At 42.8% G+C, this 72,089-nt stretch overlaps 2 protein-coding genes across 4 annotated transcripts in view; one reads left to right on the forward strand and one right to left on the reverse strand.

Annotated features, from left to right (window-relative positions):
• Trim60 (tripartite motif containing 60) overlaps positions 1–914 on the forward strand; it is a 16,248-nt gene extending 15,334 nt beyond the window's left edge. The window contains 5 exon segments of the mRNA XM_051181909.1: positions 309–463; positions 466–579; positions 582–689; positions 692–730; positions 733–914. Of these exon segments, the coding sequence (XP_051037866.1) occupies positions 309–463; positions 466–579; positions 582–689; positions 692–730; positions 733–914 (598 nt within the window).
• Positions 915–19,349: 18,435 nt separating this feature from the next.
• On the reverse strand, positions 19,350–46,563 carry Tmem192 (transmembrane protein 192). Of its 3 annotated transcripts, none has more exons than XM_051181948.1 (6): positions 46,447–46,563; positions 39,426–39,572; positions 37,084–37,348; positions 33,636–33,770; positions 32,322–32,424; positions 19,350–20,835 (listed from the first exon to the last, which is right to left on the reverse strand). In XM_051181948.1, exons 1-6 carry the CDS (start codon positions 46,471–46,473, stop codon positions 20,712–20,714), a joined length of 801 nt encoding a protein of 266 aa, XP_051037905.1. In that variant the 5' UTR covers positions 46,474–46,563; the 3' UTR covers positions 19,350–20,711. The 3 variants fall into 3 exon arrangements, with proteins under 3 accessions (XP_051037905.1, XP_051037906.1, XP_051037907.1); XM_051181949.1 differs by lacking the exon at positions 46,447–46,563 and adding an exon at positions 45,948–46,044; XM_051181950.1 differs by lacking the exon at positions 33,636–33,770 and having other exon boundaries at positions 46,447–46,559.
• Positions 46,564–72,089: the final 25,526 nt, after the last annotated feature.

Genomic DNA, 72,089 nt, shown 5'->3' on the forward strand with positions numbered 1-72,089 from the left:
ACATTTCCCATGGAGGGATACTCCCTTAACCTAGAGGAAGGAGGGAGGGCCTAGTCCCTACTCCAAATGACTTGACAGATTTAGATGACCCCTCTTGGAAGGTATCACCCTACATGTGGAGTGGGGGGGGGATGGGAGGGATGGGTGGTCAGGGGGCATGGAAAAGTGGAATAGAGGAAAAGAGGGAGGAAGGGAGGGAGAGGGAACTGGGCTCGATATGTAAAATAAAAATAAATAAATAGACAAATAAACAAACAAACAAACAAATAAATAAACGAAACCTGAGATGCACCAAACTCAACATTCAGGACAAAGTAATATGGTCTCGTTCTCCTGCCACAGTATTTTGGTTTGGAGAGAGTCATTGAGCGATTTCAAATAGATGTGATGTTTGATCTTGACACAGCACACCCTCAGCTTGTTATTTCTGAGGACAGAAAATATATGCTTTATAAAGAGGCAGGTGAAGTGTCTGTGCTCGCCCTGGGAGATTTCCCCTCTGGCCTGCTCTTCTAGGATGTAAAGGATTTCATTCGGGTCATTGTTACTGGGAGGTAAAAGTGGGAAACAAGCCACATTGGGTGTGTGTCAAGACAGCCTTCCTGGGGACTGGAGTGAGCAGCCCTCAGTTGCTGGGGGCTTCTGGGCAGGAGGGAGAAACAGTGAGAGCAGCTATGTCACCTACAGGCCTAAAGAACTAAGGTTCTGCCAGTTGCAGCCAGCAAGATCGGCATTTTTTGGATTATGAATTGAGTGATCTCTTCTTCTGTAAAATGAATGACATTTCTCCCCTCTACACTTTCAGTAATCCCTTTGCCACCACAATTTGGCCTTATTTCTGCACAGGAACAGATTCTGAACCTCTTAAAATATTACCCACACTACATCTGCATAACAGAAACTACAGGTCTTAGTTCTTCAGTAATTTAGACTGTACATTTAAGCTTGGAATTAAACAATACAAACAAAAACAAATCTTCTAAGTTTAGCCACTGAAAAGCAGACTGCTTTGATCTAGATTGGTTTTCAGGAAATTAACGCGGTAGTGGTTGCCCCAAGTGTGCACCTAGCACCTGGGAGGTTTGGGTAGCAGCAGGAAGACAGACCAGCCTAGGACCTGCCAGCTGTTTTCTTTTTTCTTTTCTTTTTTTCTTTTTTTTTTTTTTTCTTTTTTCTTTTTTTGTGTGTGTGTGTGTAATTTTTGCTTATTTTACATATCAATCCCAGTTCCCTTCCCTCCCTCCATGCCCCCTCACCACTCTCCCATCTTACCCCCCCCAACTCCACAGGGAGGAGGGAGCAACAAAATCTGTCAAGTCATTAAGAGTAGGGACTAGGCCCTCCCTCCTGCCTCTAGGCTAAGGGGGTATCCCTCCATGAGGAATGTGCTCCCAAAGTCCTTTCATGTACCAGGGATACATCTCCTTGGCTGTTTCTAATCCATGTTTCAATCACTGATCCTTCACACAGCAAATGCACTCCCCTCCCCTCTTCTGGTGATTATCTCAATGTGTGAAGCCACCATCCTCATAGGCCAAGCCTTCTGTTTATCTCCCAAAAGGGGCAGCAGCATCTCTCATTTGCATCACTGGTTTTTGTTTGTTTGTTTTTGCCGGAACTGGTTCATTCAGTGCCTCTCCTTCCCCTGCATTCTGTACTCTGACATATGTTTTTATTGTGTATGGGGGGAAAGGGATGGGCCCATATATGTGTGTGCATTAGAGGCCAGAGGACAACCTCAGCTGTCATTCCTGGGGATTCTGTTTACCTCCTTTTGAGGCAGAAGCATGTTCTGGAGAAGCATGCACAATTAGACTAGAGTGGCTAGTCATTGAGTCCCACTATCCTATCTCTCCCTTTCCTGCATTGGATGGACAGATCTGTGCTACAATACCTGGCCTGGCATTTTTATGTGTGTTCTAGATATTGACATCTGGTTCTTATGCTTTCCAGGCAGGTTTTTTTTTTTTTTTTTTTTTTTTTTTTTTTTAACAATGGAGCGGTCTCTTAGAAACATTGGGTAGCCTACAGCAAGAGGATTATGGGTCATAAAATCATCTGCACTATATAGCAACATCCTGTAAAATACAATGCATACAATGAAACAAAAGCCTATATTCCCAGCACTCAGGGAGGTGGAGACAGGAGGATCCAAAGTTGAAGAGCATTGTCAGACACATAGTCAATCCCATGTCATTCTGGGCTATGTCAGACCCAGTCTCCCCCAAATAGACAGAAAACCCTTGTAATTGTTGGGATAAATATTTCAATCCTGCAGTTTATGAGTGACATATAGCAGAAATTACTGGTACTTCCTAATCCTTTTGGATTTTAGTGGTGATCTCAGACTTAGGTCCTGCCATGATCAATTAGCTGTTGCCAGATGAATTTTTCATGTTGTGATACAATGCCAGCATCTGGGAAGCAGAGGTAAGTGGATTTCTGAGTTAGAAGTCAGTCTACATAGGGAGTTCCAGTCTAGCCAGGGCTACCCAGTGAGACCCTGTCTCAAAAACTACATAAAAGTAAGATTTTTAAAAAGTATAAAACATGACAGGCTCTTATTTTCTTTCCATATTTATTTCATTTTTAAAATTAAGAAATGCAGTTGTACTGGGTAGTGGTGGCACACCCCTTCAATCCCAGCTCTTGGGAGGTAGAGGCAGGTGGATCTCTGTGAGTTCTGGGCCAGTCTGGTCTAGAAAGTGAATTCTAGGATAGCCAGGGATACACAGAGAAAACCAGTCTCAAAATACTAAAAAAAAAAAAAAGAAAAGTTAAGTATTTGTGACAAGCAGAAGCAGGGGGATTTCTGCAAGTTCCAGCACAGCCTGAGCTACAGAGAGGATCCCATCTGAAAACAAGACATTTATATGGGCAGTTCTCACTGCATGAATTTGTGCCCACACTTGGCATGTCTTATGTTATCTGACTTCCCCAAGAAGATTGTATCCACTGCTGAGTGCCTTTTAACACTCTGGGTGGGTGCATGTGTGTTTATGTATGTATAAAGCCTGGAAGACGTGTGTGTCAGATCCTCTGGAGCTGTAAATATAGGTGATTATGAGCCACCAGATAAGGGTTCTGGGAACCACACTAAGTCCTCTTGGAAGAGCAGCAAGCACCCTTAAGCCCCGAACCATCTTTCTGGTTCTTTAAAATACCTTTATTACACCCCAACTCCTCTTCATTAAAAACTACTACACACAGGTGAAAGATTCCAGGGCTGTAAGTCTATCTGATTTTCTGAATTATTCAGAAAAGTGTGACTTATTATTACCTTAATTGTTTGAGTCATTCCCTGGCCCTTGCAATGTTTTGGGTTTCCTTATGGTTTCTTTAAAACTTCCCTCCCCATCATTTAGCTTCTTGCCAGCCATGCATGAATCTGACCTCCATGTTAGCTTTAGTGGTTGGCTTTTCCTTTTTTTCTTCCATTTGTCTCCTCCAGGCAGCCGCCCATGATTTACACCTCACCTGCCCCAAAGCTTTTACCATCTAATAAAATATTCTTGTGATTCAAGAAAATAAGATAAATGCACACACTTAAACACTTTTTTTTTTTCCTGCTGGGTGTTGGTGGCACAAGCCTTTACTTCAAGCACTCTGGAGGCAGAGCCATGTGGATGTCTGTGAGTTTGTGGCCAGCCAGGATAGGTTCCAAAGCTACACAGAGAAACCATGTCTCGAAAAACCAAAAACAAACAAAACAAAACAAAACAAAACAACCACTTTTTTTCTTAAACCAGGTCTTTCTACAGTTACAACTGTAACAAGTCTGGATTTGCTGTGTAGGCCAGGCTTGCCTTGAATATGTGGTGGTCCTGGCTCTGACTCCCAAATTCTGAGATTACATGAGGCATCATGCATCGCTTGTTCCACCCAAACTTGTGTCTTGATTGATTGATGCAGGATCACATGTAGATCAAGCTGGCCTCAACAAGTGTGCATAGGATGAGAGCACATACATACATACCATGTTGTGCATGTAGAGAACATAGAGGACAACCTTTGGCCTCTGAAGAAACACACCACTCATGCACATACTCACAGACATATGTACACATGAATAAAATGTAAAGCATTTTTAAAGCACGTAACACATTTTGTGTAGCTCAATTTGTGGACATGAAACACCCTAATATGCAATACTGTGAACGTGGCCTTTAGGCTCTCTGGCTGTGTGAAATCAAGACAGCTAGGGTTACCCCTCAGGAGTTCATCATAAGACACAGCCCATTAACTTTCTCTCTTGGGTTGAGACTCACAAGGTCACATTTAAACCTCGGTGGGCAACTCTAAGCCCACAAGGCCCTGATGCTCAGTGATTAAGGTTGCTGGAACGACGACATTTTCTTTGGTGGCATCACTGCTAATGGGTTAGTTACTCCTGCTTTGCCTATAACACCCATCCAACTAATTGGTTCTCCAAGCAAGACTTGAGTGAGATGAATTCTTTGGGCTGTCTGGGTTGAAGATATATCAGTTTTCGCTTCACCTCAGGAAAAGCTAACACAACCACAATCTGGGACAGAAGACAAAATATCAGCTTTTTTCATCACCACCTCCAAGTCATTCACCACAGACAACTCTGCCTGTTGCTGATATTTTTAAGGGAACTAGGGCCCGTAGCTGAAGATCAGAAGTGGAATGAAAAGCTCAGTGTGGCAGCACACACTTCTAAACCCCGGCACTTGAGAGGTTGAGGCAGGGAGATTGCTCTGGGTTCAGGTCAGCATGGGTGACAAAGTACTGTCTCAGACAGACAAACAAACAAAAGTGACATAGATCAGCAAGTAAAGATCCGTGCCAATTGCAATGACCTGTGATGAACCGAGAAGTGTAAATAAAGTGATGCCCTAGCTAAGGCACCCCTAGCAGGCTCTGCTGGGTCTATACTTTTTGTGGGATCTAACTTTTTCCAGGTACTGTCAGAAGTGAGTTAAATCAGAGATATCCAGCTGATGTCAAGAGACCTGATTGTAGGAGGGGATTCTTAGCTGTCAGGTGTCTGAAATGTTTGTCAATAAACTGTCAGGTGCTGGGGATGTAGCTCATTTGATAGTGTTCTTGTCTAGCATTTGAGGAACACAGGCTTCAGACTCTAGCAATTAGTAAAACGGATGTGATGATACAGGCCTAGACTCTCACCAATAGAAGGACAGAGAACAAGGATCAGAAGTTCAAGGTCATCCGGAAGGATATAACGAGTTCTAGGTCTGCCTGGAAGACCCCCATACACACCCAAAAGATAGGGAGAGAGAGACTTTTTCTCCAAAATCAGTCCCATCATCATCACAACACAGGTTCAGCTCTCACTGCTGAGTCTGGGTTACCAACTGTGCATGATATTTCTACTGGTAAATACACTTTGTCAGGCCAGCCACGGTGACTCATCCTAGCACTCCAAAGGCTGAGGCAGCAGGATTTTGATTACTTGGTTGGCACAGGATACATAGCAAGAAAGTTTAAAAAAAAAAAAAAAAAAACGAACAAAAGATGAAAGAGAAATTTGTGCATTTTTGGCCTTGTGTCTCAGAATTGATCTGTTAGCTAAAAACAGTGAGACCATACCATGCTTTTTTGTATAAAATTATTTACTTAAACAATTAAGCAAGATACATTTACAGAAAATTAAGATATATAGAGCTCTTGTTTGTTCTTCAAATAGATTCCAGGGCCTAGCAAATGTTTAGATGTTAATATTTGTGGCATATGCTTAAGCATATCCTGGTCTAAGTTATGAGTTCAAAGTCAGCCTTGTAGAGTCAGTTCTTTCCTTCACTTTTATGTGGATTCCCAGAGTCAGACATCCACCATCAGACTTTGATAACCACTTTATTCACTGAGCTGTCTACCCTCCCCTTGTTTGGTTTTTGAGACATGCTGCCTCTAGCCTCAAACGAAGGATTTTCCTGCCTCCTGAGTAGCTGGAATTACAAGGGACTTCATGGCAGAGCTTCCTGTGATAGAATGTTTTAAAAGGAAAACGAGGAAGTTTGGGAAGGAATGCACTAGAGCTAACCAGCGTCTGTGTCATGAGGGAGAAAAAAAAAAAATCAGTTGACATTGATGTAAAAATCAGGAGACCAGTCATTTCTGTTAGCTACAGGCTATGGAAGTTAGTATTGTGTGCTTCCACAGAAGTGAGAAGACACTTCGATACAGTGAGATCCATAGACAGTGACCTAAAGAGGTTCCCAAGGACCTCCTCCCAATACTCAAATCTGTGTATGTATGAGGCCCTCAGGTAAAATGTCAGAGTGAAACAGGCATCAAATCAGTGCTTCTAATCCCACACACATATATCTGAGGTGGGAAGGTTGGGACCCCAAAGTCAGTGAGGCTATACAAATGAAAGATCGGCATATAATTTTGACAACCTTCTAAAACATTTCACTATGACCTATACTAAAGATGTAAAACACAAGAAAGTCATACCAGGCCAACCAGTAAGGCACACAGCAGGAGCATGTGACTTTACATGCCTCGAAACATTCTCTTTGCTTTTGTTTTTGTGATTTAGAGATTGGTCTCCCCTCTGGCCTGAGACTTTAGCAGGATTGCTGCCAGAACAAGGAGATTCGAAGGGATAAGCCATCAAACCTAGCTTTCTTCAAATGACTTACATCTGAGGGTGATTACATCTATGAACTCAGAACCCATGGGTACTTGGAGGGAGTGTCTACATGTGTTTCAAAGAAACAGAAGGCTTCAGAGTGGCAAGCTTTCTTAATGGGACCACGGGGTCAGGTGTTAAGTATTTAGAATAAGCTGAATTCTTCCCAATGTTGCTTTATTTTTTATTTCTTTATTGTTTTATTGATTTTTTTTAACACAGTACTGAAGGAGGTGCTGGTGCTAAGTGACCTTGGGAACAAAGTGTTCCCAGCTACTTACTACAAACTGTGTTAAAGAGTGGTCACACTAGGCTTGGTGGCTCAGGCTTGGGATCCTAGACACTCAGGAGGCTGAGACTGTGATTGGGGCAGGAGGGACAACTAGGGGCTCTCTCATAATCTATAGTAAGAAGACATGGGAGCTGAAGCAATCACTCAATGGTTAAAAACACTTCAAATGACCTGGGCTGGGTTCCCCACATGGCAGCTCACAGCTGCCTTTACTCCAGTGAGTATCAGGTACGGATGTGGTACACGTGCATATATGTAAACGAATCTTAAAAGAGAGTGGTGAACAGCTGAGTGTGGTGGCTCGCACCTGCAATCCCAGTACTCGGAGCCTGAGGCTATGTGAGCTAAATGGGTAAAATAGTTCCCATCCAACTTGGGCTACAGATATTTCACAGTTTATCTCTGAAACATGAGGGCTCTTCGAAAAAAGGCATTAATGGACCAGTGACATGGATTAGCATGCCAGTTCAAGCCAGAGGACCTGAGTTTGATCTCAGGTACCCATATGAAGTTGGAAGGAGAAAACAAACTTCAGTCCTCTGACACACATCACCATACGTGTGCTGCGACAGTGCCCGATGACTAGTGTAATAGTAGGAGATAGGGAGAGGACAGCCCAGTGAGGCAGAGTGAAAGCTCAGTGACATTTAAGGACAGTGTGGAGGGGCCCGGCCCGCCAGACTTTTGAGTAAAGGAATGAGGCCAAGGACAGATGTCTACAGTTAAGGAGTTTGTTAGAACAAAGAAGCCACTGCTGCTGCTGGAGGGAGTGGGTATGGTGGGGGCAGGGGAGCAGCAGGTGTGTGGGGAGGAAGAGGTTCGGTCTTGAGCTCCATGAGGTGGACACGGACCTTCATTTTGTTCCTGGGATTGTGTATGTGGCGATGTCAGCTACAGGTACAAACAAGACACCTCCAGCACACAGTGGCAAGCAGGCTGACTGCTAGGAACTAGCCCAGCTAGAGAGAAATGTCCTGCTGTAGCTACCTAATTTTACAGAAAAGACTGACCTAGGTAGGCCCAGCAGGCTAGTCTCCACTAAGTGTTCTCAAACGAAAAAGACCAGTAAAACAGAAGTGTAGGGATGGAGACTGAAGCCAGGCATGGTAGCTTGAGGTTTGATTCCAGTTCCTAGAGAGGTGGAGGCAGCAGAATCCAGATTTCAAGGACGTCCCTCTGCTATGAGATTCAATTAATCAACTCAATTACCTGGTCTGTGCCTGACACAGTTGGCAAAGTGCTGACTCATCACTCAGGGAGCCTGGAGCTACAGGTGTGAACTCTGGTTTAAGGACAGACAAAATTAGGGTGGGGTACAGGCATTACTAATTAATCAGTCCTGGTTGGGGTGTGTCTGCTTGATCAATCTCAGCCTTGGTTGTGTGATGTGGTCACCAGCCCTCATCACGGTCACTCTTGAAGGGATCAAATCTGGCTCTGGGAAGATGAGCACTCAAGCTCCAGGGTGCAGCCTCACCATCGTGGAAGGTACGGTCCTCATCTGGTGCATCTGCTGTGTGTACGGGTGGGGCTTCTGTCCTAGGAGGTTTTGTTCTTCTTGGGATCCAGGTGACTGCAAGTTTGGGGCAGAGATTTACATTTATGCCCTGAGCCAAAGAAAATGGGACAGACAGGTAACTAAATGAAGCAGAGAAGGCAACCCTTTTTCTTCATTTACACACCCACACCCAGGGCCCTCCACAAAGGCAGCTCCCACTTCCTGGTTTTACTATTAACACATTTCTTAAGGAGAGTATGAATGTAGTCCCATTGGTGCTTAGCTAGTAGCATGTACCCATGCAAGATGCCCACGGTTTGATTATGTGAATTGTATAAGCCTACCTGTCATCCCAGAAGTTGGGGTTGGAAGAGCACGATGTCCAGGTTAGACTGAGCTACAAGAATTCATAGTGGAAAACTCAACAACTTGTCTTTTCTCTGCCTCAAACTCCTCGCACTCCTAGGAAACACGGCTTTTGTCTGGGTGGAATCCTCTGTGCTTGCATCTTTTGCATAAATGTGTGTGGAAAGCCCAGGGCATAACTTCAGTTGTGAGAGGGTAGTCCAAAGTTTCAACTAAGCGGGGAGCTGAGGGGAGGCCAGGTGAAATAAGACCTGAGGTTCTGCTGTGTCAAGTGGGGGGGGGGGGAGACCTGCCTCTCCTAGGAATCCAAACAGATCGGGCTGTTTAAATCTTGTGCTGTTTATTGTGGCTTTTGGTACTACTGTGCTTAAAAGATATCCTCCTCACTGAGTCAGAAAGGACTAGTGACTGTGTTTGGTGAACTCCAAACTGTGAAGTGAGGCTAGAGCTTTCCCAGGGTGTTACAGGGAGGCGTGATTTCTGTTCAAAGAGAGGTGGGTTGGGAATATGAGCAGAGTCCTAATGTGGTGCTTATTATATGTTGCTAATGTCCGCAGTGCCTGAACCTTCTAATTCTTCATTTCTCTGAATGTAACTGTTCTGGTCACTACAAAAGGCAAACTAAGTTCTACTGAGGTAATAGCTTGTGTGACCATGGAGACCATGCCAGGCTAAGAAATGTTGAACTAGTACCTACCAGAAGTCAGGCCTTGAGTTACTGTTTGGATAGTTTGTGAATAAACAGATCCGAACACAAAGATGGTTAGATTTGGTAAAATGGGTGTCTGATTACCTTAGGGTTTTCGTTGCTGTGATAAAACACCATGACCAAAAGCAACTTGGAGAGGAAAGGGTTTATTTGGTTTATGCTTCCATATCACAATTCATCAAAGGGAGTCAGGACAGGAACTCAGGCAGGGCAGGAACCTGGAGGGAGGAACTCATGTAGAGGCCATGGAGGGGTACTGCTTACTGACTTCCCCATGGTTTGCTCAGCTCCCTTTCTTACAGAATCCAGGATCATATGGAGGCATTTTTCTCAATTGAGGTTCCCTCCTTTCTGAAGATGTTAGCTTGTTTTCCGTTGCCATAAAACTAGCCAGCACACTGATGATTTACCTTAGCTGGATTAAAAGGGAACCCTGAAGTGGGTGGGGCAGAAAGGAGCTGCTGGAGCCCAGTCCTGCTGGATTTATTCTCTGGGGCTAAGGCAGTGTACCTGCATTCTGCATTTGTACTTCTGTTTGGGTAGGATGCCTTCCCCAAGGCCATCCCCTACTACAGTATGAGACTGTGTCAAAAGATCTGAACTGAATACTCACTTGCCTTTAAGCCCAGAACTTGGAGGCAGAAGTAGGTGGATCTCTGTGAATTTGAGGCCAATGTGGTCAACATAGTGAGTTTCAGGACAGCCTGAGCTACATAGTGAAACTTTGACTGGAAAAAGAAAACCAAAGCAAGACAAACCACACTGAACCCAAAATGGAAATAATAACAAAAGAAAGCAACAAGGCAACATGGGCTAGGGACAAAGCTCAGTCTGTAAAATGTTTGCTTAGCTGGCTTGAGGCCCTGAGTTAGATTCCCATCAGAACTCATGTGATCCCAACCCTCTGCACTCAGCACTTAGGAGGTGGTAGCCTCAGGATGGGTTGTTACAGGGAGGGCTGTTTAATCAAGGCAGTGTTTATTGCCAGTCTACCCCAGGGCTCTGTTCTTCCTATAGCCTTGGTTGGAGGAACAGGTAAACAGCTAGCTGTGGGGTCAAGTGGGTAAAGGAGGTAGGGCTCAGTATTCCAGGCTTGGAAATGACAGGCTGGGATATGTGATACCACTCTGAGCTTAACAGGAACCAGGTAGTGAGTGGGTGGGACTTGGGACCATCTGAAGTAACTTTTTTTTTTTTTTTTTTAAGAAATTTCTTTTTACTCAAACTAACTGTGAGTTGCCAGAGTCCAGAAGAGTGGCTTTCCACTTGAGCTGTAACTGGTTGTGGGCCCATGCAAAGGAACATATGGCAGCTGGAATCAGAGTCTAAAAACACAAAGAACTCAAGGCTTCTATCCTGTAGGCAATCCAGGAGACATTAGTGGGGTGACAGCTGTTTTGAGGAGAGACCCTGAAAATTTCAGGGCAAGTGAGTCTGCTTGTCCTTGCCCAGTACCCCAAAGCCAACTTTCAAAAGAAAGCCCACCCAGCCTGCCTGATGTCACGGGCATCAGACTTGGCCAGACTCTGGAGAGAGTCCAAATGCAACATCTGTCTATATGACCTGAAAACCCCAATCACTACAGAATATGGGCACAACTTCTGTTTATACTGCCTCCAAATATATGCAGGTATGCAACTCATGCCAAGTGAAGAAACTCTCAGTCAATACACAGCTGAGAGAGATGGTTGAAATGGCCCAGGAGATCCACAAACTGGAAAGCAAAAGAAAGAGTCAGGAGCCCAGCACCAGATGTGCAAAGCGAAACCATGCCTTGACCCACTTCTATGAAGATGACCTGCAGCATGGGGCCTGAGAGCCACAACAGCCATCAGGCGATCCCATTGCACAGGCTGCCTCTCCTCACAGGGAAAGGTTTCGAGGCACCATCAAGTCCCTGAAGAAGAAAATAAAAGAGGTCCAAGTATTAAGACACATTCAAAGCAAAAGAACCCAGGTCTTGAGGAAGCAGGCAGAAGCCCAGAGGCAAGAACTGACCTCTGATTTTGAGCAGCTCACCTGATTTTTGGGCCAGGAACAGCAGGCAGCTTTCTCCAAGTTAAAGGATGAGAAGAAGGATATCAAGCAGAAACTGAGCAAAAACATAGAAATTATATTTCCATACTCAGGGGTCTCATGAGCCACATGGTGGTTGGCAGAGTGCTCTTGAGAGCAGAAATGCTGTCTACAGTCAAGGATTTCTACCAGGACTCTAAGAGTCTAAGGAACCCAGCCATTTTCCCAGCTCAGTTAAGAGAAGCATACAGTAACTTTCCAGTATTCAGCTCTCCAAAAAGTTATACAGCCATTTACAGCTAATGTAACTCTAGACCCAGAATCAGCTCATCCCCAACTGCGTGTTTCTGGGGATTAAAAGTGTGTCACATTGTTAGAGAAAAATCAGCACACTTCTGGTTCTTTAATAAGGTTTGCCAAGAGCCCTGTTGTGTTGGGGCATCCATACTTTAATTCTGGGAGACATTTCTGGGAGGTGAAGGTAGGAAAGAAACCTGGATGGGCTATTGGTATCTGCAAAGCCAATCTGTCCATTGGGGCAAGGCGGTCCTCTATCCCTCAGGGATGCTGGAGGATTGTCTGGCATGGTGCCTGCTTTGATGTCTCAGGAGTTGACTCAAACTCCACAAGAGCCAGAGGCATTGGCATTTTCCTGGACTATGAGCTGGGAGAGATTTCCTTCTATAGCATGCCTAGAAATCTCACATCTGTACTTTCAGGGACACCTTTGATGAGCCTGTTTGCCCTTACTTCTACCTAGGACTTCATTCAGAACCTCTTACACTCTGCTCTGCCATAGATTCCAAGTGAAACCCCACTCAGTGGCCTTAACTCTAACAGGTTTGTTAAATTCTTCCTTGTCCCCAACTCAGGTTGGCCCCAAAATTGTTAAATAGCTGAGAACAACTTTGAATGTGTGCTCCTTTAGACCACACCTTCTTATTGCTAGGGTTATGGGTGTGAGCGTCTGTATCTGAAAGACCCATAGAGCGTGGACCCTCATGCCCCAACTCAGGAAAGGCGCCCCCCCAATCATTCACAAGAAGCGGTCTTGATATAAAAGCATGAGGTCTTTTATATTCCAAGTGCACTGGGGTTCACAGTCATGCACCACACAGGGGTAGAGGACTGAGGACCCCAGGTACAGAATTGAGACAGGTTTTATAGGTTTACAACAAAGCCCGCACATCTTAAACCAATCATCTCATAGCATCCAGAGCCCTTGCGGTGTGGACCAATGAATTTAAACCATCCAAGCCCTCACTTTATAGACCAATCAGTTTTCTATAGCCCCAGATGTCTGTATTTGTGCGGGCAACCTGGTGGGGTGACAAAGCTCACATACTCATAGGTCCTGTCGTAAACAGCAAAGAATGTGACCTTTTGCCTAGTTGCTGGCTGAGGGCAGGGTCTGGAATTTAAGGTTTAAACTTCTAGCTTCCTGGGGTCATTGGAGAGTTAGGCTGTATTTTTCCATCCTTACTTTCCCCACTTCTTTTCTTGTTAATAGTTCTAATCTTAGAACTGGGAGGACTAAAGGGCAGCCTCCTCTTTGCCCAGAAGACTCTTGCACTGTTGTCTAAGTACCATATCTGGACCGCTCTCACTTGCTCCCTAACAAAAGCACCTATTTTTCTAACAGTAGGAGGCTGTTCCTGGGTCCTATAACCTCAAGTGGTGTGGGGGTGGGTCCAAGGGGAGAGGACATATTCTGGAACGGCCGCAAAGTGGGCCTTTTCACTGAGTCTCAGGGTTTCCTGTGTGGGGATATTTAACATGGACTGAAACTCCAACTTGGAAGTGATGTGGAACTTCCAAGTCTCCTTCCACCGAGTAGGCCTCCCGGAGCTGCTTCCATGCTCGCTGTCTCACCCACTCGAGCACCTTAAGCCTAGCAAACAGAGGCTTGGAAAACAGCACATCAGCACTATGTACAGAGGCAATTTCCACCAGTGGAGGCCCCCCATAGAGCCATTTATAGGGGGTCAGCCCAAACGGTGCAGGGGTGTTTCTAACCCTGAAAAGCACAAAGGGTAGGAGAGCTATCTGATCATTAACACCAGTCTCTGCGGTCAATTTAGTGAGGGTCTTTTTAATGGTTTTATCTATCCTTTTTACCTGAGCTTTTGGGGTCTGCATGCACAATGTAATTTCTATCAATCCCCAATGTCTTGGCCAGTTACTGTCTTACTTACCTGGGCAACAAAACCCGGACCATTGTCTGATCTTATTACTTTAGGTATTTTTAATCTTTGAAAAATTTTTCTGTAGTAATTTTTAGCCACCGTGGTTGAGGCAGCCCCTTTTGTTTACAGATAGCCCCATGCACATGTACAGTTGCAAAAGCATACCTGCTGCCCGTGTAATGTTTACGGACTTCTCTTCGGCTAGTTGCAAGGCTTGTGTAAGGGACATGAGCTCAGCTTTTTGTGCTGGGGTTCCTTCCGGCAGGCTGCTGGCCCAGACCATGCAGGTTCCGTCCACCATCTCCGCCCCAGCCCTTCCTTTACCTTTTATAATGTAACTGCTCTCATCAATGAACCAGGTCAATGCCTCCCTGGCCAGAGGGATGTTGGTAAGATCTTTGCTAACCCATCTCTTCAACCAGCAGTTGATGGCAGTCATGAGTCACTGGTTCATCAGTCTCCTCAGGCAGAAGAAGAGTGGCAAGGTTGAGGGTGGCTGGTGGAGTGAACACAATCCTCTTGGTGAGAAGCAGGCTTTGGTAGTGAGTCATGCGGGCATTGGTCATCCATCGGTCTGGGGGCTGCTGGAAAATGCTCTCCGGTGCATGAGGGGGGACTATTATACTTACTTTCTGCCCCAAAGTCAACTTGTCAGCGTCTTTGACCAGTACAGCCATGGCCTCGATAGCTTTTAGACAGCCAGACCATCCACTGGCTACAGGATCACGCTCCTTCCCTGTTTATTGGTTACTGATGGCTGTTCAGAGTCCAAATGAATCTGGGCTCCTACTTTTGACAGAATGTCTCTTCCTAACAGAGGGTAAGGTCACTCTGGGATAACCAGGAACGAGTGGGGTACCCAGCCCACACCAAGGTCCACGGTTCTTCAGGTAGTCCATGAATACTGCCGTTGCCCTGTGGCACCCATTGGTGCCATTGTCCTTGTCGAGTGGGGTCCTGTTGCCCAGGTTTCCAGACTGTCTAGGGCCTGCTCTAAATTTTTTAATTTCTCTCCCTCTCTCTCTTTTTTTAACCACTGCGGTCAAGTTTTTAGTCAAATTTTTTCCTGTCTCCTGTTACACCTGTCCTCTCTCTTTTTTTTCCCTTCTCTTTTCTTTGTTCCTTTTCTTCCTCTTTCTCCCTTTTACAATACACTTTTTCTGCCTCTTTCACTAAATCACGCAACTCAGATTCCTATAACCCTTCCAGTCTCTGTGGAGTTTCTTTCTAATATCTGGAGCATCTTGGGGTCATTGAAGAGTTAGGCTGTATTTTTCCATCCTTACATATCCTTACATTCTTTTATCTGTTTTGATTGGTCTGGAACTTGATATGCTGATGAGGCTGGCCACTGTCAGTAATCCCATCTCAGCTTCCTGTACTCTGGGTTTATAGGCATAGATTACCATGTCAGGCAACAGAAGCATTTTTAAACTTCTGAGTCTCACATCTGAAAAAAGTTTGGCTATTAAAACCCATGCCTAGCAAATGATGCACCAGAGCAGTGTACTTGAATCTTTTCACCCTTGAGACAGTCTTGGTGAGTCAACCAGGCTAGCCTTAACTAACTCTGCAGCCCTCCTGGCTCAGCACTCCCAAGTGGCTAGCTTATCAGTCCAACCCACCTCAGAAAGTGATCGGAGTTTTAAGAATGTGTTTATTTATTTTTTATCCTAGAGGATCTTATGTAGTCTAGGCTAACCTCAAACTACCAATCAGAGGCTGACCTTGGAATCCTGATTGCCTAGCCTCTGTCTCACAAAAGCCCAGCCTTTGAAATTTCCTTATGATCTCAGAAACACCTTAAATATTAATAAAGAATATTACCCCCCCTTTCTCTTCCTCTCTCCTTCCCTTACCCCTTCCTCTTTTTCCCTATCCAGTACTAGGGATTGGGTTCAGGGCCTTGAGCATGCTATGAAAGTTCTGTGTACTGAGATAACATCAGCCCTGTTTGATTTTGATGTGGTCTTGTTAAGTTGTCCAGGCTAACCCTGAATTTGTTATTCTCACCTTTCACCCTGACCCCACAAGTAGCTGGGATGGCTGGCAAATGCCTTTATGCCTCAATACATTTTGCATGTTTTTTAAAACTAATTTTAAAAAAAATTTGTGTGTGTGTGTGTGTGTGTGTGTGTGTGTGTGTGTGTGTGTCACACAGGCAGGCAGGCAGGTAATCAGGTTTGCATAGAGGAGACAACAAGGGAGAGGAAGGGACTGATAAATCACTACTAAGTTACAGCCGAGGCAAAGGAAAAATACCCTTGTACTATAGCAAAGTGGGTGACTGCAGACGATAATGCACTTTATATTTCAAAAAGCCACAGGAAAGCATTGGGGTGTTTTCACCAGAAAGTAAGATGAACCTGATAGTTAAACAAATGTACTACATGTTGAGGTGTGACAAGGTTCCCATTAATGTACTGTTTTTATCCATTAAATCTAATTTTAATAAAAGAAAAATGACTGTATATGAAAAAGATTGTTCTTCAGGGTTTGGAGTTACTGCTCTTGCCTTCTCGTAGTTTTTCACTTAATTCTTTTTGTTTTTAAGCCCCTTTATCTATTCTAATGTATGAGTGCTCTATCTGCATAGATTCCTTTGTGCTAGAAGAGGGCACCAGATCCCACTGTAGATGCTTGTAAGCCACCATGTAGTTCCTGGGAATTGAACTCAGGACCCTCTGGAAGAGTAGCCTAGTGCTCTTAACTGCTGAACCATCTCTCCAGCCCCCTTTACTTAATTCTTAAATATATAGGTGCTCACTTAGAGGTAGAAGCAGGAGGATCTGGTTTTTTTGCTTTGGGGGGTGGGCTAACAGTGGCTTTTCCAACATCCTGTTTCTTCTACCTCCTAAATGCTGGGATTACAGCAGGTGCTACCACTCCCGGTGGTATGCACTGTGGAGGACAGAGTCCAGGGCCTTGTGCACATTAGGCAAGCAGTCTAGTAACAGCTGTTTCTCAGGTCCAGAAATGAACTTTCTTGCATTAAAATTACACTTATAATTTATGGGTGGGAACCGTGCCACGACAGTCAAATGAAGGACACAGGACAACTTGCTGGAATTAGTTATCTCCCTAAACCTAGGGGGTTCCAGGGATTTAACTCTAGTTCCAGAGACCAGATGCCCTCTTCTGGCCTCTGCAGGGATTGGGCATACCCAGGGGCACACACATACATAATATGCAGGCAAAACACTCATACACATAAAAATAATGTAAAAAGAATGTATACTCTTCCTCATTCAATAAAGGACCCCAGTGTGTCCCCAACGATGTTATTAGTAGCAGCACTCATATACACTGGTCTTCTAGTCTGGACCCGCTCTTTGCCCCAAAGGCCCAAGCAGTAACGAATGGCTTCGCCTCCAGCTTGAAACTATCAAGACATGCTGGAATCTCTATGTGGGTAGAGGTGCATAAGTCACTTTTTTTTTTTTTTTGTTAGAATGCAACAGTGTCATTTGGTGTTCCTTTGACTCTATAGTTGACTCTATAGTTGAAGATGATCCAAATTCTCGGTTCTCCACACCCTAACATCTTAGGCCTGGGCCACAAGGCTGGGCTAGCAGAGTATTTAGTTAGGACTTTGGTTTTTTGAGACAGGGTCTCACTCAGATCCACAGCAGTCCTGCTTCGGCTTCCTGGATGCTGCGATTCCTAAAATGAGGCACCGTGTTATGCCTAGCTCCCTGGGAGTTTTTCTTTGGTTACAAAAGATTTCTTCCCCCTGTATGTGTGCATGTGTTAGGCCAGAAGAGGGTATCAGATCTCTGGAGCAGGGGTACAGAAGGCAGTTGTGAACCACCTGACATGCATGCTGGGGGTTGTTACAGCCTTGAGAGTGAGCATGCACCTGCATTCGGAGGAGGCTGTGGTTTTGGATGATGGCTGATTTTATGGTTCTGTGGTAGAATCCAACTTCCAGATTCAATACTCCTGAGCTGCAGACCCCACACTAAGGCTGCAGGTGGTTCTTAGTATTGAGATGGGGTGTCTGTCTTGAAGCCTCAGCTGACCTTGAGTCCTATGTGTAATCCAGATAGCCCTGAGTTTGAACCTCCTGCCTTCACTTCCCAAGTACTAGGATTATAGGCAGGAGTCAGCACTCCAGGATTTACGACTGCAGTTTTAGAGGGGCTTCCTCATTAAGTGACACCAAGGAAACAAAGAATATGTGAGAGTTTACCGTTCTAGGCAATGGGAAAAACAGGTGTGAAGGCCCTGAGGTGATAATGTACTTGGCAGTCCAAACCAGAGAACCAGGAGAAACCTCGAGGTAGGGAAGAGCAGTTGATTTTCTAAGGACTTTCACTACCAGGCCTTCGGATTTGAGAAGGAATCGTGTGTACACAACCTAATGTGTGGTTTAGACCTCTGGGGCTGGACAGATGGCTCAGTGGTCACCAGCACTCCAGGCTTCTGCAAAGGACCTGGGTTTCATTCCTGGGACTCACATGATGGCTCACAGCCACCTGTAATTCCAGTTCTAGGTGATCTCTTCTAGTCTCCATGGACACCAGGCATACACACTACACAGGCACATAAGCAGGCAAAACATTTATGCGTAGTAAAATTAAAAACCTTTTTAAAAAAATAAAATTTAATAAAAAGTATTTTAAGGAATTTTATTCTGTGCAGGTATACTAAATAATTGTATTAAAGTAATTAAATTAAAACTAAATAATTGTATTAAAGTAATTAAATTAAAAATAAGCATGTTAAAGATTTATCAAAAACAATTTACCAAGAGTAAAGGGGCTGGAGATGGTAGCATGCACACAGCACTAAGCTCCATTCCTGTTCCATAAAGGGGGACCATGATGGGGATGCCTGTAATTCCAGCACTTGGGAGCTAGAGGTAGAAAAGTCACAAATTCAAGGTCATCCTTAGGTATATAGGGAGTTTGAGCCCCCTGGGCAATCTGAGACCTTGCCTCAAACAACAACAACAAATAACAAGATTATCCCAGGAGAACTATTTGAACAAAGGATTTGGGATGAATGGCACAAGGTCACAGATCTGGGACAGGTAACAATTTCATTCATAGTCAAAAGAAATGGCAACCTGGGTATGGGGACTTAACTCCATCTTCTGCAAAGCTCCATATGCATACCTCCCCACTGAACCATCCTTCCAGCCCTGGGAACTCTTTAAGTACAATGTGGCTTCAATATGTGAATGCCGGTATTACTTTTTGGAGACTCAATCCTCTTTCCAGGAGAAGACATGCACATGTTTATCTTGGGGGAGGAAAACTTTTAGAGTACCCCAGCAACAGCTGTATCAAAAGAAACAGTAATTTACTGTCCACAAGCAAGAGTTTGTAGGGTCAAGTGAACAGTCCTTGGCTGTCAGGTTGCATCCATTATATCCCTAAATAATTATGTTTGCCTCTGCAAATAAAATGTTGAGTATTAGGCTAAAGACTACAGCCTGCAGAACAGAGATGTCACTCACAAGTCCTCAGTGAAAAGTCTTTCTAAGTTGAGCATAGAGACCTGACCCCTGTGATCTCACTGACTGGGAGGAGGAAGAAAGGGGTTCCAAGACAAGCCCTAGCCACATGAGTTCCTATCTCAAAAACCAAAGACTTTCTAAGGTGATGCAACTGATTAAAAGGAGCTCTAGGAGAAATGGTCCCAGACAAAACACTTCATTCTCATTGCAAGAATTGTCTGTTTAATAATACCCATACATAAATTGACCTGACATTTTAATCCCATCACAATTTTGAACTACAAGACCAAAAGAACCTTTTTCTTACTTAGACACTGGAAAAATGTATTTGTGTGATGTGTGTGACATGTGTCAATGCACACACAAGAATGCCATTTGAGACTTTAATGGCCAGAGGACAACTTTCAGGAGTTAATCTCTCCTCCTCAGGTCATCAGGCTTACGTATCAGTGAGCCATCTTACTAGCACTATTTGGTTGAATTGTAACCTATAGATGGTCTTATTCCTATATGTAAACACATTATTATTTTTTGTGGGATTTTTTTTGGGGGGCAGGATCTCTTTGTAGCTTTGGCTAACCTGAGACTCATTATTTGGACCAGGTTAGTCCTGAACTTATGTGTCTGCCACCCAAGTACTAGGATGACAGTCATGGGCCACCATGCTTAGCTAACATAAACTCAAAGTATAACAGATATATGACAACTCCTTGAAGAAGGGCAGCGATAAAGCGAAAGTGAGATTTCTAAATCTCAACACTTGCCAATGGAAGGTCACTATGTAATAGGGGTTGCCACTTAACCACGTGCCCCCTCTTCCCCCAAGAATTCTTTGCATTTATTTCTCAACAACAGGCTGCAGAACTAGCAGAGCACATATCCTGATGAGACTGGTTCCATAAAGAGGAAACTTTTGTGGTTTTGGAGCAAGGTCTCATTCTATGGGCTGAGCAATGGGCTGGCCTCAAGCTAAAGGTGATCCTCCTGCCTCAGCTTTTCAGGTGCTGGGATTACAGGTGTGAGTCACCATGACTGGTTTAGGAAATTCCATGTAAAAGCTGACTCAGTGGCAAGGTTGGCTTATTACATGTGAGACATCTGGGTTGATCCCCAGCCCTGGAAAACAAACAAGAAAGCAAATAAAAAACAAATTTTAATTGACCTTTTCTCTCATCCAGTGTGCCCACACCCATATAAAATGCCTGTGAGCCTCTTCTGAAGCAAACACCAAGCACAAGAAAGAATGCCTTCTCTTAGTGGTTTCACTGTGACAAGAATGTACTGGTTTTAAAACCCTGTTTACAGCAGATTGTCACATCACACTTGCTTAACAAAGAGCCAAAATATTCCAGGGTCCTTAAACAATAGCTTGGATTCCAGAAAAGTCAAGAAATTAAATTGTTTCAAACTGTATAGAACCTTCTTAAGTTTTCCAGTCTTTTATAGTCACCCAGGTGCTCAGGTTCCCAGCACATACAGTGAACAAGGCTGTGGTTCCTGTGGCAGCCGGCAGATGGGCAGTTGGGAGTTCTGTGGACTCAATAGCTGTCAGGGCCAGCTATCATGTCCTAGCTGGCTGAGAGGCCAGGTCCAACAACCGCTTACTCAACAGGGCGTTGTGTCGCTTCAGATATGCTATTATGTCTCCTTGCTTTTCAACAATTTCTTCTAGGCTTGACATAGTCCTGTAGAAATCAGGATTCAAACAGGTTACACAAAGTCAGCAACATTGTTTGATGTCATTTCAAAAGAGTCCTCAAGGGTGTTAAATAAGGCATCTTGTGCCCAGTGTTTTCCAAAATTAGTCCTTCATGAATGAACTTAGTGATTTCCACTCTGGAATCAACCTGTTTTGCACATGTTGCCTTTATTTTTTATCAATTTTTAGGTTTTTGGTTTTTTGCCCAGAAAAGTTGTTAAAGCTTTTATAATTGAAACTGGGTAGTGGTGGTGCTTGCCTTTAATCCTGGTGCTTGGAGGCAGGGGGAATCTCTGTGAGTTTGAAGCCAGAATGGTCTACAGAGCAAGTTCCAGAACACCAAGGGCTACACACAGAAACATTTTCTTGCAAAAACCAAAAAACAAGTTTTTTTATAATTTAAAGTCAACACATGAACTGGGCAATAGTGGCACAGCCTTTAATCTCAGTATTCTGAAGCAGTTGGACCTCTCAATTCCTTGATAGCCAGAGTTACACAGAGAAATACTGTTCTGAAAAATCAAAAACAAACAAACAAGAGGGAAGGCAGGGAGGGAGGGGAGGAGGGAGAGAGAGGGAGAGAGAGAGAGAGAGAAGAAAAGGAAGAGAAAGAAAAAAAAATTAAAAACACCTAAAGTCAACATATGACACATGCTTTTAACCCCAGCACTCGGGGGGGGGGGGCAGAAGCAGGCAGATACACACACATACATGCATACACACATATATACATCCATACATACACATAGACACCATACACATATACATGCACATACATACATACATACACATTCTGTGGAATAATCCTTTTGTACACTGTGAAGAATTGTCATTTGGATTGGTTTAATAAAAAGCTGATTAGCCAGTAGCCAGGCAGGAATTATAAGCAGGACAACCAAACTAGGAGAATGATGGGAAGAAGAAAGGTAGAGTTAGACAGACAGAGAGATGCCAGCCAGCTGTGGGGAAAGCAGGATGTATAAAAAAATGAGGGGACAAGCATACACACGCACGCACGCACGCACGCACGCACACACACACACACACACACACACACACACACACACACAGGGTTTCTCTTAAATAACCCTGGCTTTCTGGGACTCACATCCTGGGCTACATCAAAGAGCAAGAGTTGGTGAATCTCTGTGAGTTGGAGGCTAGTCTGATCTATACACTGAGTTCTAGTACTGAGGAAGCTAAGGGAAAAGAGGCAAGAATCTGAGTCTACCCTGGGCTACATAGCAACACATCAAGCAAGAGTCTAGTCTCAAATCCATAGTAAGACATAATCCCAAACTCCAAACAAACAGGCAAACATCAGGGTTTAGCTCACTACTTCCCCAATCCCATATTCACATCACACACGTCTGTCCTCTCAATCCAGTGAACGATATCACAACTGAATGTTAAATACAGATTCAGAATCTATTTATCACGATACAATTTATTGTTCATAGTTAAGCTGAGGTTAGGTCTACTATTATATTTCACATTCAAACTTCTATTTTTCTGGGAGTAATACTTGTTCTTTTTTTTTTTTTAAATGTGTAGTTTTTGTTCTTGAATGAATATTATGTATTAACAGAAAAAATTATAAACAATCTGATTACTCAGTAGTGAAGGCTCTTTAAAAACGTGGTAGATTGATTCCTGCCACCTCCCGGGAACTTCCTGGAGCTTTTCTGAGTACACTAGACATGCCTATTCATATGGGACCACCCAGAATTCCAGCCTCCCTGATCTCTGACCCCCTCCTCCGGTCCTCTCCTGGAGTTCTAGGACCCTCCCAGAGATCCACCTATCCACTCAGGGCTATCCTGAGTCCCTGCAGGCTGGATCATTGATCCCCATCTGCAGGCTGTGTTAAAGAGGCCTCAGCTGCATAGTTCCAGGCCCTGGCTAGATCTGCCTATCAGGGCGAACATCCTGAGTCCCAGCCTTCAGGATCTTTGACGCCCATCATTGGGCCACTACTGGAGCCTGATCTTTGACCCCCCCATCGCCAGGCCCCTGTCTGAGGAGAGACCTCCTAGAGAGCTTGGACCACCCAGAGCTACAGACATCAAACTTCTGACCCACCTAAGCCCACTGGAGGAGTACCACAGAGAGAGACACAGTGAGACCCCACCTGCAACTAATGGAAGAAGCAATGGGAAGATGGCAATACAAGAAAACACCTAACAATAGAAAGACAAGCATAACACCACCAGATTCTAGGGATTCTACACCTGAACACCCCAATGAAGCAGAAGAAAACGCTTTAAAAAGTATCTAATATCTTCATAAAAATGATAGAGGCCTTCAAAGACGATGTAAGAAAATCCCTTAGAGAAATGGAAGAAGAAAAAAAAAAAAAAAAAAAAAAAAAATAGGAAGAAATGAACAAATCTCTTAAAGTATGGAAAACCAAGAAAAAACAAAACACAAAACATCCAGAAAATGTGGGACATTGTGAAAAGGCCAAACCTAAGAATGATAGGCATAGAGGAAGGCAAAGAAGCCCAGCTCAACAGTGCAGAAAACATATTCAATAAAAAAATTGAAGAAAACTTTCCCAATCTGAAGAAGGACATGCCCATGAAAGTACAAGAAGCATACCGAACACTGCATATACTGGATCAAAGAAAAAAGACCCCTCCACACATAATAATCAAAACACCTAACATATACAATGAAGAAAGATTAAGAGGAACGAAGGAAAACGGCCAGGTAACATATAAAGGCAGACCTATCAAAATTACATCTGACTTCTCCATGTAAACTCTCAAGGCCAGAAAGCCCTGGATAGATGTTCTACAAGTACTAAGCGTACACGGATGCCAGCCAAGGCTACTATACCCAGAAAAACTCTCAACCACTATAGACAGAGAAAACAAGACATTTAATGACAAAGCCAGGTTTTCACAATACATATCTACAAATCCAGCCCTACAGAAAATTCTGGAAGGAAAACTCCAACCCAAGGAAATTAACTAACCTCACAAAGGCAATAGATAATCCCACTTCACCAGGACCCAATGGTAAAGCAGGGGAAATATATCCACAATACCACCACCAACAAATCTAAAACAAACAAGCATTAACAATCAATGGTCCTTACTTTTCCTCAACATTAATGGTCTTAATTCACCCATAAAAAGACACAGGCTAACAGAATTGATACAAAGACAGAATCCATTCTTCTGCTGCAAACAAGAAGCACATGTAAGTTTCAAGGACAGACATTACCTCAGGGTAAAGGGTTGGGAAAAGATCGTCCAATCAAATGGACCCAAGGAAAAAAGCAGGTGTGGTTATCCTAATATCTAACAAGTTAGACTTCAAACCAAAATTAATCAAAAGAGATGAAGACGGTCATTTCGTATTCATCACAGGAGAAATCCATCAACACAAAGTCTCAATTCTGAACATCTACTACCCAAATATAAAGAAACACTGCTAAAACTCAAAGCTCACATAAAATCTCACACACTCATAGTGGGAGACTTCAACATCCCACTCTCACCACTAGACAGGACCACCAGGCAGAAACTTAACAAAGAAACAAAAGAAATAACAGAAGTTATGTCTCAGATATCTATAGAACATTCCATCCAAACACAAAAGAATATAGCTTTTTCTCTGCTCCACATGCAACCTTCTCTAAAATCGACCACCTACTAGGCAACAAAACAAACCTCAACAGATACAAAAAAATTGGAATAGTCCCCTGTATCTTATCAGACCACCATGCTTTAAAGTTGGAATTTAACAACAACACAAATTGCAGAAACCTTACAAACTCATTGGAAACTGAATAATGCCCAATTGCACTATACCTGAGTCAAAGAAGAAATAAAGAAAAAAAAAATTAAGGACACAACATACCCGAACTTATGCGACACCTTAAAAGCAGTGTTACCAGGGAAGTTCATTGCATTAAGTGCCCATGTGAAGAAAACGGAAGATAATCACATTAGAGAATTAACAGCACAACTGAAAGCCTTAGTGATGGGAAATGTCATTCTGTATATGTTTCTCATACTGGTTAATAAATAAAGCACTGTTGGCCAATAGGAAAGGAAGATAGGAGGGGCTAGGAGACAAGGAGGAAGAGGAAGTAGGAAGGAGGGGAAAAGATGGAGAGTCTGGAGAGAGCTGTCTGTGGCAGCCGGCTCCCTGTAAGAAGACCACATGGAAATACATAGATTAACACAAATGGGTTAATACTTAAGACAGAGCTAGCCGATAAGAAGTAGTAACTGGCCAACGGTATAATATCTAATACAGAGTCTCTGTGTATTATTTGGGGCTGGCGCAGTGGCTGGACAAGACTGGCGGCGGGAGGAAAAACCCATACTCCTTACGTGGCTAATAAGAACTTCCACTTAAAATTTAACAGAAGCTTAAAAAAGGGGTGTTAGAAACAAAAGAACACAGACAAGCAAGGTTCTTGGTAGCAGCATTATTCTCGGTTGGAATCTACTTTGCGAGAGACAAGCAGATATTTGTGCGGCTCCTTTAAGGGAGGATTCCTGACTCAGCATAAGCGGCAAAAAACCTGCACGGCTTTTAAATAACTCTGCTAACAATTTATTGGTGTGCATGAGAGATGGCGATTGCAGTGACCACATCTCCAAGCCGGCAGCATGCCTGCTGGATGGCAGCGTTGACCAGGGCAGTGACTACAGTTTTCATTGCTGGCGGTAAAGGTACCCACTGCCATCTTTGATAACCGCGGCAGAAACAACAAAGACTTTCATTTTAACAATGTTGTTGTTTAACAGATAAAGACTCATGGCCAGAAAAAGATAAAGATTTACAGTAAAGACAGATTCATATGAAGGAAAACCTCTAAAGGTTTGCAGTGTGTTTTAAAAAAATACGTAGGCTTGGAAAAAACAAAAACAAAAACAAAACAAAACAAAAAACCAAAAAAACATGGTTTTAAAAAGACAGAGAACAGCTGGGTGTGGCAGCACAGGCCTTTAATCCCAGCACTCGGGGGACAGAGGCAAGCAGATCTCTGTGATTCCAAGTAAACCTGTGGTAGGCAGAGTGAAGTCCAGGACCGATAAAAGTTACACAGAGAAACCATGTCTCAAAAAATGAAAAAATAAAAGTAAAATAAACAGAGTAATAATAAAGCCACGTAAAGATGAAAAGCTCAGAGAGAATCTGGTTACTGTATGCTATTATGTTATCTCTGCATTGTTTGACTGCTGAGAAAATACAAACAACTGATAAAGGAAATGCTGCTGAATTAATGCAATTTATATATTTTAAAAATGCTTTGACTCAAAAATGTAAGTTCAAGGACAAGTTACTGGGGAAAAGGATTTCTATTTTTGTTTCCACAGAAAATAAAAAGCTATGGATTCCTTCCAGACTAATGTGGTTTGAGCAAGCCAGACCCCCTGAAACAGAGTTCCTGATGATCCAACATTCAAAACAGCTTGAACAAGGCAGCCTTGCAGACTACAGCCAGGATTTCTGCATCTTCTTAGGCTCCCCATGACAGCACCCCCTATCAGCAGGAAGTAGTTTGGAAAGAACGATGCCCAAATTCCCAAATATTGTTTATAAATGTTTGGTTTCATTTAAATGGACTTGGTTATAAATGGGTAATGATCACAGCCAATTATTTTTAAAGGTAAAAAGGGAATTATGGTATTGATATGATTACTTTGTTTTGGAATGGATTTTCATTTATTGATACAATTTAAGGTCAATTTTGTGATGTTTATATTTCTCCTTTTGCTTAGGTATTGTGTTTATATAGCTCAGTTAGAAATGTAGTGTATAACTTAGTACAGATTATAGATAATTACCTATGATAGTCAAAGCTTAGAGTTAAGTTAGTTAGGTTTTTCAGGATACACAGAGATGTATTTGAGATAGATAGGCATTTTTCAAACCTTTCAAAGACCTACAGAATATGGCATTTAAAATGGCTTAGGGTTTTTCTTGAAAGTGAGACATAATTGCTCTTGGCAATACCACCTGCACCAGAAAGGAAGATGGACATTAAAGAAACTCGTTATGGAGTTTGCCTCCAATATGGCAATATGACTAGCCATTTGGACAAGATACCCCTCTTGTCTGGACTGTTTGACTTTGTGATGTATAAACTGGACATGCAGGACCCACAGGAAAGTGACTCCTGATTCAAGATGGACATTGCTACAGAGTTGCTGCTTCATGGAAGAGTTTGCCAGACAGTATGCAGGACACAGAGAAAAGTGACTGACAAACTGCCAATATAAGAAGACAGTTTAAAGTTTCCTGCTTTACTGGAGAGTCTGTCAGACACACACTTCAGCCTATGGGCTGAAGATGGAAGATTACAGAAGAACTTCGGGTGACTGAAAAGGCAAGATGTCTCTGTCATTTCTAGAGCTTATATATTATCCTTTTGTGGTCTTTGAAGGAGTTGAAGACAGATAGTTATGGTTATAGTTTTCATTAGTTAGGATTAAAGATAAGTTACTTAGACTTTAGACACACAAAGATAGAATAGATGATGGAATATTTTCTTCAAATCTTGCTAAATGTTAATGGACTAAATATTGTTAACTGTGATTCTTACTTGATAACTGTTGTATAATATATTTTGCTATGTTAAGGTTAAAACCCTTCTTTTTATTTAGACAGAAAAGAGTAGATGATGGGAGAGGTCATTCTGTATATGTTTCTCATACTGGTTAATAAATAAAGCACTGTTGGCCAATAGGAAAGGAAGATAGGAGGGGCTAGGAGACAAGGAGGAAGAGGAAGTAGGAAGGAGGGGAAAAGATGGAGAGTCTGGAGAGAGCTGTCTGTGGCAGCCGGCTCCCTGTAAGAAGACCACATGGAAATACATAGATTTACACAAATGGGTTAATACTTAAGACAGAGCTAGCCGATAAGAAGTAGTAACTGGCCAACGGTATAATATCTAATACAGAGTCTCTGTGTATTATTTGGGGCTGGCGCGGTGGCGGGACAAGACTGGCGGCGGGAGGAAAAACCCATACTCCTTACACCTTAGAACAAAAAGAAGCAAATTCATCCCAGAGGAGTAGACACCAGGAAATAATCAATTTGAGGGCTGAAATCAATAAAGTAGAAACCAGGAAAAGAATACCAAAAGAACATTGCAACAAAGAGTTGTTTTTTTGAGAAAATCAACAAGATAGACAAACCTTTATCCAAGCTAACCAAAAAGCAGAGAGAACACACAAATTAACAAAATCAGAAATGAAAAGGGGGACATAACAATGGACACTGAGGAAATCCAAACAATTTTCAGGTCATACTTTGAAAACCTGTACTCCACAAAATTTGAAAATTCAAAGTAAATGGACAAATTTCTGGATGACTATCATTTATGAAAATTAAATCAAGAACAGGTAAACAACTTAAATAGACTTATAACCCCTAACAAAATAGAAGCAGTCATCAAAAGCCTTCCAACCAAAACAATCCCAGGGCCAGAAGGCTTCAGTGCAGAATTCTACCAGAAATTGAAGGAAAAGCTAATACCAATACTCCCCCAAATTGTTCCACACAATAGAAACAGAAGGTTCATTATCAAACTCTTTTTATGAGGCTTGGTACCCAAGCCACACAAAGACACAACTAAGAAAGAAAACTACAGACCAATATCCCTCATGAACATTAATGCAAAAATACTCAATAAAATTCTGGCAAACACAATCCAAGAATACATCAGAGAAATCATACACCATGGCCAAGTAGGCTTCATCTCTGGGTTGCAGGGATGTTTTAACATACAAAAATCTATCAACATGATCCACCATATAAACAAACTGAAAGAGAAAAACCACATGATCATTTCACCAGATGCTGAAAAAGCCTTTAACAAAATTCAAAGCCCTTTCATGATAAAAGTCTTGGAGAGATCATGGATAACAGGAACATACCTAAAAATAATAAGAGCAACATACAGTAAACCAACAGCCAATATCAAACTGAATGGAGAGAAGCTTAAGGTGATTCCTCTAAAATCAGGAATAAGACAAGGCTGCCCTCTCTCTATATATCTCTTCAATACTGTACTTGAAGTTCTAGCTAAAGCAATAAGACAACAGAAGGGGATCATGGGGATAAAAATTGGAAAGGAAGAAGTCAAACTTTCACTATTTGCAGATGATATGATAGTTTACATAAGTGACCCAAAAAACTCTATCAGGGAACTCCTACAGCAGATAAATACCTTCAGCAAACTAGCAGGATACAAGATAAACTAAAAAAAAAAAAAAAAAAAAAAAAAAAAAAAATCAGTAGCCTTACTTTATTCAGATGACAAAGGGGCTGAGAAAGAAATTAGAGAAGCATCGCCCTTTACAATAGCCACAAACAACATAAAGTATCCTGGGATAATGCTTAGCAAACAAGTGAAAGACATATATAATAAGAACTTTGTGTCTTTAAAGAAAGAAATTAAAGAAGATACCAGAAAATGGAAAGATCTCCCATACTCTGGGATAGGTAGGATAAATATAATAAAAATGGCAATCTTGCCAAAAGCAATCTACAGATTGCAATACCCATTAAAATCCCAGCACAACTCTTCATTGACCTTGAACGGATAATACTCAACTTTATATGGAAAAACAAAAGACCCAGGATAGCCAAAACAACCTTGTACAATAAAGGAACTTCAGGAGGCATCACCATCCCTGACTTCAAGCTCAATACAGAGCTATAGTTCTGAAAACAGCCTGGTATTGGCACAAAAACAGACAAGTAGATCAATGGAATTGCATTGAAAATCCTGATATTAACCCACACACCTATGAACACCTGATTTTTGACAAAATAGCTAAAAGTATACAATGGGGGGAGGAAAATATCTTCAATAAATGGTGCTGGCACAACTGGATGATGGTGTGTAGAAGACTGCAGATAGACCAATTTCTATTGCCATGCACAAAACTCAAGTCCAAATGGATCAAAGACCTCAACATAAATCCAGCCACACTGAACCCCTTAAAAGAGAAATTGGGGGGTACCCTTGAACAAATTGGTACAGGAGACTGCTTCCTGAACATAACTCTAGTAGCACAGACACTGAGATGGACAATTAATAAATGGGACCTCCTCAAACTTAGAAACTTCTATAAGGCAAAGGATACAGTGAACAAGACCAAACAGAGAGCTGATCTCCAGAATACACAAAGAATTCAAGAAACTAATCACCAAAACACTAAATAACCCTATTAAAAAATGGGGTACAGAACTGGATAGAGAACTCTCAATAGAGGACATCAAAAAGACTGAAAGACACTTAAGAAAGTCAACATCCTCAGCTATCAGGGTAATGTAAATCAAAACAACTTTGAGATACCATCTTACTCCTGCCAGAATGGCTAAAATTAGAAACACCAATGACAACTTATGCTGGAGAGGATGTGGAAAAAGGGGAACACTCCTCCACTGCTGGTGGGTGTGCAAACTTGTATAACCATTTTGAAGATCAATATGGCGGTTCCTCAGGAAAATGGGAATCCCTCTACCACAAGACTGGACAATCCCCCTCTTAGGCATATAACCAAATGATCCACATCCATTCAACAAAGACATGTGCTCAACTATATTCATAGCAGCATTATTTGTAATAGTAAGAACCTGGAAGCAACCTAGATGCCCCTCAACTGAAGAATGGATAAAGAAGATGTGGCACATCTACACAATGGTATACTACTGTGAGAAAAAAACAAAAACAAAAACAAACAAAAAAAAACAATGGAATCTTCAAATTCATAGGCAAGCTGATGGAACTTGAAGAAACCATCCTGAATGAGGTAACCCAGTCACAGAAAGAGGAACATGATATGTACTTGCTCATATATGGATTTTAGACATAGAGCAAAAGATCACCAGCCTATAATTCACATCACCAGCCTATAATTCACACTGCCAGAGTAACTAGGATACAAGGAGGATTCTAAGAGATTCATATAAGGTCCCTCACAGAGGGGGAAGGGACAAGTTCTCCAGATCAATGGGGAGGGGGAGGGGGAGGACAGTGAATGGAGAGGGAACTAGGAGAAAGAAGGGTAGGAGAAGAAAGCACGTGGGACTAGGAAGATTGAGTCAGGTGAGGAATAGAAGACAGGAGAGAGCGAGAGAGAGAGAGAAAGAGACAGATAGAGAGACAGAGACAGAGAGAGACAGAGAGAATAAAAGAGGGAGCCATTATAGGTTTGAAAAGAAAACTGAACCTAGAGAAATGTCCAGAGACCTACAAGATTGACCTCCAAATAACAATTTGTGCAACAGTGGAAAGGCTATCATAAATGCCCTTCCCTGATAATGAAATCAATGACTAACTTATGCACCATCATGGAGCCCTCATCTAGTAGCTGATGGAAACAGAAGCAAACACCTACAACTAAATACTGAGTCAAACTGGAATCCAGATGCAGAGAGAGAGGATAAGACCAGGCTGCAGAAACCCATAGAGACAGCTTATCTGAACAAGGAGGAGCTCATGCACCCCCCCCAGACTGATAGCTGGGAATCCAGCACAGGACTGACTCGGATTCCCTGAACACAGGACTCAGCTAGAAGGCCTGAGCAGTCTAAGGGACCTCATACAGTAGAATCAGGATGTATTCCTGGTGCACAAAAGGACTTTGGGGACACATTCCCCATGGAGGGATACTCCCTTAACCTAGAGACAGGAGAGAAGTCCTAGTCCCTACTCCAAATGACTTGACAGATTTAGATGACCCCTCCTGGAGGGCATCACCTTTCATGTGGAGTGGGGGGGGGGTTGGGAGGGGAGGTTGGTTGGGGTGCATGTGAGGGTGGGAGAGAGGGAAAGAGGGAAAGAGGGAGCAAGAGAGAGAGGGGGGAACTGGGATCGATATATAAAATAAAAATAATAAAATAAATTATCTATGTATGAGTTGTGGAGCATGCCTCTGATCTCTGTGAGTTCAAGGCCAGTAAGGACTACATAGTGAGACCCTGTTTCAAAACAAACCAAAAACCCTATGACTGGACATATTACAGTACTGAAGAAGGTTATATGGGAAGAAAATTCTTATTTTTTCTGAAATAAAATTCTGTCTGCTGGCCTCAGATTTGGGGTCCTCCCACCTCAGTCTCTTAGGCCTCTCTCTCTCTCTCTGTGTGTGTGTGTGTGTGTGTGTGTGTGTGTGTGTGTGAGAGAGAGAGAGAGAGAGAGAGAGAGAGAAGGTAGAGAGGCAGAGGGAAGGTGAGGATGGGGGAGGGAGGAATATACCAGGGATGAACCCTGAGACTCATACATCAGTCCTCTGACTACCTGTCAGTCTTTATAAAAATTTACTAAACAATTATTTTGGGTCAAGATTTTGTTAAGTTGCCCTGGTTTGGGATCCACTCTGCCTACCTGGAGGTATCCCAAGTAGATAGACTCACAGGCATGTACTATCAAGGTACCTGAAGGGAAAAATTTCATTCTTTCTGATTTTTCACTGTCTATTCAAGCCTTACCTGAAGCCAGTCTCTGAGGCAATATTGCTGGGGTGAGCATACATTTTTTCTTCTTCAAGTACATCAGGCTGTGGTTTGGCTCGATTGAATCTCCTAATTCTCACTGAAATAATAAAATCCTTTTTAATCAGATTACCTACTCCTGAAGAAATTTTTAGATTCACTTATTCAAGTTATACTAATCAGTTATTCTTTTGCATAGATATATATGAGATTGCACAATGAGTAAACAGTTTGAATACAATTGTTAATCAAAGTCTGCTAAACAAGAACTAGACACAGGGAATGTCACAATTATTATTAGTAACAAAATAACAATAACAACAGCTGACATTTACAACACACATTTACACAGCATATCTTGACTGTCCCAGATGGATGACCTCCTTTCATTCTCATGACCATGCCATGAAACAAGTACTCATTTTTTATTTAAACATGGTCTCACTATGTAGATCAGGCTGGCCTGAAACTCAAGAGACCCCATGTAGGTCTGCCCTCCACCTACTGGGATTAAATGTGTGTGCCTTTAGGCTTGACCTTTGTTTTTAATTTAGATGCCAAATTTACATGCAGAGCCAGGCTTGCTGACTTGGCTATAATCTCAGAGCTTGGAAGGCAGAGGCAGGGAGTTGGCTATAAATTCAGGGTCATTCTGGTTTCTTTATAGCAGTAGTTCTCAAACTGTGGGTCATGACCCCATGGGAGGTTGAATGCCCCTTTCATAGGGGTCAAATATCAGATATCCTATATATCAGATATTTATAATTCATAATAGCAGCAAAATTACAGTTATAAAATAGCAAGGAAAATAGTTTTATGGTTGGGGGTCACCACACCATGAGGAACTGTATTAAAGCATCACAGCACTGGGAAGGTTGAGAACCACTGCCTTACAGGAAACAAGTTTAGTGTTTTGTTTTCTACGAATGCTTTACTTTAGCTGACTGAAAATGCTTTCCTATTTAAAGACTTTTAAAGTGTGTGTGTGAAGGTATGTGCCTGCGTTTTAGGGAAGCCTGCTAGAGTGGAGCTGTGAGCAGCCTGACATGATTAAGAGCAGCAAGTACTCTTAACTGCTGAGCCACCTCTCCAACTCAAAGGTTCCCCAAATCCAGGAATGATACGAAAGTACAGAATCAACTCACTGGTAGTGGTTCTCTTCTGTGAGTCTGAAAGGAGAGAAGCATGGAAGTGGTCAGAAGTGAAAGGGGTGCTAAAGGAGTCCTCAACTATGGGGTGGCTCTCCCCTAAAGTAACAGGCGAGCAGGAGAGAGGCAGGAGAGGTCACGGGGCAGCAGTTTCCACTCTCACCTGCATAGAGCAGCAAACAGCTCAGGGAGCAGATCAGCTCCAAGGCCAGGATGGCCAGAATCAACTCCAGGTACAGCTTACTGGGCTCAGGGAAAGAATGCTGGACACAGAGGAGGAGGAGGAGCACTGTGTTGCCTGAGGAAGGAAGGGAAAAAGACAGGGATGGGATGCTGGCCTTCAGTCAGCACAAAGTTCAGAATGTGATTGACGGATCTATCTATCTATCTATCTATCTATCTATCTATCTATCTATCTATTCATCTATCATCTATCTACCTATCTCTATCTACTCATCATCTATCTGTCATCTATCAATCTCTTATCATCTATTATTTATCATCTATCTATATCATCCATCCATCCATCCATCTATCTATCCGTCCTTAAGCCTTTGTGATCCATCCATCCATCCATCCATCCATCCATCCATCCATCCATCCATCCGTCTGTCCTTAAGCCTTTGTGATTTCCTAAATGAAAGAACTGTGCTGTTATATATACCAGACTCTTAAGGTCAATACAGTGTTTATGCTATTAAAGGTGGGCTCCACATAGCCTAAGCATGGGTCCAGTCACCAGAAAGACAGAGGGGAACCTCTAACCCACTAGCTCCATTTGGGGAAGCTAGAGAAATTGAAAATCTAAGTTCTTTAAAAAACAATCTGGAGTGATGGCCATAAAGCTTGGTCTGTAGAATTCTTCCCCAGCATAGAGGACCACCTGGGTTCAATCCTAAAATCAAGGATCAGGCCTGTAACCATGTAATTCAAAGATAGAGGCAAGAGCATGAAGCTTACATAGCAAGTCTGAGACCATCTCCAAAAATCAAGGAGTTAAAGATTTAGTTCAGTGGCAGGATGTTTGTCAGGGAAGTTTGAAGCCTTGGACTTGGCTCCTAGCACCAAAAACAAAGACAGAAAATACCAAACAACACCAAAATACCCTATAGAATTTGATGTTATATAATCATCCTTTTGCACACTGATTGGTTTAATAAAAAGTTGAATGGCAAATTCAGGATTTGCAAGTATAGAGGATGATGGAAAGAAGGGCAGTGACACCAGGGATGCTGAGCAAGCAGCATGGAAATGAAAGTACAGGTAACCAAGCCATGTAAAAGAACATGGATTAAAAGACGTGTGTTAAGTTATAAGAGCTACTTGGAAACAAGCCTCTGTGTCATGATTGGGAGCTGGCTGGCCAGACAGAAGTTTTGCTATAATCTGACCTTGTTCTAAAACTAAAAAATGATTTCTTGGCTTTATACAAGTATTAAACTGACTTTTTTGGTTCTTCTGAACATGTGAGAAAATACTATTTATTGAGATAGGGTCTCAACACAGCATAGGCTGACCTTGAATTCACTAGTCATTCTCCTGCCTCAGACTCCTGAGGGTCCAGCTTAAAATCAGAATTTAAGAAGGTAAAGACCAGGCCAGGCGGTGGTGGCACACACCTTTGATCCCAGAACTCAGGAGGCAGAGGCAGGAGAATCTCTGTGAGTTCAAGGTCAGCCTGGTCTATAAAGCAACTGGCTCCAAAGCTACAGAGAAAAACCCTGTCTTGAAAAACCAAAAGAAAAAAAAAAAAAAAAGAGAGAAAGAGAAAAGGTAAAGACTAAATACTTTAAATATCAAATACTTTCTTCATGCATTTCCAAACTATTATTTCCAGATTATTTCTAGGTCATTATTTGACAGTATACTCTTATCCCATACTTACATGTGAAGTAAATATTCTGATTTATTTTGGTGTTACAGTGACATCTTCTGGCCGCATGTGGCTACACATCAATTAGAACTCACAGTCACCCCCAGGACAGTCCAGGAATAATCACCTCCATGCAATCACCCAGGCTCAGTCAAGGTGACCCATCTGACAGTATGCCCTCTCTGTTGAAGTGTATGAATCGAGTCTCCACTAAGACCTCTAGCTAGTGGATAAGCATGTGAGTTATTCTTTGCTACAGAATAGCAACCCCTCTAGCATACCTCTACCTCCAAAAAACATTTACATTGTGATTCACAACAGTAGCAAAATTACAGTTAGGAAGTAAAACAAAATTTAATGATTGAGGGTCACCACACCATGAGGAACTGTATTAAAGGGTCCTAGCATTAGAAAGGTCGAGAACCATTGCTCAGGGTAATATGCTAAGAGAATATAGAAGAAAATTTCATTTTTTTTTTTTTTTTAAAGAAGTTCTCGTGTAGCCCATGCTGGCTTCAAACTTGCTATAAACACCAGACTGGCCTTGAACTCCAGGCCCTCCTGCCTTCACCACCTTTTCTAATTCTCAGAAATATCAAATAGCAGTAGCATCCTTCCTCCTTGAGCAAAACAGCTGGCTGATACCAAAAAGGTAGAAAATTCTACATGTGAAAAGGGATACAATGACATCACACCCACAACAAATAGAAATTTCAAATAAAGATTAAGGCAGAAATGCCCAGCATGGTGACACAAAACTTACAATCCTAGCACTTACTTGAGAAGCAGTGAAGGAAGAACTGTCATTAGCTGGAGGCTAACATGATTGAAAACAGAGTTCTAGGAGAGCCAGCCTTCAAGACACAGTGAGATGCTATCTCAAAACAACAGATTGTGTGAGAAAAGAGGTGGGTGGGACATAGCTCATTAGTAGTCTTACCTAGTATATATAAAGCTTTGGGTTCAATCCCTCTTCCCACCAAAAGAAAAATTCAGGATAGGGGCGGGCGTGCGTGCATGCGTGTGTGTGTGTGTGTGTGTGTGTGTGTGTGTGTGTGTGTGTGTGTGTGTGTATCACTCTCAAAAAGAGAATATATTTGGTGGGTGGAGAGATGGCTCAACAGTTAAGAGCACTGGCTGCTCTTCCAGAGGATCCAAGTTCAATTCCCAGCATCTACACAGCAGCTTACAACTGTCTGTAACTCCAATTCCAGGGTGTTAGGAACTAGCAGCCAGCTGACCCCCACCCCCGACGATGGGCAGGATGCTCATGGCCGTGTCATCACTACTCAGCCTTACCTGGCAGCTCAAGCTTTACCTGGCTGCCAGAGGACTCAGTTGCACATGCACAAGCCCCCTTTTAAAGCAAGTGTGCCTCTCTCTCTGGTTTCTCTCTTGCCCCCTCTTGCCCCCTCTTGCTCTCTCTCTGTCCCCCCCACCCCCCCACCCCCGCTCCTGCTTTGGGTTGGCCACCAGCTACCACCTCTTTCTCTCCCTTCTCTCAATAAACTCCATGTGGGTGCTGAGTCTCGTGTTTGTGTTTCTTAGGCATTAGCTGCAGCAAAAGAACAACACAGGGGATCTGACACCTTCACACCAATGCATATAAAATAAGTAAGTTATGTAAGTTTAAAAAAAGAGGAAGAACATATTTGATTGTAGAATCTAATTTCACATGTCTTTCTTTTATCACCTTTGGCACTCAAGCTGAAGAGCAGATAGGAGCTGCAGGACTTACCAGAAGAGTGGACCATGAGGGCGAGGGTTTTGAGATGTCTCGTGGACTGGTAGATTTTGGAATAGCCGCGGCTTCTGACTTTGCTGTGCTGATACTGAATGTATCGTTCAAGAAGCAAATGCAGAATCCACAGGATAACTTTTCCCAGGATTATGACTGTCTGAACTTTCAGTGGGTTGGTGTACTTTTCTGGGCACTTGTCTTCATTTGGATTAGGGTACAAACACAGCACACCTGTTAAAAATGCTAAAATAACATACACAACCTGCAGAAAGAAAAGCATAGGTTGCTGTCAGGGCCAGTGAGGTGGCTGGGTGGGTAAAGGCACTTGTCACCAAGCCTGACAACCTGAGTGTGTCTCCCAGGATCTACATGGTGGAAGGAGAGAACTGACTTCTGTGTGTTCTGTGACACACATACCTGCATGCACACCAGGTGTGATCGTGTACTCACACATCAATGTAATAACAAAATTAACATAAACATGGTTTTAGGAAACAGAAACTACCATTTCCTAAAAGACTCTATGACTTATGCTACCCTACTCTTACAAATGATTTTAAAACTTCTTGCCAAAAGCATTCTGAAAAACCGTGGAAGCTGGGCACGGAGTCATACACCTGTCATGCTAACATTCAGGAGGATGGGAAATCCGAGTTCAGTCTGGGCTATATTGAATGTCAATTTGAAAAAAGAAAAATGCAAGCAATCTAGAACACAGACAAAATCACAAATAAGAAAATAAGATCACGCTAAATCTCACTTAAGGAGATGACCACTTAATGTTGAAGTTTTATGCCTTTTTCTTTTATTAAAAAAAGGTATAAAAGAGTTGATTATCTCAAAAGCAATTAATAAGGACTGGAGAGATGGCTCAGCAGCTAAGAGTGCAAACTGTTCTGGCAGAGGACCTGAGTTCAGTCCCAGAACCCATGTCAAGTCCCAGGCATTCAGATACTCTTTTTAGGCCTCTAAGGACATCTGCATTATCCCTCCCCCCACAATTAAAAATAAAGATGTTTAAGAACTAATAAAATTATGTGCAGAAGTACATAGATCTCTGAGTTCTACAACTGAGACCCTGACTTTAACAAAAGGAAAAATAGCATCCCAAAAGGAAAAATAGCATCCCGCACTTATGCCCAAATACTTGAAGACATTCTCACCCACTGGCCCATAAGATTGCCTCAACTGATTTGGGCAGAGGCCCATAACACAGTGAAAGAAGGAAGCTGTAGAGCAGTGGTTCTCAGAGGTGACATGAGACATCAGTCAGCAGAACTCAGAGCTTGCTAGAAGTGTACACTCTCAACCACATGAATCCCCTGGAGCTGGTCTCTTGGACCACAGTCCACCTTCTAGTGAGGTTTGATGAATGGGGAACTTAGAAAACGAGGGATAGAGTATTAAAATTAAATATATAATGTATTAATTAAAATGAACATGGATCTGCATATATAAATGAATTAGCATGTGCATTTAACAAAAGGCAAAGGACTTATTATGCAGCCCAGAGTGACTTCTAACTTTGATCTTCCTGCCTTTGCCTGTTAATTATTGATATTATAGGCATGTTTGTTTTTCTGAGACAGGGTCTCACTATACAGCCCTTACTGGCCTGAACTTGATTGATGGCTTAGGCTGGCCTTGAACTCACAAGAGGTTGCCTGCCTCTGCCTTCCAAGTGCTGGAATTACAGGTGTATGACACCAAACCTGGCTTTACTTATGTAGTTACTATACTTTGTGTGTGTGTGCTTTGCTAAAGCATGGATGTGGACACCAGAGAACAATTTTTCCAGAGTGGATTCTCTCCTTCTACACTGTTTGGAGGCAGTGTTTCAATTCATGAAACAGGTAATCTAGAATACAGGAGGAGAAACAGCAGTCCTCAGTATACCAGGTACTTCGTGATTTCTTAGTATGAAAATCACACCAGCACAAGGAATGTCCTTACACATGCTCAAACATCTCTACAATAAATTCTTGGAAGTATGAGCACAAAAACTTGTACAAAAATATATACAAAACTGATAGACACAGCCTAAATGCCCCCTAAAGAGCTTATACACTGTGTTCAGAGGACAATGCAGGTGCTGGTCTTTCAGAGACATCTACTTCGTTGTTTTGCCTTGGAGGTGCAGTCTCTCAAGAGGGTCTGGGGCTGGCCAGAGAGTACCAGGGATCCTCCTATCTCCACCTTCCCACTGTTGGGAGTGAGGTCCTTCACAGTCAGGTTTTCACATGGGTGTTGGAGGTGGAACCCAGGTCCTGAAGATGACTGGGCCATCTCCACACCTCCACACTGTGCTTTTAGGACCACCAGCTCTGCAGTGAACTCACATGTATAAGCAACAGAAGATTTGCTATGATGACCGTGGGAAGAGGATGGAATCTGGGTCTAAAGTAAGCATGTAAGGAGTGGTGTGGGAGAGGCTGGGTATCCAGGAGTGGGTCATCATCCATACTTTGAAGAATATCCAAGGAACCCTGTGAGGCAGAAACACACAATTTTAGCCAAAGCTTTCTGGGTTATGTTTCTATTTCTTTCTATCATTTTTCTCTCCTTCTTTCTTTCTTTCTTTCTTTTGTTTTTTCAAGACAGGGTTTCTCTGTGTAGCCCTGGCTGTCCTGGAACTCACTCTGTAGACCAGGCTGTCATTGAACTCACAAGGATTGGCCTGAGTGCTGGCATTAGAGGTATACGCCAACACAGCTGGTTCTGGATCATGTTTATTTTTCCAATGCCTTCTTATTTATCCACCTTTCCTGGTAGACTACATTGGATTTACCAGTTCCCCATCTCTTACTTATCTGTTTTGGGAACACACTAGGCAAACACTGGTGCATGAATCAATATATGTTCCATATATGTTTTTACAGGTTTCTACAACTCACTCAAGGGCATCAATCACTCATCAGGAGAACAATAATGACACAGGGAGGCAGGAGTGCTGTGGCTCTGGGAGGGTCCCTAAGTTAAACTGAGAAAATTCAAGTTCTGATGCTTACTGGCTATGAGTAAGTTACTTGATATCTCTATTCCTGTTTCCTTACCTTTATTTGTTTCTTTTTTAAGCCTTATTTTTTTATTTTCTGTGTTATATGTGTATGCGTACAACATGCATGTAGGTGCTCAATGAGGCCAGAAGAAGGTGTGTGACCCCCCTGAAGCTGGAGTTAGAGAAAGTTGCCAGGTAGGAGATGTGGGTGTTGAGAATTGAACCTGCGTCCTCTGCAAAACTATATGCACTTTTAACCAACAAGCAACCTCTCTAGCCTCAGTTTCTTCCTCTTAAAAAAGACACTACTAATAGTACCTGTGCCCATTCTTGGGTAGGAAGAATAAATGAATTACTACATAAGAACTACTTAGTACAGCACTAAGGCTGGTACTGACTGAGCAATCAATGTGTGAGCCCTTATTTTATTTTGTTTTAGTTTTGTTTTTTGTTTTTATTTGTTGTTGTTTTTTTTTTTGTTTTGTTTTTTAAACAGGGTTTCTCTTAGAAGCCCTGGCTGTCCCAGCACTCTGTAGACCAAGCTGGCCTCCAACTCAGGGATCTGCCTGCCTCTGCTACCTGAATGCTAAGATTAAAGATGTGTGCCACTACCACCACCCAGCGTGAACCACTATTATATATTTAAAAACAAAAATTTGTCTGAGACTCACTCTGTAGAGAAGAATTGCTCTGAACTCACAGGGACCCACCTCTGTCTGCCTCCCAAGTACTGCAATTAAAGACCGGCACTACTACATCTGACCTCTACCAACCTTTTTTTCTCTTTTGGAAAAAGGATCTCAAAATGTATCGAGGGTTAGTCTTGAGCCGAAGATCTCCTCAACTTCATCTCCTGGTGTCTGGGATTACTTAATTAGTTAATTTGTGGCATTGGGAAAGGAACTAAGCCTTCCACGTTAAATCAGTGCTGTCTTTGAGATACAGCCCAGACCTCTAGTAATGCTGTTCTTCATATGAATGCCTGTGTAGCATATCTACCATCCATCCTACTGTGTCTTAACTCAGGCTCTCAGCATTTCTCTTAGTCTTCGGCTAGAACCTTTCGGTATCCTGGCCTGAGGAATTTTCCTCACTGATGTCAAGAGCCTATATTTATCCTCACCAAACCTGCACCTCCCATTCCCCTCAGGACAGAGCTCCAACTCTTCATCAGGCGAGATGTGCTACGGAAGACCACTGCTCTACTTTTCCAGCTTACCATTACTATTCCTCTCCCTCATGCTCTGAGCTGTCAGGAAACCCCCCCATCCCCCCCCCTTCTCAGCGGCTTTCCTACTGGTTCTTCCCTGATGGGAGATGTCATTCTGTAAATGTTTCTCATACTGGTTAATGAATAAAGGACTGTTGGCCAATAGGAAAGCAAGATAGGCGGGAGTAGGAGACAAGGAGGATTCGAGGAAGTAGTAGGGAGGTGTCAAGATGGAAGACAGAGAGAGTAGAAAGCCAGCGGGCTCTCTCTCCAGTAAGACCATGTGGAAGTACTTAGATTAATAGAAATGGGTTAATAGAAATGGGTTAATACTTAAGACAGAACTAGCCAATAAGAAACAAGTAACTGGCCAACAGCATTAAATCAAATACAGAGTCTCTGTGTGTTAATTGGGGATGATGCTGCGGTGGGTCCAGGCCAGCAGGGAAAACCTACTCCTTGCATGTTGCGCTGCAACGTGGCTAATAAGAACTTCCATTTGAAACTTAACAGAAACTTAAAAGGGTTTTAAAAACCAAAAAACAGAAAAAAGCAAGGCTTCTTGGTAGTAGCATTTTTCTTGGTTGGACTCTGTTTTGCTAGATTCAAGCAGAGATTTGCTTGACTCAGCATAAGCGGCAAAAAACCGCACGGCTTTAAAAAAAAAAAAAAAAGCACTGCTAACAATTTATTGGTGTGTACAAGAGCTGGCAATGGAAATGACCACATCTCCCAGTCGGCAACATACTGCTGGATGGCAGCGTAGACCAAGACAGTGAGCACAGCTCTCAGTTCTGGTGGTAAAATAGCCGCCGCCATCTTGGATAAGACCGTGGCTAACACAGCTATGACTTTCATTTTAGCAGTGTTGTTGTTTACCAGATAAAAGACTCATGGCCAGAAAAAGATAAAGATTTACAGTAAATACAGATTCACATTAAGAAAAAGTGCTAAAGGTTTACAGTGTGTTCTAAGATATATGTAAGCTTGGGAGAGAAAAGGAATAAAATGGTTTTAAAAATTCAGCGAGGAGTTGGGTGTGGTGGCACATGCCTTTAATCCCAGCACTCGAAAGACAGAGGCAAGCAGATTGCAAAGTAAACCTGGTATGCGAAATGAATTCCAGGACAAATAAAAGTTAGACAGAGAAACCTGTCTCAAATAAAAAAATAAAAGTAAAAGAAACAGAGTAATAAAAAAGCCACATAAAGACAGAGAAAATCTGCATACTGTATGACATTATATTGTCTTTGTATTGTTTGACTACTGAGGAAACAACTGTTAAAAGAAATGCTGCTGGATTAATTCAATTTATATATTTTAAAAATGCTTTGACTTCAAAATTTAAGTCTAAGGACAAGTTATTGGGGAAAAGGATTTCTATTTTTGTTTCCACAGAAAATGAAAAACTATGGATTCCTTCCAGACTAATGAGGTTTGATCAAGCCAGACCACCTGAAACAGACTTCCTGGTGATCCAATATTCAAAACAGCTTGAACAAAGCAGCTTTGCAGACTGCAGCCAGGATTTCTGCATCTTCTTAGGATCCCCAATGACAGCGTCCTTTACCAGCAGGAAGTAGTTTGGAAAGAAAGATTCCCAAATTCCCAAATATTGTTTATAAATGTTTGTTTTCATGTAAATGAGGTTGGTTATAAGTGGTTAATGCCCACAACCAATCAATTTAAAGGTAAAAAGGGGATTATGATATAGATATGAATACTTTGTTTTGGAATGGATTTTCATTTATTGATACAATTTTGTGATATGTATCTTTCTCCTCTTGTTTAGGTATTGTGTTTATATAGCTCATTTAGAAATGTAATGTATAATGGGGTACAGATAATAAATAATTACCTATGATAGTCAAAACTTAGAGTTAAGTTAGTTAGGTTTTCAAGATACACAGATATATATTTGAGATGAATAGGCATTCTTCAAGCCTTTCAAAGACCTACAGAATATGGCATTTAAAATGGTTTAGGGTTTTTCTTGACAGTGAGATATAAATGCTCCTGGCAACACCACCTGTGTCAGAAAGAAGGATGGACATTAAAGAAACACATTATGGAGTTTGCCTCCAATATGGCAAGACTAGCCATTTGGACAAGATACTGCTCTTGTCTGAACTGTTTGACTTTATGCTGTATAAACTGGACATGCAGGACCCACAGAAAAGTGACTGCTGATTCAAGATGGACATTGCTACAGAGTTCCTGCTTCATGGAAGAGTCTGTGAGACAGTCTGCAGGACACAGAGAAAAGTGACTGACAAACTGCCAATACAAGAAGACAGTTTAAAGTTTCCTGCTTTGCTGAAGAGTCTGCCAGACACACTATGGCCTATGGGCTAAAGATGGAAGATTACAGAAGAACTTTGGGTGACTGACCAGGCAGTGAGTTGTCTCTGTCACTTCTAGAGTTTATATATTATCCTTCTATGTTCTTTGATGGAGTTGAAGACAAATAGTTATAGTTTTCCTTAGTTAGGATTAAAGATAAGTTACATACAGGACTTTAGACTCACAAAGATAGGAAAGAAGATGGAATATTCTTTTCAAATCTTGCTAAATGTTAATGGACTAAATATTGTTAACTGTGATTCTTACTTGATAAGTATTATGTTATATATTTTGCTGTGTTAAGGTTAAAACCCTTCTTTTTATTTTAGACAGAAAAGAGGAGATGATGGGAGATGTCATTCTGTAAATATGTTTCTCATACTGGTTAATGAACAAAGGACTGTTGGCCAATAGGAAAGCAAGATAGGCGGGAGTAGGAGACAAGGAGGATTCGAGGAAGTAGTAGGGAGGTGTCAAGATGGAAGACCGAGAGAGTAGAAGGCCGGTGGGCTCTCTCTCCGGTAAAATAAGACCATGTGGAAGTACTTAGATTAATAGAAATGGGTTAATACTTAAGACAGAGCTAGCCGATAAGAAACAAATAACTGGCCAACAGCATTGTATCAAATACAGAGTCTCTGTGTGTTATTTGGGGCTGGTGCCGCGGTGGAGCCAGGTCGGCAGGAAAAACCTTATTCGTGACACTTCCCCACTCACAGTGCCTAACACAACTAACCAGCACCTTATCTTTGACTAGTTCCCAGCTCACCATCTCACAGGTTCAGTTTGGTCAACTTCAAGCTTTTGAACATGTAGAAAAGCTTTATTTTCTCTTTGCTATGTCTAGCTGTTTCTGAATCAGTTTCAACCTACTCATTATTAGTCCTGTCTTTTTTCTGTCTTCTTACAAGCCTGACGTTTTTATTGTTTTCCAAACCTAGAACCTCATGCATGTGAAGTGAATGCTCTAACATCAAGCTACATCCTCAAAACCCTCAATTATTCCTGCATTCCCTCCATGAACTCCCTACAGCCCCACAAGGTCCAGGGTGACCTTGAAGTTACAATTCTCCTGCCCTTACCTCCTCAATGCTTGGTTTACAGATGTGTGCTGCCATGCCTGGCTTATGTGGCTTATGTGGAGTTCAGGGCTGTGTGCATGCTAGGCAAATAAGAACTCTACCAAGTAGGCACAACCCATTCCCACTTCTTATAAGTGAGTGAATTACTACCAAAGAGTGCACCTACTGCTTTGGTTCAAATACTATCTCTTTACTTTTTTTTTCTTTTTCTTCAGTAACTGCTTTGTTGGGGGACCCAATATCTATGTTGCATTAAGCCTTACTGGGACCTAGATATAGGGGCACATGCTTGTTTGTAATCCCAGCATATGAGAGATTTCAGCAGGACTATTGTGAGTCTGAGGTATGTAGTGTGGGCCTGTAAAAACAAAACAAAACAAAAACAACAACAAAAGAAAAAACACTTTGGAATATTTACATATTTTCCCTTTCTCTCACTTGGTCTGAATAAAAGATGGTTTGTCCAATCTACTGTCTACGGGAAGTACAAAGGAAAGATAGACACTAGGTAAGGTGACAGCTGTGTGGTCATCCCAGTGTAGACTCTAAAATGACTCCTATCACTTAAGACACTCTGAGCTGCCCTTGTTGCAGTCCTTGCAGAGGCCTGGGTATTAATTCACCCAATCTGCACCAAGTCCTTGTCTTTATAAATAAGTTCACTGACTCACTTTCGTGACTGGGCTTGCAACACAGTGCATGTATTTAGTTTACTAAATGGGCACTTTGCTACCTACAAAATACCAAAAGCAGGCAACCCACTCAGCTACTTAACCATTGGCAAAAACAATCCCCACTGAAAGAACTATCTAGGACTGTATTCCTGAAACTCACTTATCCAAGAAGAACTGCAGGACAGCTCAGTACCAGCCAAGAACACTGCTTATGTTTTTCTAAGCCATTCATTTTCCCCTTAGATATTTCTTTCTTCCATAATTGCCAGCTCATGAAATCTCATTCTTAAATTTAAAAACAATGGGCTTTGCTTTAAGCATATATGACTATTAATTTCCAATTCAGTTTTCCATTTTCTCAATATTGGAAAATATTGAGAACTGAAAAATAAAAGTAGATTTATTTATTTTATCTTATTGCTAGAAACATTTATTTCAACAAGAAAATTTAACTAGCTAGGTGTAGTAGGGTACTCCCATTATCTCAGCACCGGGTACTTTTTAAAAAAGTAAATTTACATCTATCTAAAGTTAAAACATCATTCTGTTCCTACCATGCCTACATTCAAAACAGCACATGATAGTGTTTTTAACCAATCTGGGTTTCCGGGAGATGAAAGCTACAGGTCTTCCGGAGGGATGCTGGAGTTCAGCCTCCGCACCAGTCACTCTAGGTGGTCCTCTCTCCAGCTACCGCAATTGAGTCCACAGGAATCAGGGTCACCGGGGCTCGCAAGCCGTGCCTGGCCTGTCACTCTCCCTCAGGCCAGCACGTATCACGTGAAGCTCCCAGTTCCGGAACCCAAGACGCGCACGGCACGTGAGCCGCCCACTGAAGGAAGGGACCCTCGCGCCCACCCAGCCGCGTCCCTCCGACTTCCATCCGGAAGGGCACACGGGCCCGCGGTCCCCGCCCGGAGGTCCCTCCGCACCCAGCGTCCACTCTGGACCAGGCCGCGGCGGCTCTGGGTAGCTCCCAGCCCGCAGTCTCCGCCCCCTGAGCCCAGCACAGGAAGCGCGGATGGTGGAGACACGGCTCGGCGCCTCACTCACGTCCTCCAGCCTGCCGCCCGCCGCCATGACCCGCCGTCGCGGCCCGATGCCCCGCCAGCCTGACCGCTCCACCAGCGCCCGGGCGCCGAGGGCCCGGGACAGTTGCACCTTCTCGGACCTGCGCGCCCCCCCCCCCCCGCCACGGACACACCCACTTCTGCTCCCGCCCCGCCCCGGGCACACCCACTTCTGCTCCCGCCCCGCCCCGCTTGCCCAAGGCCACGCCCTTCTATCTAGATCAGCCGATCCACTGGCTAGTTGCTCCGGGAGTGACCTTCCCTGCCAGGTTCCAGCCAGTTAAGTAGGCAATCTCGCCCAGGCGCTTCAGGGGGTGGGGGTAGGGGGTCCCTAAACCGACGCTTGATCTGTTTACCAATTTCTAGTGCAACCGTTTGAACATTTTCGTCAGCAACTTCTCTTTAAAACATTAACTGATTTCCGTTGCGCAGCTTTGGTTTGCAGCAATAGCTCTACGTTTGGAAAAAGACACAGTGAAATTGTAACTGCACCTGTAAAAGGACAGGACTAGAAGAAGGATTCCAGTTACTATTACACGGTTTACAGATGTCTCCACAGAGAAGCGAGGCAGTTAGATATTTTAGGGGTTTTGTTTCTGTGCTACCCCTACCCCCTGTCTTTTTGAGATAAGGTCTCTTTAAATAGTCCTGGCTGTCCTGGAACTTACTGTGTGAATCAGGCTGGCTTTGAACTCTCAGAGTTTCTCCTGTCTCTGTCTCCCGAGTGCTCTAATCAAAGACATGTGCCACGACACTTGGCCCAAGATTGAATCATTTCTTTTCTTCCTTCTGTGTGTCCCAGGCTTGGTAGTAAGGGCCATTTGCCAGCCCTCAATTTTTTATTAGAACCAAGTCTCATGTTACTCATGGTGACCTAGAACTTAATGTACGCTGAAACTGGCCTTGAATTCCTGTCCCTCCAGCCTTTGCCCACTGAAACCTGTCATTACTAGTGTGTGCCATCACAGCTGATGAGTTGTTTTGTTTTATATACGAAGTATTTCTTTTTAAATTGTTTTTGTTTTATGTGTATGAGTGCTTTACTTGAATGTGTATCTGTGCGCCATGAGCATGCCTGTTGCCCAAGGAGGCCAGAAGATGGCATTGGATCATCTGTCACTGGAGTTGAAGACAGTTGTGAGCTGTCATATGGGTGCTGGGAATCAAACCCAGGTCATCTGGGTTAGTGCATTTAAGTGCTGAGCCAACCATGCCGCCTGAGTTTTAATTATATAACAAATCAAAGGGGGGGGTACCTGGGTGTGGTGGACACATCTTTAGTCCTAGGACTTAATGGAAGCAGGAGGATCATGAGTTCAAGGCCAGGCTTTGCTTTATAATGAGTTGGAGGGAAGTCTGGGTTACATGAGACTATCTCATGAAGAAATAAACAGAAATGTGGGGAAGAGTCCTCAAGGACTGGGTGAAAAGGACTTGGAGGGCAAAGGTGCCATTGACACTGAGCAGACTGAACCTCAAGGACAATGACTAGACTTGTCCTTTGGAAAGAATGCCTGTTCACATGTCCTGGAACAGTTAGCTGAGACATGTTGCTTCCTCTGGAGTCTCTCTGCAGGCTCTGCAAAGGAACAACCCTGAAAAACTCAAAGCATTTGTACTGTGCAGTTTTAATTGGCTTTTATTCTTTGAAAAAAGAAAAAGCTTTAACTGGCGTCTGTTAATTATATGTAATAATAGGTTTCATTATGACATTTTCACATATATGTGTGTAACATACTCTGTCAAATTCAGCACCCATGCCCTCTTGTCCCCTGCCACTGATTCCCTTCCTTTCCCCAAATAGTCCCATTTCTGTGATGTGTGTGTGTGTGTGTGTGTGTGTGTGTGTGTGTGTGTGTGGTGAGTTTGTGTGATACAATGAGTTTAGGATTACATACATAGAGTAGCATGTGTCACTTACCAATCCCTCCATTCCTGAAGAAACTCTTCTCTCTGTTTTTCTCTCTAGCTCTTTTATTTTTATTCTTTTGTTTTGTCTTGTTTTCAAGACAGGGTTTCTCTGTGTACCCTTGGTGTCCTGGATTCGCTCTGTAGAGCAGGCTGGCTTCAAACTCACAGAGATCCACCTGCTTCTGCCTCTCTAGTGCAGGGACTAAAGCATGCATCACCACTGCCCAGCTCTGACTTTTATTCTTTACTGAGTAAGAACAAGGAACGTTAGAGCATAGATAGCATGGGGCTTAGCAGGTAAAGATGCAGGCTTTGCTAATGACTTGAGTTCAATCCCCCAAATCCATGTAAATTCAGCAGGAGAGAACCTACACCACCATGTTATCCTCGGACTTCCATATATAACCATGACATGAGTACTCTTGCCCACAAAATAATAACAAATAAGATTAAATCTTAAATGCATCTTAAAAATAAGAAAACTTAAATTCAGAGATCTAATTTATCTGTCGGACTTTTTTCTTCCTTTTATTTTTTGGAGGCAGAGTTTTGTGCAGCCCAGGCTGTCTTCCAAGTCATTGTATAGCCAGAGATGATTTTGACCTCCTGATACTCCTGCTTCCATCTCCCAAGTGCTAAGATCACAGACCTGGGCCACTACCTCCAGTTTAGATGCTAGCTTTCAATGTGTTTTTGTTTGTTTGTTTGTTTGTTTTGGCCTGGATCCCAGGATAATTACTTCCTGCACTCACTAAGAGTGTCATGGCTATGTCTTGTTCTTGTGACGGACTGGTGCATCTTGTACCACACAGCCCAGAAGTGAGTTTACAGTCAGCAATGGTTGGGCTCAAATAGAAATGATGGCAAAGGTTAGATACTACTGGGATACATGGGAGGGATGTTAGATACTACTGGGATACATGGGAGGCAGAAGGACAGCTTAGAAAAAGCTATGAGAAGGATAAAAGAGAGAATAAGGAACAGAACAGGGTACTAGTGCCGGTCAAGAACATTTTTGAGTGTGAAAGAGCAAATTGGAAAGGCTCGGTGGGGGGTGGGGGGACTGGGCAAACACCTATGGCATGATGCTACCATTCTCTATTTCCTTCTGCTTTCTTTTTTATTACCATCTTTCTCTTTTTTCTTTTCTTTCTTTCTTTTTCTGGAGAGAGTTTCAAAGCATGGTTTCTCTGTGTAGCTCTGGCTGACCTAGAATTCATTCTGTAGAGAGCAGGCTGGCCTCAAACTCAGAGACCTACCTGCTTCTGCCTCCTGAGTGCTGGGATTAAAGGCATGCACCCTCACTGCATGACATCTTTCTCTTTCTTTGCTTTGTTCTCTCTATTTTTTTTTTCTTTTTCAAATGGAGTCTCATGAAGCCCAGCTTGGCCTTGAATTTGCTTTGCAGTTAAGAGGATGACTTTGACCTTTGGATGTTTCTGTTTCTATTGCCCAAGCACTGGGATTATAGGCATGAGCTGCTGTGCCAGCTTATCATACAATTCATTATTATTTGTATTTGTTATTATTGTTGGGTGAGTGCACTCTTGGGTGTGTGAAAGCATGGGTGTATGCATGATATGTGGAGGTCAGAGAACAAATTACATGCTTTTTCTTCTTCCATCATGGGTTTCAGTGACCAAACTCAGGCCATCAGCTTGTATGGCAAGTGCTTTTACTGGCCTAGCCATCTTGTTAGCCATGTCTTACAGTTTTGAGGAATCTTGTCAATCTTCCCTTCCTCCAGGGCAAGCCACTGTTGAGTGAAGAGCCTTGGAATCACCAAACTCAACTAGAATTTGTGATCCAACACTGAAGATGAAAATTAGTGGCAGACACTTGCCTCATGAGCTTGAGGTAGTGTAACTTCAATCTCCGACACTGAAAAAGAAATCTCTTTCTTTGTATACGATTGCTAACACTTGAGGAACTCATGAAATTCTGGCTTCCTTCCTGCCCCTACCCCCAGTCTCTCTGTACTTCTCCATATTCTATACTGCTGGGGAGGAGGGGCCAGGTGCACACGGTGCTCTTTGTGGGCATCCAGCACTGCACTGAGTGCAATTAAGTACTTAATAAATGCTTTTTGATTAAGTTCAGCATCACCCTAAGCAGGCAAACACCACTCTACTCAATCTCCCTGATTAGATGATTTTCCCTGGCAGAAGTTCAGATGGTGCCGGTGCTAAATTCAGCTCATTGCTTTAGCAAATGGCATAATGAAGCTTGGGTTCATCTCTTTTTGAGGTGTGATGATCACCCTCACACCTGTCTCACAGCCCCACTTCTATGCTTTTGGACAGTCAACATGCCAGGGTACTCAGCCAGGAAGTCTGTTACATTGTCTCCAGTCAGAAAGTGCAGGACAATGGAGCTGGAGGTCAGGTGCCAGGGATGGAGCTGGTGCCTCCAACTCCCCAGTAAGTTCTAGGATTGCAAGTGTGTTTCACCAACCCCCTCAGGCCCTCCTCCCAATGAATTCTTCCCTACAAGTGAAGAACTCTCTTCTATTATGTATTAATTATATATATAATGTTTCATTATGATATTTTAAAGCACGAATGTAATGTATTAGATCATACCCTCCCACTAGTGCTCCTCCTGCCTCTCCTCTTCCCTTACTTTCCCCAAGTGCTCTCCTTTCACTTTTGCCTGCGTGTGCGCACATGTGTGTGCACGTGCATGTGTGTGTACACGTGTGTGTGAGTGTGTGTGTGTGTGTGTGAGAGAGAGAGTACACTCACGTGTTCCTGTTCCCCTCCTTCCTCTTTGCATTTTTAAAGACATTTTCTTGCCTTGCCTGGTAGCATACCCCTTTAATCCCCCAGCACTCAGGAGGCATAGGTAGGCAGATCTCTGTGAGTTCAAGGCCAGCCTGGTCTATAAAGCGAGTTCTGGGACAGCCAGGGATGCTACACAGAAAAACAAAAAACAAAACAGAAAGTTTTTCTTTATGGGTGGGTTGGGCAGGGTGGAGGAGTCATGAGGTGTCATGGCACACCTGTGGAGATTAGAGGACAACCTCAGCGATCAGTTTGCCCCCTCCACCATGTGGGTTAGCAGATCAAACTCAGGTCATCAGAATTGAGGACCAACACCCTCTCCAGTTCCTGTGATGACAGTTTCTCTACCTCTTTACATTGCCCTCACTGAGCACTGCTCCCCTACACCACACCAGTAGCTGCTCTCTAGATTCAAGCAGTGTAGTCAGGGAAGGCTGTGATTTACATTGTGTCATTTGGAACCAAGAACTATGTGGTAAGTTTTGAGGAGGTGACTTGCCTGAAGCTAAGGCAGTATTAAATTTGTCCAAAGCCATCCAACGTAGTGATGCAGATTCCAATCTTTCCACCGGGTGGCGCTGTTCCCCTATTGGTCAGTCAGACATACCTCTGCTGTAAACTATCAACATTTCGGTTTCTGGCTAAGCCCTGGAGATTAATATGTATGCTTCTTTTGGTGGTATATTTGAAGAGGCTTTCGAATGAATCCTAAGAAAGCAAAACGAGCTATGCTTCAAAAAGTTTTGTGTCACACTTGGTGTTAGGAGGTAGATAAATTCCAACACCCAATGACAGAATTTAATTAATTTCCATCCTTCTACTATATATCTACTATATATCTTCTACTATATATTCACTATGTTGACCAAGCCTGCCTCAAACCTGCCTTCCAAATGCTGGAGTTGCAACCTTGCTACCACACCCAAAGATGGAATTCAAAAATGAAAGTGTTCCATGGGTCACAGTAACACACCCAAAAGCCCAGGCAGGTACTAGGGAAGCTGAGACAGAAGGATCGATCATTTGACTCTAAAATCCAGAGACCAATCTGGAGGAGACTTCAGCTACTGGTCCCAGTCTCACTATCACCAATTCACCCAGGCCAGACTTTTGAGCACCCCATTAGGACTCATTACGTGTGTATTCACTGTGAGGGGACAGAAGCATGAAGCCAGGGAGAGCAACCAGAATTCCTTAGTTGTGGCTTTGAGAAAACACAGTCTAGGTCTTTTACTTTCCCTTTAACAAGAAAAAGGAAAAGATAATCGATACTCATTGCACACACGATAATGTGAATGATGATAAAATAAGGGGCAGTACACTCACTTTGCAGAAAAGAAAGCCAGACTCAGATAAAGTGGATGCTTTGACCACTCAGAGCTCTAGCAAAGTGTAAGCTCATGTGAAAGCCATGTCCTAGGCTTTTCATCACCTCTGAGAAGACATGGTAATTTACTGAGAATGCCCCCCACATATGCTTGGATACTAGGTCAGCAGTCTGTGAAACTGTTTGGAAAGGATTAGGAGATGTGACCTTGTTGGTTGGAGGAGGTGTGTCATGGGGGTGGGGGATGGCAAAGTTTGAGGTGTCAGAAAACTAGTGCCATTCCCTGTGCTCTTTCCTCTCTCTCTCTCTCTCTGTCTCTCTCTCTGTCTCTCTCTCTGTCTCTCTGTCTCTGTCTCTGTCTCTCTCTCTCTCTCTCTCTCTCTCTCTCTCTCTCTCTCTCTCTCTCTCTCTCTCTCTCCTGTTTGTGGACCTGCTCTCAGCAGCTGCTCCAAAACTTTGCCTAACAGCCTGCTGCCATCCCTCTGGAACTGTAAGCCCATAGAAACCCTTTCTTCTATAAGTTGCCCTGTTTTATCACACCAATAGAAATGGTGGGGGGTTTTTTTTTTCTTCATTTGTTTTTAATGTGTGTGTGTGTCCGAGTGTCTGTCTGTCTGTGTATACAGAGGACATCTTCGTAAGCACTGTCCATCTCTCTTGAGACAGGACCTTTTATTGGAACTAAGGCTTACCAATTAGTGTAGACTGGTGGGCACATGAGGCCCAGGATCCTCCTGTCCCTGTATCCTTGAGCATTGCGTTTATAGTACAAGCCCCCATCTTTACATGGGTTCTGGGGATCCAGTTCAGGCCCTTTACTGACAGAGCTATTTCCCCAGACTTTAGCACATACTAATTCTATTAATCAAGGAGTTTTATTGCTATTTGATATGGTTTTTGTTTGTTTGTTTTTTGATTCAGGTAGAGCTGTCCTGGAACTCACTGTGGAGACCAGGCTGGCTTCAAACTCACAGAGATCCCCAGGGATGGGATTAAAAGTATGCACCACCATGCCAATCTTGTTTTTTATTTTTTAAAAAAGATTTATTTAATTATATATATGGATTTAATTACATATATGGATTTTATTTGAATGTGTTTATTACATGAGTGGATTTGTCTGCATGTATAGCCATGCACTTGTGTGGACTGGAGTCCTGGGCTGTTTGTGTACAACTGTAGGGATGCTGGAAACCAAACCCCAGCCTTCTGGAAGAGCAGCCAGTGTTCTTAACCTCTGAGCCATCTCTCCAGCCCTCTGCTTAGATTTTTTTTTTTTTTTTTTGAGATAGTTTCCCAATGTAACTCAAGCTGGAAAACAATTTATTGTATAATTCAGGCTGGCCTCAAACTTGTGCCAAGCCTCCTACTTCAGCCTACAGAGTATTGGAATTACTCCACCACAACATGCAAAATAAAGGGTTTATTTTGACACACGCATTGTGTGTATATTTTATGTGTTTGTTTTTGACAAGATCTCCCTACATAGCCCTGGCTGTCCTGGAACTCATTTTATAGACCAGACTGGCCTTGCAGATCTCCCTGCTGCCCCCTGAGTGTGGGGACTGAAGGCATGTGACCTCTTGCCATTCTCTTCCATACACTATACTTTACACACAGGAAGGAAGCTCTTTCTGGTGTAAGAAGATATTTCCAGCCTTCTGAAATTATTTTAAAAATATTTTATTTTTATTTTTTTAAGATTTATTTTTTAAGGATTTATTTGTTGTGGATACAGTGTTCTGCAGACCAGAGGAGGGCACCAGACCCCATTACAGATGGTTGTGAACCACCATGTGGTTGCTGGGAATTGAACTCAGGACCTCTGGAAGAGCAGTCAGTGCTCTAAACCTCTGAGCCATCTCTCCAGCCCCATTATTTTTATTTTTTTTATGATGCATGTCTATGCTATATTATGTGCACAGATGTGCACTGTCCAAATGACAGCATTAGACCCCCTGGAGCTGAAGTTACAGGTAGCTGTAAATTGCTGGGAGAAACCTTGGGTCGTCTTGAAGAGCAGAACATTCTCTTAATTACTGAGCCATCTTGTCATCCCTTTCTGAAATTATTTTAAAATTGCAATTTAAAATTGATAAGGTTGCTATGTTTGATTTTACACATACATTCTTTTAAAACATTTTCAATATTGCCTTTGTGGGGAAGTCTTAGATGACTTAAAAAAAAAAAAACCTTTATTGATTCTTTGTGGATTTTACATCATGCATTCTGATCCTACTTATCTCCCTAGCAACTCAAATCTGCCCTCTGTCCTTTTATCCTCTCCCCCAAATCAAAACCAAATTTAAAGGAAAAATAAAAAATCAAACCAAACCAACAAACAGAACAAAGAAGAAGAGGAGGAGGGTGGAAGGAAGAAAAATAATTAGAATTTTGTTATGGAAGCTGCAGTGTGTCCCATTGAATCACATGGTATACTCTTTAGTCCATTCATCTGTACTTGCAAGTGTTCACTGCCACAAGTCATTGGTGGCAAAGACTGGAGGCCTCTGGTTTCTGCTACACCGTCAACGATGGGCACTCAGTGGGGCTCCTTTCGGATGTACTGTTGTCCTGCATCATGGAGGTCCTGCTGTTTTGGGTCAGCAGGACCTGGCCCTTCACAAGCTCTAGCAGATCATAGATGGGGTGGGCCAAATCATAGCCCGGGTTCTGGGCCTGGGTGGTAGCTGGGCTGGTCAGCTCACCACCTGTCTCTCATTGTCAGTACCTGGGCGAGCTCTCTAGCACTGCCTTGTCTAGCTTGCCCAGTACAGCCTGAAGCAAGGAGCAGGGCCAGTTCTCCAGCTGTCCAGAGGGTCACAGCCAGCTTGGTTGCTACAACATCTAGTGACAGTTATGGCCAGCTATTCCTGGGCTAGTGAAGGGCAGGGTTGGCTCACTGCAGCATGGTTCTGATGATCCCTGTGCTAACACAGGCCATGGGCATCCTCACAGACCCCAGCTGTAGCAGGATTATGAACGCAGACATGGCCCTTGGCATCAGCTTGACCCAGACATCACCACAGCTCCATGGCAGCACAGGCCACCCAGATCAGTATGGCTCTGGTAGCAGCATGGCTTTAGGGTACCAACATGGTCTCAGGTGACTGATCAGACCCTGGGCATCTTCAGAGCCCTCAGTGGTAATAGAAACCATGGTCACCTTCCCAGACCCCAGCCACTGCAGGGCCACAAACACAGACATGACCCTAGCCAGCAGCTGGTGCCCAAACATCTCCATGGCTCCAGGTGGAAGCACAGGCCACCCAGATTACTATGGTCCTGGCAATGGCATGGTCATCAGACAACAACACAGTCTGTGGAAGTTGACCAGATCCTAGTCGAACACATGGCCCTTGGTCGTAGCAATAGCACCAGACATCAACACAGATCCTGGATGTAGGGCCACAGACTCAGACATGGCCTCCACAGTAGTGTTGGCCTGGGTGACACCATGGCCCTGGGGTGACAGCACAGACCAGTCAGATCAGCATATCCCTACTGGCAGCACAGCCCTTGTGGGCATAGGTTGCAGCCCAGACCCTGGGCATCTGTGTGGTCTTTGGTGGTGAAAGGGCTGCAAATCCTGGCTGTGGCAGGACCATGAACCCAGGTATGGTCCTAGGCAGCAGTCTGGGCCTAGATGTCACCATGGTCCTAGGTGGCAGTGCAGGCCACTCAGACTGTCATGGCCCCCTTGGCAGCATTGCCCTTGGATACCTGGCCCCATGGTGGTGGCCCAGACACACACATACCCGGCATTAGCATGGTGTTCCATGCTGTAGCTCTCAGGAGCTACAGACATCAACACTGATCCTGGCTGTGGCAGGGCCAAGGACACAGACATGGCCCTTAGCCACAGCCCTGGTCTAGACAATACTATGGCCCCATTGACAGCACTACCCACCCATATCAGCTTGGTCCTGAAGGCATCACAGCCCTTGGACATTCAGATCAGCCTATCTCTGCTGGGAGCACAGTAGAGCGACCCAGGCCCAGGACATTGGCATGACCCCTGGCAGCAACATGGGCCAGAGACATCAACACAGCCCCTGGCTCTGTCCTTGGCAGTGTCCAGGTAAGGATGTCACCATGGCCCCATGGCTGTGCAGGCCACCCAGAATGGTGTGGACTGCCACTCAGCAGAGTGACTCTTGGATACCAATGGGGCCCCAGGTGGTGACCCAGAGCACAGGCCCCTCCCTGCATGGCTCCCAGCTGTGACTGGATCCTGAGACATTAACACCCCCCCCCACCCCCCACTGTTGCAGGATCCTGGACTAAGACCTGGCCCTCAGCCATAGCCCAGGTTTGGAAATCACCGTGGACTTGGGTGGGCAGCTAGCCATTCATGTCACCCTCCCCTTGTTCCTCACCACCCTCCCCTCACCTCTCCAGTTGTGCCTCTCTCCCCAGCCCACAAACCATGTGTCTCTACCTCTCTTCCACCTCCCTACCCTGTGCTCTCTTACTACAATGGTGCCCAACTGCCCAGAACCAGGGCTCTTGGATTGGTCACAAGTGGCACTTGGTTGAGTACTACCACCCCAGCCAAAAGGCATGGCACAGAGCTGTTGCCTTTCCATTCTGCGGTGTCCCAGGCCTATACACTTCAGGTGGTGCTCGGTATGATGATGCTTAGACCCTCGGTGCCAGAGGCATCCGGAGGGTTCCTGCTTGATTGTGCCCCAGAAGTCTGGGGCAGCCATCTGTGTCTTCAGCAGATTCAGGCCTAGAAAGGACAAGGCATATGTTGATTGATGTAAACTTTCAGACCAAAAGTCTGGGGGCAGCGCCGTCTGTGGTGTCTGCTGTCAGACCCAGCAGGACATATTTTATTAGATTTATTCATTTTATTTTATGGGTATTTAGCCTGCACATATGTATGTGTACCATGTACATGCTTGGTGCTCAGGGTGGTCCAATTGTGCATTGGATCCCTTGGAACTGGAGTTTTCGATTGAACCACCCCGTGGGCACTGGAAAGCAAACCCAGGACCTCGGAGAGAGCAACAAGTACTCTGTCCTCTGTTGCTCTGGACCACCTCTCCTCCATGTGACTAAAGAATTGAAGATGAATGGGAAGCAATGGAAAACAGGTTCAATGAGGATTTCAAGTACTGACCCCTTTCGTCCCATTTCCTAACTGACGCATCCAAATAATTGCAAATTTTAGGGAGTTTCATGTTTTGCTCTTTACATGTGAACATACCTACATAACGAAAATGTGGCAATCGTTTTATGAGGCTTAGCCTCAAGTGTTTGAAACCTGTTATAGGAGAGCAAAGAAGGGGCTGAACCTGCTACCATCCCACACTCCTACATGGGCAGGTGAGGGGTATGCATGTCAGAGGAACAGAGAGCCCCTGCTGGATGAAAGGCCATGTTAGCTGCCACAAGTCCAGCCTCCAGCTTTGACAGAGACTCCCTGCTAGATCAGAGGTCACCCTGGGCCACCAAAAATACAGACCAAAAGACCAAAGAGGAAGCAGAAACCAAGGAACAAAATACCCATCCAACAAAAACAAACTTAGAAGTAAGCACCTAGATCTATATTCATCTCAAATTCAGATGCGTAGATGCCAGTGTAAGCACACAATCAACAACAATAGCCAGGGCAGTATGACACCACCAGAGGCCAGATATCCTAGTACACCAACCCTGGAATATTCCAACAGCTGAAGAAGCACAAGAAAACAACCTTTAAAACGAAGTTATGAAGGTGATAGAGGTACTTAAAGAGGAAATGAGTAAATCCTTTAAAGAAACCCAAGACAGCACAGCACAAATAGTTGAAGGAAAGTAACAAAATCTTCTGGAAATGGAAATAGAAGCAGTAAAGAAAACACAAACTGAGGGCATCCTGGAGACAGAAAAATCTAGGTAAGCACACAGGAACTACAGAAGCAAGCTTTGCCAGCAGAATACAAGAGATGGAGGAGGGAGTCTCAGGCATAGACCATATAGTAGAAGAAATTGATGCAGCAGTCAAAGAAAAAGTTAAATCTAAAACACTCCTAACACAAAGCATCCAGGAAATCTGGAACATCGTGAAAAGACCAAACCTAAGAGTAACAGGAATGGAAGGAGACGATTCCCAGCTCAAAGGCCCAAAAAATATTTTTAGCAAAATCACCGAGGAAAATTTTCCTAACCTTAAGAAGGACATGCCAATAACAGTAGTTGGATCCAAAAACAAAGTCCCTGTGCCACATAATAATCAAAACATAGAACATACAGAGCAAAGAAGGAATATTAAAAGCTGCAACAGGGAAAAGGGCAAAGTCAAATTTAAACAATATCCACAAATCCAGCCCTACAGAAGGTACTAGAAGGAAAACTCCAAACTAAGGAGGTTAACTACACCCATGAGAACACAGGAAATGAATAATCTCACAACAATAAAGCCAAAACAAGGTGAGCACACACATATACACACACACATCCTACCACTACCACAAACACACATCAAACCTCACACAGTAATAATGGGAAACCTACAGAATCAGCTGACCTGAACAAGGGGCAGCTCATGGACCCCAGACTAATAGCTGGGAAAACAGCAAAGGGCCAAACCAGACCCCCTGAACATGGGTGTTACTTAAGAGGACTCAGCAGTCTATGGGGCCTTTGGTAGTGGATCAGTATTTATCCCTAGGATAAGAATGGACTTTGGAAACCCATTCCACATAGAGAAATACTCTCTCAGCCTAGACACATGGGAGAGGGCCTAGGGCGTGCGCCAAATGATATGATAGACTTTAAAGATTCCCCATGGAAGGCCTCACCCTCCCTGGGGAGCAGAAAGGGGATGGGATGGAGGTTGGGGATGAGCAGAGGAGGAGGGGAGGTCGAGGGAATGGGATTGACATATAAAACAAGTTTGTTTCAAATTTAAATAAAAAATTATCAAAAAAATAAAAAACATTAAAAAAAAAGTATTTCCAGAATACAATGAAAATGGATGGACAACATATTCAAACTTACGGGACATAAAGAAAGTGGTACTCTGAAGAACCATCATAGAACTAAGTGTCTTCATAAACAATTTGGAGAGAACTCATACTAACAACTTAACAGCACAACTGAAAGCTCTAGAACAAAAAGAAGCAAACACACCTAGGAGGAGTAGAAGACAGAAGATAATCAAACTGAGATCTGAAATCAATAAACTAGAGGCAAAGAGAACAATACAAAGAATCAATGAAACAAAGAGTTGGATGTTTGAGAAATTCAACAAGATAGACAAACTCTTATCCAAACTAAATAAAAGACACAGAGAGAATATCCAAATTTAAAGAAAAATTAGGCATGGAAGGGGGAACATAGACACAGAAGAAATCCAAAGAATCATTAGGTCATACTTGAAAAACCTGTACTCCACAAAATTTGAAAGAAATGGTCAACTTTCTTGATAGATACCACTTACAAAAGTTAAATCAAGACCAGAAAAACAATTTAAATAGACCTGTAATCCCTAAGGAAATAGAAGCAGTCATTAAAATCTCCCAACCAAAAACCCAGGGCCAGATGGTTTCAGTACAGATTTCCACCAGAACTTCAAAGAAATGGTAATACCAAATTAATTCAACAAAATAGAAGCCGAAAGAAGACTGCCAAACTCTGCTTATGAAGCTACAGTCACCCAGATACCCAAACCACACAAAGATTCGACAAAAAAGAGAATAAACAGACCAATTCCCCCATAAACGCTGATACAAAAATACTCAGTGAAATATTCTCAAACTGGATCCAAGAACACACCAAAAAAGATCATCCACCATTATCAAATAGGCTTCATCTCAGAAATGTAGGGATGGTTCAAGACACAAAAACTTCAAGGTAATCCACCATATAAACAAACTGAAAGGAAACAAAACAAAACAATAAAACCAAACAAACATGCTGTCATTTCATCAGACACTGAATAAGCCTTTGACAAAGTCCAACACACTTTCATGATAAAAGTATCAGAGGAATCAGGATACAAGGGACATACCTAAACATAATAAAGGCAATATACAGCGAGCCACCAGCCAACATCAAATTAAATGGAGAGAAACTCAGAGCAGTTCTACTAAAATCAGGAAGAAGACAAGCCTGTCCACTCTCTCCATATCTCTTCCATATTGTACTTGAAGTTCTAGATAGAACAATGAAATAACTAAAGGAGGTCAAGGGATACAAACTGGAAATAGATTTATGTTGAGAGGTCCTACTGGTCAGAGGTCACAGTCTACCATGGTCTGACAGCAATATATGAGAGAAGAATAAATAAGAAAGAAAAAACAAAACAAAACAAAACAAAAACAAACAACAAAAAAGAGAAGGAGGCTGCAGAGAAGAGACAATACAGCAGTTAAAAGCACTGGCTGCTCTTACAGAGGACTTGGGCTTGAGTCCCAGTGCCACATAGTGGCTCACAACCACTTGGAACTCCAGTCCCAGGGATCCCAAAAACCTTATTCTGCCCTCTGAGGACACCAGGTACACATGTGATGCACAGCCATACACATAAAATAAAAAGTAAACTAAAAAAAGTTTTTTAAGATGGAATAAAAATTGTCTCCTGGAGGGGAATCTGTAGAATTACTAGTTTCCTTTACTAATTCAACTTGAAATCTGGTGTTTGAATACTTGGGAGTATCTAGCACCTCTATAGGCACCTCTATAGATATCTTTACATGTTTTAGAGTCTCTCTCTCTCTCTCTCTCTCTCTCTCTCTCTCTCTCTCTCTCTCTCTCTCTCTCTCTCTCTCTCTCTCTCTCTCTTAGATACAGGCAGTTATGAACTGTCTCCCATGTGGGTGCTAGGAATCAAAACCACGTCTTCTGAAAGAGCAGCAGCAAATGTGCTTAAGCAAGCCACCCTCCAGCCCCACCCAGGGTAACCCTGATGAGCTTTTCAAGTACTTCCCCCTCATAATTAGATAACAGTGACAAGAGGAATCAAGAGCAAAATTATAAACACTCTCTCACTTCATCTCATTTTGAAACAATGTTTAAGATTTCCTGTCATCTCCTTCTAAAAGAGGAAGGAAAGGAAGATGACTTGCAAGTATTTGAAATAAATGAGGTGTTTATATTTGGATCTCACACCTCTGTAATTTCTATGATTTGGGGAGGAAGAGTTGGCTAGTTTCAGATGCTCTGATTGACAAAAAAAAAAAAAAAAAAAAAAGAAACAAAAACAAAAATCCTTTCAATTTTCTTGTGTGTGTGTGTGTGTGTGTGTGTGTGTGTGTGTGTGTGTGTGAATGGACATCACATACACACAGGAGCTCCAGGAGGTCAGAAGCAGCATCACATGCCCTAGAGCTGGAGTTACTGAAGGTTGTGGGATGCCATGTGGGTGCTGGCAGCGAGCCCCACTCCTCTGCAAGAACACTAAGTGCTTTTCATTTGTGAGCCATTTCTCAGTCCCCCAGTCTCTACTCTTCTTTCCTGCGGATTTCTTCTTATCATCAGATAGAACACCTACGCTTTGCTCTCTGCACCATGACTCCACAGGTGTGACGTGACGCACTGCCATGCTGTCACCCGTCAAACTTGATTCTTCAAGACTGTGGTCCTGCAGGAACGAGAGCAGTGGCTGCAATATTTGGTAGTTTGTCAGAGATATGAATTCTTGGGTTCTACTTCAGAATTTCTCAGGTTAGAAGCTCTGTTTTCTTTCTTTATTGGGGATGAAGAGATGAGGGAAGGCTGAAGGGAGATGGAGGTGGGGTTTTACTTTGTGACAGTGTCTCACACAGCCCAAGCCGGCTTGGATCTCGCTACCTTGCTGAGATTGGATTTGAACTCCTGATCTTCCTGCGGATTCTGCCTCTCGAGTACAAGGGTTACAATTGTGTACCGTTCATGATCGAGTCTTGATTTGAGGTCTTGATACCCAGCAATGAGTATTTCTCTTTGCACCTAGGTAGTTCTCTATGTGTTCAAGTATTAGGACCTAACAATCAATGAAGATGCATTAGCAAGTTTATTAAAAGATCAAAAAGCTTTTGTCCCCCCAGATTTGACCCATATCTAACATATAATTTCAAAATTCTTGGAAAGCCCTGTGAACTGTGAGACTACAAATATTCTTTATTTGGTGGAAACCAGAAATAAGAATTTTTTGAATAGCTATGCAGGTCAACAAACTTGGAGGTAGCCTGTATTCCAAGCCACATAGTCCTATTTGACTCTGGACATAAAATACTTTTAAAATTTCCTACCCCGTCCTCTACTACCACCCTAACCTAGGCCATTAATACTTTTTACCTGGTTCTGTTTATTTGTTTGCTTATTTTGTATTTTGACAAGTTCTCACACATCGGAGCTGGCCTCAATCTTTGCCTGCAATGCCAAGTTCTGGGATTACAGCCTGTGCCACAATGCTCAGTGCTCTTGGGTATTTCAGTGGTTTTGTAAGCAATTTCTTTGTTTCAGTCCCAATTCTCATCCCAGCCTGTTTTCTATACATTAGTCACAGTGATCCAAGAGAGACAAAAATCAAATTATGAATGTTCCTTTGTTCAAAATGCCCAAACAGCTTTGCCCTCACACTGAATAAAATCAGACTCTGTTCCGGGCCTTTCAGGTCATGAGACGTTTCATCACTTACTTTAGTCTGAGAAGTTCTAGCTCTCCACCCACGGGATTCTTACAGAGGCATGATGGTCCCAGGGCATTTGGATAAGGCATTTAAGGTAACACACCTTAGAACTGACTACTGAGAAAAAAAAAAAAAACCTGAGCTCTCCCACTTCCACTTCAAGGGGGGGGGGCTCTATGGAGAGAGGGAAGTAACTAAGTCCATCTGCTTTTAAATTTTGGGGTGTTACTACACCCATTCCCATTCCCACTCCTATACCTACACCCTCTCCCACTACCATGGTACTAGGGCTCAAATTCAAGACCTTGCACATGCTAGGCAAATACTTTACCATTGAAGGAGAAAACAAGAGTCGATCTTAAGGAGTAATACTAATAATTTTTTAAAAAAGGAATAAGAGCCCAGCTTTTTATTTACTTTTATTATATGTTTTTAGGTAAACAACCCGTGTTTCAGTGTGGCATCTTCATACATATGTGTTGCTATACTTTGTTCTTGTCTGTTCCTTCCTTGATTGCCCTTTCCATCTGAATCCCTTACCACAGTTACTCGTCTTGAGACAGTGTCTTGCTAGATAGCTCAAGCTAGCCTTGAACTTGCTAGAGAACTCAGTCTGGTCTTGAATTCACAGTACTCTTGACTCAGCCTTCTGAGTGCTGGGATGACAGGCCCATGCACTATGACTGTCTCTGTCTTTTAGTTTTCATTTCTGCCCTTGCTGGATTGCACTAATTGTATCTACCTTACAGAGATGTGGGAAATTCTAACGGAGTCAGTAGTACATGTTTGTTGCTTACAACCACTCCTCATGCACAGTAGGCATCTCATGAAACTTATCTAGTATTAAGAAACCAGTAGCCTCTAGCCATAGATATTGAGAACTGATGGGCCACAGTTCACAAAGTTGTTCTGCAATCCTCTAACTGCCAGCCAGCATGGTGAGATGGCCCAGCCAGTATGGTAAACATACTTGCCATGCAAGCCTGCGTTCAATCCTGAGAACCTAAATAAAGGTAGAAGGAGAGAACTGATTCTACAGAGTTCTCCTCTGACCTCCATATTTGTGCCAAAGCATGAAAGAAAGAGGTGGGGGAACAAACATGTGCACACAGAATAAAAAAAATCATACTTCCCCATGCAATGCATCACTTGAGTGTATCCTAAGTCACAGAAGTGGGACTATTTTATGTTCTTCTTCAAAAGGATATTCATTTTTTCATACAATATATTTTGATCATATTCTTTCCCCTTACCCAACTCCTCCAAGATCTTCTCTACCTCCCCACCCACCCAATTTCAGGTTCGAAAGCTCTCTTTTTGCAAAACCTAAACAAAGAGTACATAAGAACATAGAGTTCATCTTGTATTGGCTAACTACTTCTGGCCATAGGGCCTTCTGCGGAGTGTAATTGATAGATCCAGTAACACGCCATTGGAGCAAATGCTTTCCCCTTTCCCAGTGGGCAGAAATTGCAAACATCTTCTTGGTTAGGAGCAGGACCCCATGCCCATGTTCGTCACAGTGTTTGAACCTGTACAGATCCTGTTCATGCTTTTACCATCTTTATGAGTTCATATGCATTTTGATCTAGTTGTGTCTGGAAGACACTATTTCTGTGGAGTCACCCAGCACCTCTGGCTCACACAATCTTCCCATGTCCTCTTCTGCACAGATCCCAGAGCTCTGAGGGGATGAGTTTAATGAAGACATCACATTTTGGGTGGGGTGTTCCAAGGTCTCTCACTCTCTGCACACTGTCCAGCTGTGGGACTCTGTGTTAATTACCCATTACCAAAGAGGAAGCGTCTCTGATGAGGGTTGAGCAACATTCTGGTTTATGGGTATAGCAATAATACAAGGGTCATGAAAGGTTGTTTGAAAGTTCAGAACAGCACTGAGGAAATGACCTAGTAGGTAAGATCACTTGATATGCAAGCGTGGGGACCTGAGTTCAGATATCCAGCACCCAGGTAATAATATGGGTGTGGTTGAGCATATCTATAACCCCAGTGCTGTAGAGGGCAGGGGCAGAAGGATCATGGGGGTTTGGTGTCTGCCTGCCTACCTTCAGGTGACATACCCTGAATTAAGTGAATAAGGTGGAGGACAATAAAACAGGGTTCCATATGGTCTCCTCTAGTTTCCACATAGACATGCTTGGTACATATCTGGAAACACATTTGCACATACCTCCCACACACACATAACAAAAATCTCCAAAGGACCCCCATGCTCTTTCACCAATCATAGAGCCTCAGAGGCACACTCATGGAGGAAGCATACATCAGTCTAGTCATCCAGAACAAAATCCATGCTGTCAAATGGGTGACAGAGGTCTCAGTGGGATTGCCATCACTTCATACTTTGAGACAAGGTCTTACTGTATAGTCCAGTCTGGCCTTGATCCTCCTGCCTTCACATACCAAGTGCTGAGAATAGATTTGCATGCTGAGCCATACTCAGCTCATGTTCAGCTATAACTGGGTGAGGATGTTGACACTGAGAGGATAAAAACCAGCAAGAAGGGTACCTTCAGGGGGCCCTCCCAAAGTATGCCACTAAGAGAACATGTCCCGTGAAGGCAGGTAGGCAGACTGATTGACAGAAAAGGCAAGAGAGAGGACAGTGATGGTTGGGCATGGTGGAAATGTGTAGCACCTGGCGACAGGTGGGTGATGCTGTAACTGCAGTTGTCATGGGTAAGGGAGGTTAGCAGGAGCTACCATGCCTCCCTTTTGTTTATTATAAATGGTGAGAAATAGGAAGGGTGGCTGGTGAGGCAAGATTGGGGGTACCATGCTCTTTAGACTGCTTCCTGTTATTTGGGAGTGTCAGCATCTTTGGGGGCCCAAGAAAGCTGGGATTCAGGCCAAGTTCTGGGATAGCTGGCTGTTTCCTTTGTTGTCCAGGCTCTGTGGGGTGGTCTGGTGCTATAAAAGTGCAGGCCTAGTTGAAGTAATCTGTGAGGTTGAACCACTTGAGGGTAGACATTTTGAGAGGACACCTGGACCTGGAAGGATGTTGGCAGAAAATGAAGTTAAGGAATTTGGGGTATTCTTTTTCCTTTTATCCAGGGTGTACATTTGTAACTTTTAGAACCGCACTCCTGGTAGTTGGGGAAAGGGAGTTCCGCTATCAGGGGAAAAGGTAGATACACTACCCTCAAGAAGAGGTAGTAGGTGGGGAAACTTAGGCTGTTGATTGACAGTTCTTATCTGGAGTCTATTTGAGAGGTGGATACAAGACAATTCTCTGGCGCTTACAAGAAATTTTAGTTTACAAAAGAAGATGTTTTAGATGCATTTGTTGCTGGAGCTTCTTTCCAGCCTGGTCCCATCACTGTGTCAGCCCCAAATAAACACACAAAGACTTACATTAATTATTAAAGTGTTGGCTGATGGTTAGGGCTTCTTATTGGCTAGCTCTCCTTAAATTATTAACCCATTAATTATTAATTTATGTATTTTTACATGGCGTTGGATTACCGGAAAATGCCCAGACCTATTACTACCTTATGGTCTACATGGTGACCCCTCATTGTCCCCTCTGCCTGCCTTTCCCAGAATTCTCCTCATTTCCTCACCCTGCCTATCTTCTGCCTCTATTGGCCAAACAGTGTTTTATTCATCAACCAATAAGAGAAACATATACAGAAGGACATCCCCATTACACTTTAGCATTCCTACTGTTTGTAATTTGTACTGAAATTACATAATCCATAAAAGGCAGTAGATTCATGCCTTTGAGTCATACTAGAAGCTTGGGACCCCAAAATGATTCGGGGTTAAAAGCTTGAAGACTGTTTCCTCTGCCCAGAAGACTGGGTGCATATAGATTAGACAGATGTCTTTAGAAGAATGAGAAAAATTTTTAAGTCTATACTTAGACAGCCAAAGGGAATTTAAAATCTTGAGTTTGTGAATATAATAGTAGACAGTGCTTTACCTGAGATAGATTAATAGCTTATCAGAGCTCTATAGATCAGTGTTAAAACTCTGAACTTTTGAAGTCTTAATACAACAGTAGCACAATGAGGAAAAGAAATTGGAAGCTTTTTTTCATTCTTTTTATATACCTTAAATCACTTTTTTTAAATCACCACTTAAGCTTTTCCATTCTCCAACCTTTATAATTTTCACTTATACACTTTAGAACACCTAAAACATTTTCTTAGATGATCAACAATTTAAACTTTACACCTTAAAACACCTTCTTGGACCAACTTTTTAGACCCTAAAACATTTTCTAGAATCCTCACAACTTAAAATTTAAACTTTACCTTTTTTTTTCTATCTAATCATTCACAATAAGACATGGGTGGTTGATGACCAAGGACAGCCATTGTAGAGCAAGTTCCTCCAAATAAAGGCATAGTAAGAAGTTACTTAGAAGTCTGTTTTGTGAGTTTATCTCTTTTCTGAGTCTGGTAACAAGCTAAACTGTGTCTAGACCTAGTGGGGGCTCGAGGAGAGTGAGACTTGTTACCTGAATTTTACAAGACAGCTGAAGTCTTGGTTGCTGCTGGTAAACTGAGAAAGCAATCACTAGCCTAGTTGTCAAAAACAAAGAACTCATAGCAGTAAGCATTTACACCAGACCGCCCTTGGGGACCCACCGACCACAGCAGGACACAGCAGCAGCAGCCATGACACTGTGGCTACTGCATATGTGCTATATAAAAAGCAAGTGCCTTCTCTCTTTTTCCACCCTACCTCAGGTGCCTCATTTGCATGTGCCTCCCCAATAAACCCCAGGGTAAGCTCTGTTGAATGGTGTGACTTTGTGGCACCTGTCAGCTCCAACCTGCTAAGGTATACCTTCTGCTGTTAAATTATTACAGATACTATTTTAATTAGTATTATTACTTTGCATATTAGTAATGATTAGGGCTGGGAAAATGGCTCACTGATTAAGATCATGTACTACTTTCCCAGGGAACAAGAATTTGCTTTCCACCTCCACACTGGACACTCACAACTTTTTAAAGTCACAGGGATGCTTCTGTGAGCCACCTGTATACATCACACACACACACACACACACACACACACACACACACACACACACACACACAGAGAGAGAGAGAGAGAGAGAGAGAGAGAGAAGCAGACAGAAAGAAATAAAGACAACAGACAGAGGGATAAACACATGATTCAGGGATGTATGGTGGACCAGAATGGCAACCTACTACATTACTATGAACCAAGAAATCATGTCACCTGATTTCCCATCTTCCATCTTCTTCCTACCCATGAACACCTTTGTTTCTCCAACCACCTGGCTACATAGCTGCCAGAGTTTCCTTTTCTTTCGGTGCTGGGATGAAACCCAGGACACTGTGCAGTAGATCCCATCCAGGTCTTTCTTGGTCTACAGATCAGCGACCCACCAACAGAACTCTTCACTAATGACTGCTGGTTTACCCTTTTGAGCACAAATGTCCATGGCATTCATGGTCACTTAAGTTGGTTTTTAATGAGGAAGAATTTTCAGAAGAAGACAAATTTGAGGAATCAAAGGTTTTAATTAGCTGGGTATGGTGGTACAAGCCAGTAATCCTGGCACCTGGGAAGTGGAGGCAGGAGGACCTGAAGCCATTCTTATCCAGTTCAAAGCCAGCCTGGACTACATTATACTGAGTCCAAAACAAACAAATCAAACAAAACAACAAAAGACATGGTTAGGGCTGCAGAAGATGGCTCAGTGGTTAAGAGCATTTACTGCTCTTACAGAGGATCAGGGCTCAGTTAACCCACCTGGTGGGCTCATAACCAGTGTAACTGCATTTCTAGGGGATCAATGCCCTCTTCAGGCCTCCACAGTAACCAGGCACACACACATCATACACATATATGTGCACATACATGCACACAGGCAAAATGCTCAAACACATAAAATATGGTAATTCCATTTTTAAAAACAGGAATGGTATTACAGTAATCTTCAAGGTTTAATCCATATAAATCAATACTTGAGAGTTCTACTTTTTTTATACCCTTCCAACCCTTAGCCAGGAAAAAAGGAAATGTACTGACTGCCTTGTTTGAAAATTAATGCCAATCAAGATTGAAGAGAGCAAGAAGCCTACTCAAGTCATAACTACTAGAAAGAAAAAAGGGTATGGTCTGGGTGTGATGGAGCACATCTTTTAATCCCAACACTCCAGGTGAGTGAATTCAAAGTCAACCTGGTCTATAGAGTGAGACTCTGCCTGAAAAACAAAAGCAAACAAAATTAAAAGACATGACCTGTTCATCTTAGTCTTTGGAGGGATTGAAAGGAAGATTGACTAGGAACAAGCACCCAAGATAACAAAGACTCAGTTACCGGGTGAGTCTCAGGTATCAACTAGAGTTTTCCATCCTATCACTTAAATAATGAAGCACCATCAGCATCAGCAGCCAAATGCTCTTATTATACAGACACAAGTCTAACAGGAGGTGTAGGCAGGACTTCCAGAGAGAGGATTCTTGGAAGAAGAAAGGCAGATTCTCCAGTAAGGAATCAGGAGGTGCAAGATGGAAGAGAGGTAACAGTAGGTAGCAGAACATAGCTTAATAGAAATGGATTAAATTAAGTTATATGAACTAGTTGAGAACAAACCTAAGCTAAGGCCAAGCTTTCATAATTAATAATAATTCTCAGTGTCATCATTATTTGTGAACTGGCAGCTCTGATGAAAAAGTGTGCTACATGCATACTTGTAAAAGGTGAGCTATGAAGAAAATGTAGCTCAGTTGGAAGCTTACATGCTTATCATGTACAATTTCAGGTTCAATCTCCAGCACTATATAAACTGGGCAAGGTGACACAAATCTATAATTCTAGTACTCAGGAGGCAGAGGCAAGAGGATCGAAAGATCAAAGTCTTATTTGGTTACATCAAAAATTTGAGACCAGCTTGAGCTACATTTGTGAACTTGATGTGATTTAGAATCACTCTAGGCCCTTGGACATGTTTTGAGTGACTCCCTTGAAAGCATTCATCTAAATAGGAAGACCCAGCCCACTGTGGGCAGTGCCATTCCCTAGGTTGAGTCCTGGACTCTATAAGTGACCCACATATCATCATTCATTTTCTCTCTGTGCTTTACTATGGGTGTAATATAACCACCTGTTGCAAACCCCAGCTGCTGTGACTTCTGAACAGTGAAGGACTATAGCTGGGATTGCTAGCTAAAAAAAACAAAAACAAACAAACAAAAAACAAAAAACTTTCAACTTTCTCTCCTGAGCTGCTTTTCGTCAGGTTATTTTATCACAGCATCAGCAATGCAAACAGGATACCAGCAGAGCAATGTGGACAGCTTGCCTAAGCTTTTCACCACCATGCCTGCCCCAATATGATGGACCACATCCTCTAAAACTCTGGACCAAATAAGACCTCCCTCCTTTGGTGGCTCTTGTTATAGCAACAAGAAAATGATCACAGCTATGAAATGACTAAGTTCCCAATTGGGAACTTACACTTTCGTTGCCACAGCCGGCTCATATGGCCCCTCCCCTACTTCATGTTCATCCTCACATTTATTTATCTTTAATTTGACAAGAACTGACAGTTTTTATTTTAACTTTGTTTTTGTTGTTTTGTCTATTTCTTGAGACAGAAGCCCAGGCTGGCTTCAACTTTCATATGTAGCTGAGGATGACCTTGAACCTGATGCTCCTGCCTCTTCCTCCAAAGTGATAAAATTGCAGCACAACCTGGCTAAACACAGTGTTAATTAGGGCCTTTCATATTTCCATTTGTATCATCAAGCTGCCCACTCACCACCCTTCTCTTTGATTCTCTAAGCCTGTGTACACTCTTTTCTATCCCATGCTGTAAGGAGTAAGGTACTCCGAGACTCTGTATTTGATATAATGCTGTTGGCCAGGTACTAGTTTTTTATAGGCTAGCTCTGTCTTAATTATTAACCCATTTCTGTTAATCAATTATTTCCACGTGGTCTCATCTTACCGGGGAGTGGACCCAGACCTCTGTTCTCTCCAGTCTCTCCATCTTGACTCCTCCTTACTACTTCCTCTTTCCTCCTTGTCTCCTAGTTCCTCCTATCTTCCTTTCCTATTGACCAACAGTGCTTTATTCATTAACCAGTATGAAAAACATATTTACAGAATAGAATGACATCTCCCATCATCTCCTCTTTTCTGTCTAAAAATAAAAAGGAGGGTTTTAACCTTAACATAGCAAAATATATCACACAACAGTTATCAATTAAGAATCACAGTTAACAATATTTAGTCCATTAACATTTAGCAAGATTTAAGAAAATAGTCCATCATCTATTCTATCTTTGTGAGTCTAAAGTCTATGTAACTTATCTTTAATCCTAACTAAGGAAAACTATAACTATACCTATCTGTCTTCAACTCCTTTAAAGACCACAGAAGGATAATATATAAACTCCAGAAATGACAGACATCTTGCCTTGTCAGTCACCTGAAGTTCTTCTGTAATCTACCATCTTCAGACCATAGGCCATAGTATGTCTGGCAGACTCTTCAGCAAAGTAGGAAACTTTAAACTGTCTTCTTGTATTGACAGTTTGTCAGTCATTTTTCTCTGTCCTGCAGAATGTCTGGCAGACTCTTTCATGAAGCAGGAACTCTGTAGCAATGTATGTCTTGAATCAGCAGTCACTTTTCTGTGGGTCCTGCATGTCCAGTTTATATAGCATAAAGTAAAACAGTCCAGACAAGAGCAGTATCTTGTCCAAATGGCTAGTCTTGCCATATTGGAGGCAAACTCCATAATGTGTTTCTTTAATGTCCATCCTTCTTTCTGACACAGGTGGTGTTGCCAGGAGCATTTATATGTCACTGTCAAGAAAAACCCTAAACCATTTTAAATGCCATATTCTGTAGGTCTTTGAAAGGTTTGAAGAATGCCTATCTATCTCAAATATATCTGTGTATCTTGAAAACCTAACTAACTTAACTCTAAGCTTTGACTATCATAGGTAATTATTTATTATCTGTACCCCATTATACATTACAT

This window comes from Phodopus roborovskii, unplaced genomic scaffold (genome assembly GCF_943737965.1).
Source record: "Phodopus roborovskii unplaced genomic scaffold, PHOROB, whole genome shotgun sequence".
Classification (NCBI taxonomy): domain Eukaryota; kingdom Metazoa; phylum Chordata; class Mammalia; order Rodentia; family Cricetidae; genus Phodopus; species Phodopus roborovskii.

What these genes read in the sequence shown, in the direction of transcription:
- Tmem192 (XM_051181948.1), bottom strand. Translation starts at nt 46,473, where the DNA reads ATGGCGGCGGGCGGCAGGCTGGAGGAC. An exon ending in CCTCATGGTCCACTCTTCTG is followed by an intron (nt 33,771 to 37,083) that starts GTAAGTCCTGCA and finishes TTCCTTCCTCAG; the next exon opens with GCAACACAGTGCTCCTCCTC. An exon ending in CTGTTTGCTGCTCTATGCAG is followed by an intron (nt 32,425 to 33,635) that starts GTGAGAGTGGAA and finishes TTATTATTTCAG; the next exon opens with TGAGAATTAGGAGATTCAAT.